Source organism: Myxine glutinosa, chromosome 13 (genome assembly GCF_964187855.1).
Source record: "Myxine glutinosa chromosome 13, kmMyxGlut1.1, whole genome shotgun sequence".
Taxonomy (NCBI): Eukaryota; Metazoa; Chordata; class Myxini; order Myxiniformes; family Myxinidae; genus Myxine; species Myxine glutinosa.
This window is the reverse complement of record NC_136273.1, coordinates 50,082,309-50,154,397: the sequence shown is the minus strand read 5'-3', so window position 1 is coordinate 50,154,397 and position 72,089 is coordinate 50,082,309. Positions and strand designations below refer to the sequence as shown.

The 72,089-nt window shown below is 46.6% G+C and overlaps 2 protein-coding genes across 7 annotated transcripts in view; both read right to left on the bottom strand.

Annotated features, from left to right (window-relative positions):
* LOC137438919 (arf-GAP with SH3 domain, ANK repeat and PH domain-containing protein 1) overlaps window positions 1-272 on the bottom strand; it is a 201,654-nt gene extending 201,382 nt beyond the window's left edge. For all 4 annotated transcript variants that reach the window (XM_068134393.2, XM_078767435.1, XM_078767434.1 and 1 more), the window contains exon 1: window positions 115-272. In XM_068134393.2, coding sequence (XP_067990494.1) covers window positions 115-240 — 126 coding nt within the window. In that variant the 5' untranslated portion in view covers window positions 241-272. The remainder of the gene's footprint in view (window positions 1-114) is intronic.
* Window positions 273-31,976: 31,704 nt separating this feature from the next.
* Window positions 31,977-60,807, bottom strand: BRCC3 (BRCA1/BRCA2-containing complex subunit 3). Of its 3 annotated transcripts, none has more exons than XM_078767446.1 (9): window positions 60,517-60,594; window positions 57,644-57,816; window positions 56,423-56,542; window positions 55,680-55,767; window positions 52,856-52,944; window positions 52,524-52,579; window positions 52,304-52,435; window positions 51,694-51,737; window positions 31,977-32,108 (listed from the first exon to the last, which is right to left on the bottom strand). In XM_078767446.1, exons 2-9 carry the CDS (start codon window positions 57,746-57,748, stop codon window positions 32,101-32,103), a joined length of 642 nt encoding a protein of 213 aa, XP_078623572.1. In that variant the 5' UTR covers window positions 57,749-57,816; window positions 60,517-60,594; the 3' UTR covers window positions 31,977-32,100. The 3 variants fall into 3 exon arrangements, with proteins under 3 accessions (XP_078623572.1, XP_078623571.1, XP_078623570.1); XM_078767445.1 differs by lacking the exons at window positions 31,977-32,108; window positions 60,517-60,594 and adding exons at window positions 35,002-35,670; window positions 60,743-60,807; XM_078767444.1 differs by lacking the exon at window positions 31,977-32,108 and adding an exon at window positions 35,002-35,670.
* Between the last annotated feature and the right edge of the window lie 11,282 nt (window positions 60,808-72,089).

The window sequence follows — 72,089 nt, the reverse complement described above, 5'->3', positions numbered from 1 at the left end:
AACCGTTGGGGACGAAGATCCAGTCCAAAGGATCAAGGATGGACAGATGAAGAAGGTAAAACGTTCGGACGAAGAACAAGGACAGCGAGTGAGAGGATGCAAGTGAAACTGTACCTCTTCCACGTTGAAAACTGTGTTCCGACAATGTCCGAGGCGGTTGGAGAAGTTGGAGGCGGTGGGCGAACTGTAATCCTCCATGGTCTCCGCCACGAATTCCGCCACGCCGATGGTGTCCGCCATCCTGAAGAGCCGAGAGACGAGCAACGGAATTACGGAATGGGAGAGAGGGGAGGAGGGAAAGGAGAGATGGGAGGGGCCACAGTAGCCACGGGGCGTGTCAGGATAGAAGGAAGAGCGAGGATCCATATAGGCGGAGCAACCACAAGACGAAAAGGACAAAAATGAGGAAAATCAAAGTGTAAGTTAAAATTTCGTGAGAGAATGGGGGAGAGTTAGAGGAAAATAAGTATGGAAAATTGTGAGTGAACTAGGGTCTAGGGACCAGAAAAGGGTGAAAAGAATGAAACGCGAGTGAGAAATGAATAAGGAGCTAACCCGATTCACGTGACTTTATTCTTTCATCCTATTGGCTAACTAACTTCTGGCGGTTCCTCCGTGGTTTTTATTTTATTTTACATTTTCTCCAAAACACGACCTCCCTTGAACCTAACATGGCACGTTGCGGTCATCCATGCTTATTCAAATTCCCATGTGAGTGAATTTTGTTTCACTGGCGCACATATTGCTTACAATTCAAATAATCGTCATTTGCGTGAGTTCCAGTATGATAATATAAATCCTTGAGTGGGGCTTGTATTGCGATGGGAAGCACGCGGAGCCAGGGTGACCAAGCACATGGAATCATGGTGAACCGACCACGTGGAACCATGGTGACCCGACCACGTGTAGCCATGGTGACCCGACCACGTGTAGCCATGGTGATCCGACCACGTGTAGCCATGGTGACCCGACCACGTGTAGCCATGGTGAACCGAGGACGTGTAGCCATGGTGACCCGACCACGTGTAGCCAAGGTGACCAAGCACGCGGAGCCATGGTGACCCGACCACGTGTAGCCATGGTGAACCGACCCGGTGTAGCCATGGTGACCTGAGGACGTGTAGCCATGGTGAACCGACCCGGTGTAGCCATGGTGACCTGAGGACGTGTAGCCATGGTGAACCGAGGACGTGTAGCCATGGTGACCCGACCACGTGTAGCCAAGGTGACCAAGCACGCGGAGCCATGGTGACCAAGCACGCGGAGCCATGGTGACCCGACCACGTGTAGCCAAGGTGACCAAGCACGCGGAGCCAAGGTGACCCGACCACGTGTAGCCATGGTGAACCGACCCGGTGGAGCCATGGTGACCTGAGGACGTGTAGCCATGGTGAACCGAGGACGTGTAGCCATGGTGACCCGACCACGTGTAGCCAAGGTGACCAAGCACGCGGAGCCATTGTGACCCGACCACGTGTAGCCATGGTGAACCGAGGACGTGTAGCCATGGTGACCCGACCACGTGTAGCCATGGTGACCCGACCACGTGTAGCCATGGTGACCCGACCACGTGGAGCCATGGTGACCCGACCACGTGGAGCAATTGTGACCCAACATGTGGAGCTGTGGCGGTGACCCGATCATGTCGAGCCAAGCATGGTGACCCGAGCATGTGGAGCAATTATGACCCGATCACGTGGAGACATGCATGGTGACCCGACCACGTGGAGCCATGGTGGCCTGATCATGTGGAGCCATGGTGACCCGACCACGTGGAGCCATGATGACCCAACCACGTGGAACCATGGTGACCCAACCATGTGGAGCATAGTGGTGACCGGAGGAAGGGGAGTGATGGTGACCCGACCACGTGGATCAATTGTGACCCAACATGTGGAGCTGTGGTGGTGACACAATCATGTAGAGCCAAGCATGGTGACCCGAGCATGTGGAGCAATTATGACCCAATCATGTGGAGACATGCATGGTGACCCGATCACGTGGAGACATGTATGGTGACCCGATCCTGTGGAGCCATGCATGGTGACTCAATCATGTGGAGCCATGCATGGTGACCCGATCACGTTGAGCCATGTATGGTGACCTGATCACGTGGAGACATGCATGGTGACCCGAGCATGTGAAGCAATTGTGACGCAATCACGTGGAGCCATGGTTAATCTAGGTCCGAGGAAGTGGAACCATTGCCAAGCAGCCCCGTCTCTGGGGCCAATTCCCCGTCTCCTGTTCTGGTATAGATTTTGTCCAAGAACCTGGACAGTCACATATGTCTACTACTAGCGGGGGGGGGGGGGGGGGGGGAGGGGCTAGCCAAAGCGATTGAATGCCGGTGGGGGTAGAAGAGGAGGTAGATAAAGAGGAGGTAGATAAGGAGGAATTAATGACCCAGGACTCACGGGAAGAATTGGGAGAAGAGGAGGACATTGATGAGGGGCCGGCAGTAGGGGAAGAAAATGGCGGCGCCTCGCACGTGGCGGCGAGAGCCGAGCCCGCGGCGCCAGGGGGTTCGGACCTGCACTTACTCCTAACTCAACTTATGGCATGCGTGGAAGAAGAGAGGGACAAAACAAGAAGGGAAATGAAGGACGAAATTCGGGGACTAAAGGATCACATGAATAAAATAAATGAAAGAATGGACACCCAAGGGGAGACATTAAAAAAGATGAGGGAGGAATCCAGGTATGATATGGAAAAATTGGGCACAAGCTGGGCGAGGAGGTCGCATTGGTACACGACGAAGTAACGCGGTGTGAGGAACGCGTGGGGAGCGAGCTTGGGCAGAGCGCGGCCGGGTTGACCGGGGATAATGAAATCGCGACACGGGGTGTAAAAGAGCCGACGGCCGCCCAATTGGACAAGGTAATTTTACGCGTGCCGGCAGTCGTCGAGGAAAAAGAAATTGCAGAAACAATTGGGGCCGAAGAGACGGCAGAATCAGAACTTAAATCGGAGGTAGAAATGGAATCCACTCAAAGTCTGCATTTGCACCATGATGTCGGGCTTGCTAACCCCAATAAAGGTTTGCAGGTGCTGCCGGAGAAGAAGGTCCCTAAGGTGAGCAGGAATGTGTATGGCGGGAAAAAAGGTTTTTGTTTCGCTTGGGATCGAGACGAAGCCTGGGCGCTCGTGGAAAGTCCTTTGTGCGATGTACGCGAGCGAATGGCGCGCGTGTGAGAAAGAAGTGTGCACAGGATCGCGAGTGTATGACGGAATGTGAGTGGGAAGGGTGCGTCGGAGCAGAGTGTGAAACAGAGGGTGCGATGGCCGAGGAAAGTGAGGGAGAATGCACACCAGAGCATGTTGTAGAGAGTGTGCAGGAGTGCACACCAGAGCGTGTTATTGGGTGTGCAACAGGAGAGTGCACACCCATGGGTAAGTGTGTGCTTATTGGGTGTGTACCAGGAGAATGCACACCCGTGGACGTTACGGAGTACGTAACGGAGGGGTGTCCGCAAGGGTGTGCGATGGCCGATTGTGTTACGGAGTGTAACGGGGAAGTGTGCGGTAAAGGAGTGTGTGGAGGAAAAGTGTGTAATGGAGTGCGTGAGGGGTATGAGTGCGCCAAGGTGTGCAGGTGCGAGTATGGTGTGCGAGAAAGAATGCACACCGGACCGTGTGCAGAGAGAGCGTGCGGTAACAAAATGTAGGGAGTGTTTGGGAGGCGCTGGGGCGCCACGGTGTACGAGAGTGGAACGGGTCGCGTGTGGTGAGAACGCTGCTCGAGCATCGACGCAGACCAGGGTAGCGTTTAGCGCGACGTATAGCTGACGCGAGCCCTCGGTGCATGGTGTGCTTTGTGTGCTGCGGGGTTCGGCGGGGATCGTTGCCGCGGCGGTCTCACAAGGACCGGCGTGCATGGTTCGTGCCGGGCCCCGCCCTGTATGGTCGGTGCCGCGCCTTGGCGGGAAAGGAAATCGGCACGGTTCAAGGTGGGGTGGGGGGGGGGGTAGGAAAGATCGGAGCCGCGCCCCCTGGCTGCCGCGGTGCTCCGGCCGTGGGCGGTTGGGCAATCGTGCGTGGGACCGCAAGGCATCGCGCAGAGATGGCGCCCTGCACCTTGGCCCAACCAAGCCTCCTCCCCTGGCCCGAAAATGTCGGACGGACCCAACCTACAGGCGACCAACCACCCGCATGCATCTCTCAGCTTTTCGAAGCCGAGCTGTGAAAATGTATTTCCACACGGAGTGGCTCGAGTGCAGTGGACGGATAGTAATAGTGTTGGCGAATGGTACCCTGCATGTAGGAATGGAAGTTTCACCATTCCTTACTCTGGGGCTTATGAGCATTAGATTAGGGGGATGGCAGTGAAATGCACATGGAGGTGCCAGCAATGGTTACCTCCATGGGGCACCGAAGCTCGCCGAGGGCGGGCTCGGTTAATTGTTAGGGATTTAGATGACGGTAGAGGACAATATTTAAGTAGTGACATTTGTACAGGTAGAGGGGACGAAGAGAGATTAGAAGGATGATAATGACGAGGGTGTGCTTAGTGTAAGGGAAGACGGGGAAGCACGAGTTTTAGGGGAAGCAGTTAGTTAGATGATGCTGTGTGTGTGAGGATTTGTGTATGGAGGACAAATGGAGTTGTGTTGAAGTGTATGGGAAAAAGGTGTGAGAGCACAACAGGTGTGTGAGAGAAGTGGTGTGCCAGAGATTTGGTGTGTGAGAAAATATGTTGCGGGATGCTTGGTGCGGAATAAAAGGTGTGGAATGCATGGTGCGAAGGAGTGAATGGGAGGAGATGGACCCCTTCACGAATACCCGGGGTGGGTAGTGCAGACCCAGGTAGAGGGTTTAGGTAAATTGTTTGGATATTGACATCTGTGGTGCGGGAAGTAGCAAGAAGTTGACTTCCGTTTCCGGTCTTGCTGGCGAGGGTTCGTTTATTCTCAGCTCTCCATGCTATCCATCGAAATCGAAGTTAAGTAATTGTTCCCATTTGTATTTTCGTTATAACTATTTATTTTATGGTGTATATATTGTCTCCCGACGAAGATTTTCGGTGCAAATCTTTCATACCTGTATTGAAAATCGTGTTAATTCGGGTCGTGTTTTGAGGCCTTGTAGTTGTACAGTGAACACTGTACAACCTTGAGGCTTTGTTTTTCTCTCAGCGGTCCGTGTTTTTGTGATCCAATAACTTTCGTTCTCTGTTTTCCCAATCTTTTCACCCCATAGCCCTCTTCCTTGTGTAAATCACAACTCAAAAAAATCCCCAAAAAAAACATTTCCTTCTCTGTTCTCATTCGTTTATTCATTCTTATTCGTTCGTTCGTTCGTTCTTCGACCACGTGTTTCTCCCCCATTTCCCCAGATAGATTGTCAAATTTCAACTCGTTATTTTATCGTCCATGCGTTATTGTTTTGATTATAGTTACTTTTGGTTTGAATTTCCTGTAACTTGTAATTATTTAATCGTGTTCTGCTCCTGGTGTGCGGCCTTGTAGTTGTACCCCCGTCGGTGTTTGTTATCTTAATCGTGTTTTGCTTGGCTCTTAGTTTTTTTCCCCTCTACCCCGAACATAATACTCTGTCTAACGTTCTAAATCCCCACCTCCCCCCCCCCACCCCCAAAAACCAAACAAACAAACAAAAAAAAAAAAACATTTATTTTCCTTTCTCCACGTGTACTGTTGACTCATCCTGTATTTTCTGTCCAGGTGTGCTGTTCGCCCCGCCCCCATTAACTCCTTGCCATCCACCGTTTTCCCTTCACGTGACTCGTGGTGGTCCCTCTCGGCTCTCCCCCCGTTGGTATTTTTGTGCACATAAGATTGTTCACGGTTCTGTTTAAATATTATTTAAATATGTATAACCTTTCCCCTTCAGTGTTTTACTCAGTGGTATTTTACAACACGCTGTTTTTCTTCCTATTTAAAAGGCTTTTCTCAATTTCCTCTCCAACTCATTCCACCTCAAAAAAAAGAAATTCAATATCTTATACGTCTCCCTCACTACATGGTCTAAATTCACATTCATTCCATCCCTCCTCCATCATTCTGAACCGGATTGCTAACTTGAAAATCACAACAAACCCAATTTGTTTTCAATGTTCGTCTTTCATTAATCATCCACTTTCTAAACTCCCCTCTTGCTCCTCCCATCCAAATCCCTCCCCTTGCACCAACACTCCTAAACTCCCCCCTTGCCCCACCACTCTTAAACTCCCCCCCTACCCCTCCACTCCTGAACTCCCCCCTTGCCCTTCCACTCCTGAACTCCCCCCTTGCCCTTCCCCTCCTAAACTCCCCCCTCACTCCTCCCCTTCAAAACTCCCCCCCAACCCCTCCCATTCAAATCTCCCCCCATACCATTCCTCTCCAATTCTCCCTCCTCCCCCCTCCTCCTCAAAGCTGCCTCCTCCCCCCTCCTCCTCAAAGCTGCCTCCTCCCCACTTCGTCTCCCTTCTATCTCATACCTCCACCCCCCCCAACCTTCTTCTTTCCTCTGCCCCCCCTCAAACAACCCCTCTCTGTGCCTCATCCCTTCACCTTCAAACCTTTCATCCTCCTCATCCTTCCCTTTCTTGGAACTCTTCTGCAATCGCTGACACACTAACAACTGCTCTCCCTACCTCCCCCTCTCATCCTTCATCTTACCCTACTCCTCGCCTCCCCTGTCCTGTACCCGATGCTCCCCCTCTCTCTTCATTAACGGTATGGACCTCAAACATCCGGGGCCTTCGCTCAAACCTGACTGATCTCTCCATACAGGTTGCTTCTGACAATCCAGACTTGATCTGCTTAACAGAGACCTTCCTCCTTCAAGATGTCTCTGATTCCTTAATATCTCTTCCTGGTTACTCCCTCCTCCGGTATGATAGACCTGAGCCTCGGCCTGGTGGTGGGGTGGCTATCTTTATCAAAAACTCTCTTCCTCACTCTCCTTGCACTGCCCTCTCTCCTCCTCACCCCCAGGAGTAGCTCTGGCTACGGCTTCCTCTCCGCTCCCACCTTTTGTTCATATGTGTTCTGTACCGTCCCCCAAACAGTGATGACTCCATCTACATTTCACTGTCTGACAACATGGACCAACTTCTATCCACTCATCCCAACTCTCTCTTCCTCATATGTGGTGACTTCAATTGTCATCATGCCACCTGGTTGGGTGTGGGTTCCTCTCTCACCAGTCATGGCACCTCAGCAAAGGACTTCTGTGACTCACTGGGATTGACACAATCTGTCAATTTCCCGACCCGGATCTCAGCCAATGGAGTATCTTCTCTTCTAGACTTGGTTATGACTAACTTCCCTGCTAATGTCTGCTGCTCTTCTTCTGCTCCAATCGGTTCTTCTGATCATGTGCTTGTCAAAGTGGACATCTCTCTGGCCATTCTCAGAGAGCCTCCTCAGCGTTGACGAGTCTGGCATTTCACTCAGGCCGACTGGGACGGTCTTCAAGCAGCCATCAATCGTCTGGATTGGTCTCCCATCTCCACTGCCTCTGACATCAATTCTTCCTGGGAATTCTTCCAAAGCAAACTGATCTCTCTCATGCACAGATTTATCCCATCTCGCCTTCAGTTGTCTTACCCTTCCTCCCGTCCATGGTACACTGAATCTTGTGGTGAGGCAGTTGCCCTGAAACAACTTGCCTTTGCCTCTTGGAAGGCTAATCCAACTGAAGGAAATCTCAGTTCCTTCCACCAAGCTCGGAACAAGTGTGTGTCTACCCTCAGGAGTGCCAGGAAGCACTATCTCTCCTCACTCAAGAATGAACTCTCAAACCTGTCTCCTTCCTCCAAATCCTGGTGGCGTCTGGTCAAATCCGTTTCTGGTGTTTGTTCCCCCTCCATCCCCTCCCTTACCTCAAATGGCCACACAGTTGACATCGCACGTGACAAAGCCGAATGCCTCAACTCTGTGTTTGCCTCAAAATCCTTAGTCCCAAACCCATCTCTCTCTGTTCCCACCTTTCCCAGTCGAACCAAACTGCTCCTGGACTCTGTGACCTTCTCTCCTGACAAGGTGGAGGAGTTTTTGTCAAACCTCGACTCTGATTCTGCAACTGGACCAGATGGCATCAGCCCACGGGTCCTAAAATCCTGCTCTGCCGCTCTATCTCACCCTCTCTCTGTTCTTTTCACCCTATCCTTTGCTCAAGGTCATCTGCCAGCATCCTGGAAATCAGCAAACATTACCGCTTTACACAAAAAAGGTGCAAAAACAGATCCTTGCAACTACAGACCAATCAGCCTGCTCCCAATTATCAGCAAAGTCATGGAATCCATCATTGCTTCGGATATGAAATCTTTCCTCTTCTCCAATGGCTTGATCTCTGATCATCAATTTGGTTTCAGACCAGGTCACTCTACTCTGGACATGCTGCTTCTGCTGTCTCAACAATGGATGGAGGTCCTCAATGCCAAACAGGAAATCAGAGCTGTCTCCCTTGACATATCACGTGCCTTTGATACGGTCTGGCACCCAGCTCTGCTCACCAAACTCTCCTCCTATGGTATCCATGGAAATCTCCATGCATGGCTTGCGGACTTCCTCTCTGGTCGTAGTCAACGTGTGGCCCTGAATGGATTTCTCTCATCTCCCCTTCCCGTTCAGGCTGGAGTTCCCCAAGGCAGTGTGCTGGGCCCTGTGCTTTTTCTGGTCTTTATCAATGATCTCTCCGACTCTCTGGAAAATCCTCTGTATCTCTTTGCTGATGACTCCACTCTCTGCCGCTCCATGCCTCTTCCCTCAGATCGGCAGTCTGCAGCCTCCTCACTCTCTGAAGACCTGGACAAAATCACAGACTGGTCAAACATGTGGAACATGTCTTTCAATCCTGACAAATCTCACACTCTTACTATGTCTCTCCGAAAAGATCGACTGGACAACCCTCCCATCTACTTTCTCAACAATCCTCTCCAAGAAGTTCTGTCGCTCAAGCTTTTGGGTCTCACCATCTGCCATGATCTTTCTTGGGAAAACCACATTTCCAAGCTGGCCTCCAAAGCCAGTCGCCGACTGGGCATCCTCCGTCGTGCGAAGTCCTTCCTAGGCACACCTGAGCTCCTCACCACATACAAGGCTTTCATCCGCAGCTCAATGGAATACTGTTGTCCCCTATGGGCTGGTGCTCCTGCTTCACACCTGGCTCGGCTTCACGCTGTTGAATCCAAAGCTTTCAGAATCATTGGAATCTCCCGCGATGAAGCTATCTCTGAGGGCCTTTCACTCACTCACCGCAGGCAGGTAGGTGGTCTTTCTGTCTTCTACCGACTCCTCTCCGGCCTTGCTCCCCCAGCTCTCTCTGTGCTCCGTCCCCCAAATATTCCTACAGGTCGCACAAGATCTGCCAGCCACCCTCTGATGGTTAAACTGCCGAAATCTCGGCTCTCTGCTCACCTTCACTCTTTCATTCCTCTTTTCTCCCACCTCTGGAACAAACTCCCACACTCACTTCAATCACAATCCTCCCTCCAGGTCTTCAAAACAGCTGTTCACCACCATCTCTTATCTTCCCCCATCCAAAACCTTGATCTTTTCTACCCCCACTAATTCACCCCAGATCCACCTTGTTTGAAATTCCAACTTCTTTCCTGGAAGTCTTGGCAGTGTCCATATGTTTTATACCTCTCCCACCCCCCCCCCTTCTCATGCCTCCCCCCCAAAGCCCTCTCCCTCCCACAGTTCTCTCCATGTCTCCATGTCTCTCGGTCCCTGGTCTCAAATGTTGTGTTTGTGTCCTTCCCCCTCTCTCCCCATCTTGTCTACCGCTCCCGATGTTATTTGTTTTGTGTGTCTGTTTGTCTTTCTGTGTGATTAATGTTCGCTCTTTCACGAGCCTCGATCTTGTATACAAAAAAAAAAAAAAAAAAAAAGTGCTTGGTTGGGTGCATGAGTCTGTGGAATGGCTGGGCGTGTGGGCTTTGTTGGTGCGTATGGTTATTGGAGCACTCCGCCACTGGTAGTTTGTCGGCCAGGTGAGGCCGCAGGTAGGCTCTGGGAGCCAGTCAGAGTAGTCGTGAGTAGTGTTTATTGGGGCCGGAGGATCCAAGAGAAGGACCCGGGTAGCCCAATGCCAAGGAGGGCATCAGAGGGGTAAAGAGCCAGGAGGGGCCTTCCCCATTTAGGTAGTCGCAGGAGCAGGTAAGCTCGGGTGGCGACTTCAGTGGCGGAGGTGCGCAGGTAGTTGGACCTGCCAGTGGAGCCACACGACCCAGCCCCGAAATTGTGCAAGGGCACAGTATGAAAAATTGGGGAGTGAGACCCAAATTCGTAGGGTACCACAGAGTGGTCAATGGGGGATTCGGTTTTTAGAACCACATAGTGTAAAGAGGCCAATTGGCAGGGTACGACCCCAGGTAGTGTAAGTGGGTTAATGTTATTAGAGTAGTTAGGAAGAGAATTCCTTCGTGCCATCCACATCCATTCACCAAGGGAAACGGAACTCCACACCATAGCCCAGCGGCATAGTAAAAAATACGAAACCAATTGTTCAAATTGTTCTAAAAGCACCAAAATTGGCACACATGTAGATTAATATATTCTAAACATTTTTGGATATGGAGGCATTCAAGATTAGCCGCCAAATTCAAAAATGGCCGCCAAATGTGCTACGGGGAGAATCTTGAATGCCTCCATATCCAAAAATGTTTAGAATATATTAATCTACATGTGTGCCAATTTTGGTGCTTTTAGAACAATTTGAACAATTGGTCTGCTATGCCGCAGGACTAGCCCAGCGGCATAGTAAAAAATACGAAACCAATTGTTCAAATTGTTCTAAAAGCACCAAAATTGGCACACATGTAGATTAATACATTCTGAACAATTTTGGATATGGAGGCATTCAAGATTCTCCCCGTAGCACATTTGGCGGCCATTTTTGAATTTGGCGGCTAATCTTGAATGCCTCCATATCCAAAAATGTTTAGAATATATTAATCTACATGTGTGCCAATTTTGGTGCTTTTAGAACAATTTGAACAATTGGTCTGCTATGCCGCAGGACTACCAGGGGCTTTGAAACTGTTTGAGTGAGTAAGACGCATCACGACGCAGAGTGACATTGTGTTGGTTCCATCTCTTCCTTCCTGGGAGGGATTGGAAGACGAATTTGGAATTAGAGGGGGATATGGGAGACAGAACGTAGTGACGAATTTGTAAATATAAGGAAGGGCTAGGGTACTGTAGTGTAAGCCGATGTTGGGGGGTACGGACGGTTAGGGACGAGTCTGCTCTGCTCGCTCCTCGTGTTGCATTACCTTGTGTTGATGTGTACCTTTGCGCCCTTTCTGCTTTGCTGACCGTGCTTTGTCTCTCCCCCCACCCCTGGACCCACCTTGGAGGAGGAGTTGTGCAGCAACATCGAACTATGCAGCACCCCTGCTGCACTTCAGCTGCACCTGTGCAGCACCCCTGCTGCACTTCAGCTGCCCATGTGCAGCACCCCTGCTGCACTTTGCTACACCTATGCAGATGAACTGCACAGCACTTTGCTGCCGTATCCTTCATTTGTTATAACTTTGCTGCACATGTGCAGCACTTGCTGCCACAGACATTTTGCTGCACATTACCACAGTACACATTATGGACCACAGGTTTTGTGGCCTTACACTTTTGCTGTGCAGCACTTGGCTGCAGACTCACCTTGCATCTGCGGACCACTTGTTTTGAGTGGCATCAATGTCACGCAGTTGGACCATATAGGGTTGGCCCTGCTGACAAATCCAATAAAACGAACACGTGTTTTGTACATTTTTATTATTGGTGTGCTAGGAAAGAAGAACTGTAGGTTTTATGCACACAGAAGATGCAGGAAGCAAGAAGAAGATGCCAGACCAACAGCAGAAATGTGAATGGTGAACTGTGAATTGATGAATGTGTTTTGTGCATTGCTGTGTTTTTCTCTCCCCTCCATTCTTTCTTTCCAAAAAGGACAGGTCCTGGGTCATAGAAATGTAAATAAGTTAGATTTGTGCTTGTATATAAAATGCTGCCCACCGGCTTTATGTTTAGTTTGAAAATAATTCCGCAATTCGGTTCATTGTGGGTGCGATTCTGTCAGTTAGCAACTCAACGCAGTAGGTGGGACATATTTAGTGTTGTAAAACTGTCACATACACGGGTTAGAATAAATGTTAGAGGGAACCACATCTAAGTGTCACACGTAATTAAAAGTTAGTCCCGACTCTTTCTCAAAACCGGTCGTTCCAGTTTTTGTAGGTTCGACTCGGGGACGAGCCTGACGAGGGAGGGGGGCAGTGTTGCGGTTTTGAGTCTGTCAAGTGAGTTTAATAAAGGCTAAAGTCTGTCCCCCATAGTTGGTCACACAAGCAACATGTAGCCTTGCGATAGTATAGTTATGTCTTAGTATTTGTGAGCTTAGTTCCCTTCCAGTGTTAATTCTGCGTTGAGTAGGAGCCAGGAAAATAGGCCCTACTGCCACCGATCATCCTACGTCCGTAGCGTCAATCCCTTTTGCGTTAACGTTAGTTCATATTGGGCGAGTTAACACGAGGCAGGCAGAGGAGGTTCGGGGCGGAGTCGAGGCGGAGCGGCAGAAGCAATGACTGTAAGCACGAGCCGCCAATCAGAGCTCGAGGGTGGTGTCGGCGGCGTGGCGTCAGAGGGCGTGGTGAGAAGAGTCGGGTGAGTTCCAGAAGGTTCGGGGGGCGTAGCTATAAGAACCGCTGCACAAAAGCCCTCGACAGGACCAGCGTGTGGAACACTGATAACGACAGGACTCGCAGAGGAACGCCGGATAAGCGAGAGAGGACTCGCAGAGGAGAGAGAGATAAAGGACTCGCGTTGTGATGAACTGGATGAACTTGCACAAGAACGCGCGTGCTAACCAGCTCGGAGGGAATTGAAGAAGAGGGGTTGGCCGCTACACATACGCGGGCGCAGTCAGACGCACTTATGAACGAGTATAGCGCATTTGAGACGCGTGATTGAACAAGGCTGCGTAACCGCCAGCCGCGCTAAAGTCTGCCCTCTACCGTTCCGCCCCATCATCTGCTTGTTCGAGAGACACGCTATGAGTCCCTGCCTTCGCCTGCCACCATCTTCGCGGGACGTGCCGGGGACTGGGGAGAGCTGGACGAGGACCATCTCTGGACGCGTTGGGGAACACCTGCCCATCTGCAATTCCCTGTGTGAGTGTGAGACGGGCCCGTTGTCCCAGGGATAAGTTAAGACTGCTTAAGGATTGCTCTGTGTCTCTTCGTCCTTGAACTTGTAAATACGTGTGGGAATAATTAAACCCTTGTTCTTTCTTTCTGATTCGATCGTTCCTGTGGTTTCCTCATTTGACTAAGCATGGCACGAATAAGATCGCTCCAATCGGGTTCCACTAATTAAGACTGTGCGGACCACGTGTACGCAATCCGCTCGGCGTACTCACATCACACGTGGTTCATGCGAGGCTTGTTTTCTCGCTCCCAGGGCAGCGCGGGGAATTAGGTACGAGCGAAAAGTAGTCCCGAAACCCTATGCCGCGTGTGTCCGGGAGGGACGTAATAAGTCTCGGTTCTGCCAGGCCCAGTAAAGACAAGGGGATTAATCCCCCCTTGATAAGGGGAAGAAGGCCGGCGTAGAGAACCGGAACTATATATATATATATATATATATATATATATATATATATACATACGTATATATATATATATATATATATATATATATATATATATATATGTATATATATACAGTGAAACCTTGACTTACGAGTGCACCAACTTACGAGTTTTCCAAGATACGAGCCGTCGCTCGGTCGATTTTTTGCTTTGTGATGCGAGCCGAGATCTGAGTTACGAGCGAGCGAGTTTACGCCACCCGCCACTAGGTGGCCCAGCGAGCGTTCAGTTCACGTGGTTATCTTGCCGTGCAAGCATCTCTGCCGTATCGCTGTTGCTTTGTTTTCGCATTTTGTTTATTTTGGAAAATTTCTTAGTTTTAACCATGGGTCCTAAGAAATTGAGTGCCAAGGGCAGTGCTGAGAAGAAGAAAAGGATGATGTGCTTGGATATAAAACACGTAATCGTCGAAAAACATGAGCGAGGTGTGCGTGTTGTCGACTTGGCGAGGCAGTACGATCGTAGTACTTCTACGATATGTACGATTTTGAAGCAGAAGGAGTCGATAAAGGCTATAACGCCAGCCAAGGGCGTTAAGATTATTTCAAAGCTCCGGACCTCTGTCCATGAAGAGATGGAGAAGTTGTTGTTTGTGTGGTTGATGGAGAAGCAGCTCGCAGGAGATACCGTGACCGAGAGCATCATCTGTGAGAAGGCACGAGACATTTATGGGGATTTGGTGCAGCAGACGGCGGGAACATCAATGGACGAGGCATCGGAAGAGTCATTCAAAGCCAGTCGGGGATAGTTTGATAATTTTAAGAAGAGGACCGGCATTCACTCCGTCGTCAGGCATGGTGAGGCAGCAAGCTCGGATGTGAAGGCAGCTGAAGATTTTATTATAACTTTTGCCAAACTGATAGAAGCCGATGGATACATCCCCCAGCAAATCTTCAACTGTGACGAGACAGGGCTCTTCTGGAAAAAGATGCCGAGGAGGACGTATATAACGGCAGAGGAGAAGAGCATGCCAGGCCACAAACCCATGAAGGATAGGTTAACCCTTGCACTGTGCGCGAATGCGAGTGGTGACTGCAAGATTAAGCCGCTACTCGTATATCACTCTGAAAACCCCAGAGCCTTTAAGTCTCATAAGATACTTAAAGAAAAACTGCAGGTTATGTGGAGAGCAAACGCAAAGGCGTGGGTCACCAGGCAGTTCTTTGTGGAGTGGGTAAACCTGGTCTTTGGTCCTGCCATCAAGAAGTACCTTTTGGAAAATAACCTACCCCTGCAAGCCCTTCTCGTCCTTGACAATGCTCCCGCACACCCACCAAACCTCGAAGACGACATCCTTGAAGAATTTAAGTTTATTAAGGTCCTCTACCTTCCAGCCAACACCACCCCTATCCTGCAGCCCATGGACCAGCAGGTGATTTCAAATTTCAAAAAGCTCTTCACCAAGCACCTGTTCCGGCGCTGCTTTGAGGTTACGGAGAGCACAAACCTCACCCTTCGAGAGTTCTGGAAGGATCACTACAATATCGTGACCTGCCTCAGAATTATCGACATGGCCTGGCAGGGTGTTAAAAGGAGGACCTTAAACTCTGCATGGAAGAAGCTGTGGCCTGAGGTTGTGTCCGAAAGGGACTTCGAAGGATTCGAACCTGAAGTGTTAGTGGTGGAGGAGATTGTGTCCCTCGGAAAGTCCATGGGCCTGCAAGTGAATGAAGAAGACGTTAACGACCTCGTCGAGAAGCACAACGAGGAACTGACAACGGAGGAATTAAAGGATCTACAGCAGCAGCAGAATACGGAGGTTTTGCAGGAAATTAACGCGGAGGAGCCAGAGGCGGAGGTGGTTATCGCTACAAGTGAGATTAAGGAAATGTTGGGAATGTGGGAGAAAATTTCAGAGTTTATTGAAAAGAAACCCTGAAAAAGTTGCAACAGGTCGTGCGTTGGCGCTGTGTAACGACACTTGCCTCACTCATTTTCGAAACATTTTGAAAGGGAGGAAGAAACAAACCTCCTTGGACAGGTTTTTATTGAAACGCCCTGCAAGTGAAAGCGAGGAAAGTGTGGCGAAAAAGGCAAAAGTTATCTCCTCCACCTCCGCCAGCATCTTCGTCTGATCTTCAAGGTAAATACACTTAATAAAACCAGTTTATTTCTTTACATTCTCTTTTATTATGTACAGTATATACGAGGTCGTGCTTGTTTATACATTATTTGTTATTTATAAAGTACATTTTTCTTATTTAAAAACACGTAACAAAAAAAATTGGTGTGGTTTTTGGGGGGCTGGAACGGATTAATAGCATTTCAATTCATTTTAATGGGGAAATTTAATTTGAGAAACGAGCAAATTGAGTTACGAGCTCGGTCACAGAACGAATTAAACTCGTAAGTCAAGGTTTCACTGTACATGTATATATATATATGTATATATATATATGTATATATATATATATATATATATATATATATATATATATATATATATATACATATATATATATATATATATACATATACCTGGCTCCTACCTGGCTGACCTCCTCTCCAGACACACTCCCACCCGCAACCTCCGCTCTGCTGGTACCAACCTCCTGACCCCCCCCCCCCCCCCCCCATCCGGACCAAATTCAGATCCTGGGGGGACAGGGCCTTCTCCATCGCTGCTCCCATCCTCTGGAACTCACTACCTCACACCATCAGAGACTCCTCCTCACTCACCACATTCAAAATATCACTCAAGACCCACCTGTTCAGCACTGCATTCAACGTTCAACCCACAGCATTTAACCCCTGACTATCACTTCTCCTTCTCCCTCCTTTTGCTTTAAATATTTCCCTATTGATTCTTGTCTTTTTGCAATTGTTGTTTTCATGTTTTGTTCTGCATTATGTTTTGCACTCTGTCAAAGCGCCTTTGGGCTTCATGAAAAGCGCTATACAAAATAAATGAATTATTATTATTATTATATACATATATATATATACAGTCACATGAAAAAGTAGGTACACCCCATGTAAAGTGTTGACTTTTTCAACATACTTCAACATACAGCTATTTGGTCTTCATTTCAACAATATTGATAGATAAAGGTGATATAATATAACAAATACCATGAAACATTTACATTTTGTAGTCCATTGTATAATTTAAATAAACATAAATGCAAATTTCGCATGTGGAAAAAGTAAGTACACCCCTACATTTATCACGACTTCAAACACCTAAAATGAGAATCAGGTGCACCAGCTCAGGTGCAAATGATGAGAACATCGTTAGAGAGGATCTTGGAGGAACCTGTCTTATTTAAACCTCAGACATTTAGTTTGGTTTGCTCTTTGTTGTTGAAGTGTGCGGCATCACCATGCCTAGATCAAAAGAGCTCTCTGAGGCCTTCAGAAAGAAGGTTATAGATGCCTACGAGTCTGGGAAGGGATTAAAAAAGATCTCCAAACAATTTGAAATCAATCATTCGACTGTCCGGAAGATCATCTACAAGTGGAGAAGATTCCAAACAACTGCCAACTTGTTCAGGCCAGGCCGCCCCAGCAAGTTCAGCCCGATAGCAGACCGCAAGATGCTGAAAGAAGTCTCTTAGAACCCCAGAATGTCATCACGGGACCTACAGGTAGCTCTTGCCACTGTTGATGTCAAAGTGCACGAGTCTACCATTAGAAAGAGGCTGCATAAATGTAATCTATATGGGAGGTGTGCCAGGAGGAAACCTTTTCTGTCCACAAAGAACATTAGAGCAAGTCTAAAGTTTGCCAATGAACACCTATGCAAAGACCAGCACTTCTGGAACAATGTGCTCTGGACAGATGAGTCAAAGGTAGAGCTATTTGGCCACAGTACCAGAAGACATGCTTGGCGAAAACCAAAGACAGCATTTGACCACAAGAAACTGATACCAACTGTAAAGCATGGTGGTTGAAATATTATTGTCGCGCGGACCCTTCGGTTAATACCAGGGATGGACCAGAACGGATTTACTTGAGGCGACGACCAAACACGGATTTTACCTATGTAGCGTGGGAAGAGGAAGGGAAGTGGAAGCTGTGGCAAAAGCGCTTATCTTTAGCGAACTGATGGCAGCTGTAGGGAAATTCATGTACTCGACACCGAATTAGAATGTACAAAAATAAACACGTTTATTCACGGCACCCGATAACAAGGAACACGGCGGTAATCAAATAATGGGCCTAAATTGGGATCCCACACACCGCACTTCAATTACGCCACACAGGAATAGATTACGAAAGGAAATGTCTCGTCGTGTAATGTTCTGTGGTGCGTCCTTATCTGTCTGTGGTCTGTCGTCCCCAAGCTCCGCTGCACACCACCAGGTCCCTCGCTCCAAACTCCAAAGCACCGCAAAGGCCCGAGCCAACGCCCACACCAGGCTCCTCGTCGATCGCCCACGAGGTCCGTGCACCACTCCTGGCTCCAGGAGCACCGAGCACCGCGCAGATGGCGAGCCAACGACCACCAGGACCTCTCAAGACCAAGAAGGATCGCAAGAGCTTCAAACACACCGAGACAGCCAGAAAGCACAAGGGTTCGAGCTGGACGTGCAAGAGGGCCAGAGGGACGTGCTGCGCAAGAGAGAACTGGATGTGCAAGACAAGAGAGAAAATGGCATTCAGCGCGCCCTGATATGACCAGGTCGGTGACGTCAGCCTTGGCGCGCCACCAACCAGCGCCCTCCACGGAACCTTCCAGATTCACGCCTCCCGCACTTGTTGGCTGGAGGTTCGTGCCTACTGCGCTGACCAATCACAGGCCTGTAGCATGGTGATAGCTTGTGCTACTCGATGTGGCTACGCCTGCCGGAGGTGTAGCTGGCTGCGGCCCATGCGGCGGTGCCCTGAACTGGCCTCTTGCCTGTTCTCTTCCGAAGTCCTTGTCAGGGAAGGAAATTATTTAATGTTGTACTAAGGGCCTGTCTAAGTGTTTATGTTGGTGTGCATTGCCATAAGTTGGTGTAGATTCCCTATTGCGACAGTTGAAGATTGTTGCCTATTTAGATCTACCTGACTAGATATGGCTCTACCCGACCGACATAATAATATGGTTTGGAGCAGCTTTGCTGCATCAGAGCCTGGGCAGCTCACCATCGTGGAATCCACTATGAATTCTTCATTGTACCAGAGGGTGCTTGAGGATAATGTGAGGCCATCTGGCGGAAAGTTGAAGCTCAACCAAAGGTTGACCTTGCAACATGACAATGACCCTTAACATACCAGTAAATCCACCAAGGAATGGCAGAAAATAAAGAAATGGAGGGTTCTGGAATGGCCAAGTCAAAGCATGGATCTAAATCCCATTGAGATGTTGTGGGGGGATTTGAAACGAGCTGTGCATGCAAGAAACCCCTCAACCATCGCACAGCTGAAAGAATTCTGCATGGAGGAGTGGGCAACAATTTCTCCCAGTCGATGTCAGAGACTGGTAGACAGTTATAAGAAACGCCTACTTGAGGTTGTTTCTGCCAAAGGGGGCAATACCACCTATTAGAGCCAAGGGTGTACTTACTTTTTCCACATGCGAAATTTGCATTTATGTTTATTTAAATTATACAATGAACTACAAAATGTAAATGTTTCATGATCTTTGTTATATTATTTCACCGTTATCTATCAATATTGTTGAAATGAAGATCAAATAGCTGTATGTTGAAATATGTTGAAAAAGTCAAAAATTTACATGAGGTGGACTTACTTTTTCACGTGACTGTATATATATATACATTGCATTCAGAAAGTATTCAGACCCCTTCACTTTTTTCACATTTTGTTATGTTGCAGCCCTATGCTGAAATCGTTTAAATTCATTTTTTTCCCTTATCAATCTACACTGAATACCCCATAATGACAATCCATGAAAACAGGATTTTAGAAAGTTTTGCAAATTTATTAAAAAGAAAAAACTGAAATATCACATTGACATAAGTATTCATACCCTTTGCTATGACACTTGAAATTTAGCTCAGGTGCCTCCCATTTCTGTTGATCATCTTTGAGATGTTTCTACACCTTGATTTGAATCCACCTGTGGTAAATTCAATTGATTGGACATGATTTGGAAGGGCACAGACCTGTCTATATAAGGTCTCACAGCTGACAATGCATATCAGAGCAAAAACCAAGCCATGAGGTCGAAGGATCTGCCTGCAGAGCTCAGAGACAGAATTGTGTCGAGGCACAGATCTGGGGAAGCCTACAAAAAAATTTCTGCTGCATTGAAGGTTCCGAAGAGCACAGTGGCCTCCATAATTCTAAAATGGAAGAAGTTTTTTTTGTTTTTTTTTGTATACAGAATCGAGGCTCGTGAAAGAGCTAACATTTATCACACAAACAAATCAAACAGACAAACAAAATATATAAAAAGAGGGAGCGGTAGACAAGATGGGGAGAGAAGGGGAAGCACACAAACACAACATTTGAGAGTAGGGACATCGGGAGATGTGTGGGAGGGAGAAGGCTTGGGGGGAGGAGGCGTGGGAAGGGAGAAGTATAAAACACAAGGACACCAAGGACTTCCAGGAAAGAAGTTGGTATTTCAAAAAAGTGGATTTGTGGTGAAATTAGCGGGGGTAGAAAAGATCAAGGTTTTGGATGGGGGAAGATAAGAGATGGTGGTGAACAGGTGTTTTAAAGACCTGGAGGGAGGAGTGGGATTGAAGAGAGTGAGGGAGTTTGTTCCAGAGGTGGGAGAAAAGAGGTATGAAGGAGTGAAGGTGAGCAGAGAGTCTTGATTTTGGCAGTTTAACCATAAGAGGGTTGCAGGCAGATCTTGTGCGACCTGTAGGAATATTTGGGGGACAGAGCCCAGAGAGAGCTGGGGGGGCAAGGCCAGAGAGGAGTCGGTAGAAGACTGAAAGACCACCAACCTGCCTGCGGTGAGTGAGTGAAAGGCCCTTGGAGTTAGCTTCATCGCGGGAGATTCCAATGATTCTGAACGCTTTGGTTTCAACAGCGTGAAGACGAGCTAGGTGTGAGGCAGGAGCACCAGCCCAGAGGGGAGAGCAGTATTCCATTGAGCTGCGGATGAAAGCCTTGTATGTGGTGAGGAGCTCAGGTGTGCCAAGGAAGGACTTCGCACGACGGAGGATGCCCAGTCGGCGACTGGCTTTGGAGGCCAGCTTGGAAATGTGGTTTTCCCAGGAAAGATCATGGCAGATAGTGAGACCCAAAAGCTTGAGTGACAGAACTTCTTGGAGAGGATTATTCAGAAAGTGGATGGGAGGGTTGTCCAGTCGGTCTTTTCGGAGAGACATCGTAAGTGTGTGAGATTTGTCAGGATTGACAGACATGCTCCACTTGTTTGCCCAGTCTGTGATTTTGTCCAGTTCTGCAGAGAGTGAGGAGGCTGCAGACTGCTGATCTGAGGGATGAGGAATGGAGCGACAGAGAGTAGAGTCATCAGCAAAGAGATAGAGAGGATTTTCAAGAGAGTCAGAGAGATCATTGATGAAGACCAGAAAAAGCACAGGGCCCAGAACACTGCCTTGGGGAACTCCAGCCTGAACAGGAAGAGGAGCTGAGAGAAACCCATTCAGGGCCACACGTTGACTACGACTAGAGAGGAAGTCCGCCAGCCATGCGTGGAGATTTCCATGGATACCAAAGGAGGAGAGTTTGGTGAGCAGAGCGGGGTGCCAGACCGTATCAAAGGCACGTGATATGTCAAGGGAGACAGCTCTAATTTCCTGTTTGGCATTGAGGACCTCCATCCATTGTTGAGAAAGCAGAAGCAGCATGTCCAGAGTAGAGTGACCAGGTCTGAAACCAAATTGATGATCAGAGATCAAGCCATTGGAGAAGAGGAAAGATTTCATATCCGAGGCAATGATGGATTCCATGACTTTGCTGATAATTGGGAGAAGGCTCATTGGCCTGTAGTTGCTAGGATCTGTTTTTGCACCTTTTTAGTGCAAAGCGGTGATGTTGGCTGATTTCCAAGCAGATGGCAGATGACCTTGAGCAAAAGAGAGGGTGAAGAGAACAGAGAGAGGGAGTGAAAGAGCGGAGGAACAGGATTTTAGGACCCGTGGGCTGATGCCGTCAGGTCCAGTTGCAGAATCAGAGTTGAGGGTTGACAGAAACTTTTCCACCTTGTCTGGAGGAAAGGACACAGAGTCCAGGAGCAGCTGGGTACGACTGGGTACCGTGGGTACAGAGAGGGATGGGTTTGGGACACAAGATTTAGAGGCAAACACAGAGTTGAGGCATTCAGTTTTTTCAAGTGCGGAGTCAGCCCTGTAGCCGTTTGAGGTGAGGGAGGGGAAACAAACACCAGAAACAGATTTGACCAGGCACCACCAGGATTTGGAAGAGGGAGACAAATAAGAGAGTTCGGTCTTGAGAACGGAGAGATATTGTTTCCTGGCACTCCTGAGGGTGGACACACACTTGTTTCGGGCTTTGTGAAAGGAAATGAGATTTCCTTCCGTTGGATTTGCTTTCCAGGAGACGAAGGCAAGTTGTTTCTGGGCAATGGCCTCACCACAAGATTCCGTGTACCATGGACGGGAGGAAGGGTATGACAACTGAAGACGAGATGGGATAAATCTGTGCATGAGAGAGAGCAATTTACTTTGGAAGAATTCCCAGGATGAGTTGATGTCAGAGACGGTAGAGATGGGAGACCAGTCCAGATGATTGATGGCTGCTTGAAGACCGTGCCAGTTGGCCTGAGTGAAATGCCAGACTCGTCGACGCTGAGGAGGCTCTCTGACAATGGTCAGAGAGATGTCCACTTTAACAAGCACATGATGAGATGAGCCGATTGGAGCAGAAGAAGAGCAGCAGACATTTTCAGGGAAATTAGTCATAACCAAGTCCAGAAGAGAAGATGCTCCGTTGACTGAGATCCGGGTCGGGAAAGACAGATTTTGTCAGTCCCAGTGAGTCGCAGAAGTCCTTTGCTGAGGAGCCATGGCTGGTGAGAGAGGTACCCACACCCAGCCAACTGGCATGGTGACAATTGAAATCACCACATATGAGGAAGAGAGAGTTGGGATGGGTAGATAGAAGTTGGTCCATATTATCAGACAGCGAGATGTAGATGGAGTCATCACTGTTTGGTGGACGGTACAACACACATATGAACAAAATGTGGGAGCGAAGGGGAAGCCGTAGCCAGAGGTATTCCTGGGGGTGAGGTGGAGGCAGTGCAGGGTGAGTGAGGAAGAGAGTTTTTAAAATAAAGATAGCAACCCCACCTCCAGGACGAGGCTCAGGTCTATCATACCGGAGGAGGGAGTAACCTGGGAGAGATACCAAGGAATCAGAGACATCATGAAGGAGGAAAGTTTCTGTTCAGCAGATCACGTCTGGTTTGTCAGAAGCAACCTGTATGGAGAGATCAGTCAAGTTTGAGCGAAGGCCCCAGATGTTTGAGGTCCATACCGTTAATGAAGAGGAAGGGGGAGCATCGGATACAGAACAGGGGGGGGAGGGGTAGGGTAAGATGTGGAAGAGGAGGAAGTGGTAAGGAGAGCTGTTGAAGGTGTGTCAGAGATTTCAGAATAGCTTGGAGAAAGGGAAGGATGGGGCGGACAAAAGGTTTGATGGTGATTGGGTGAGGCACAGTGAGGTGTTATTTGAGGAGGGGGAAGAGCGAGGCAGAAGGTTGGGGGAGATGAAGGTGAAAGTTGGAAGGGGGAAGAAGCAGGGAGGACGCTTTGAGGAGGAGGGGTGAGAGGGGAGTCTAGGAGGGTAGGAGCGAGGGGGAGTCTCGGAGGGGAGGGGCATGGGGGGAGTTTAGGAGGGAAGGGGCAAGGGGGGAAATTTGAAAGGGATGGGTGATGGGAAGGATTTGGAGGGGAGGGGCAAGGGGGAAGATTTGAAAGGGATGGGTGATGTGGGAGATTTGGAGGGGAGGGGCAAGGGGGAAGATTTGAAAGAGATGGGTGATGGGGAAGATTTGGAGGGGAGGGGAAAGGGGGTAGATTTGGAGGGGAGGGGTGATGGGGAAGTTTTGGAGGGGAGGGGTAATGGGGAAGTTTTGGAGGGGAGGGGTGATGGGGAAGATTTGGAGGGGAGGGGTGAGGTTGGATTTTAGAAAGTGTACGATTAATGGGAAACGAACATTTATTGCAAAATGGGTTTCTTGTGACCTTCGAGTGAAAAATACGTTTGAGGACGCTGGAGGAGGAGTGGAGTGCAGGAGAGTTTCTGGAATGTAGAAAAGAGGAACTGTAAGAGATGGAATGAATAGATTTGGTGAGCAAGTCGAAAGCATCCTTTTATAGAAGAAGAAGAAAAAGGTGTTATAATATACGACAGAATACAGTTCTTCAGGGGAAAGTTTAAACATTTTTAAATTGAGCAGTGAAAACTATCTGGGGAAATGGAAAATGGAAATGGGGGTGAAACACGTGATTGAAGAACGAACCAACAAATAAGAACAACGAATAAACGAATAAGAACAATGAATAAGAACAGAGAAGGAAAATATTTTTTATTTTTTTTTGAGTTGAGATTTTAAACAAGGAAGTATGGGGTGAAAGACTGGGACAAAAACAGAGAATGAAAGTAATTGCAGCCCAATCGACGGACCGCTGAGAAAAACAAAGCCTCAAGGTAGGACACGGTAGCCTCATAGGCCTCAAAATAAGCGACACGAATTAACCGACGATTTTGTATACAGGTATGAAAAATTAACACCGAGAATCCTCCTAAGGACACATTTATAGGTACACACACCGAATGATAGAGACAGTTTCGACAAAAACACAATTGTGAAAAATTACTTCACTTCGAAAGCGTGAGCACATGGACAGCTTCGAAAAAGACGTGACCTCGCCGACTTTCAACCTCGCCGAAATAAGTTTGGAACAACCAGGACTCTTCCGAGAGCTGGCCGCCTGGCCAAACTGAGCAATCGGGGGAGAAGGGCCTTGGAAAGAGAGGTGACCAATAACCCGATGGTCACTCTGGCTGAGCTCCAGAGATCCTGTGTGGAGATGGGAGAAACTTCCAAAATGACAACCATCACTGCAACATTCCACCGATCTGGGCTTTATGGCAGAGTGGCCAGACGGAAGCCTCTCTTCTGTGAAAGACACATTAAAGCCCGCTTGGAGTTTGCAAAAAAGCACCTAAAGGACTCCCAGACTGTGAGAAACAAGATTCTGTGGGATTCCCCTATTCGCGACCGTGTTCCGCGAATTCGCAGTTTTTCAGGGGCACAAATTTTTTTTTTCACGAGCCGCTGGCTTGACACATTTATAAAACCCATCTTTCACCAGCCATGCATAAAGCAGCTGGACATATACATAAAAACATCTTCTACGAGCCACGAACATGATGGTGTTGTGCTTTTTTTTTCCATTTCACAGTGCAGTAAGGTTAAGCTGGATTAGCACATTTAATAAACTCGAAGCACATTCCTTCAATAAATTGGAAATGGTACCTGGTGTTGTCGTTTCTTTTTTATTTGTACGCATTTTTTGTAAAACTGTAATCATGTGCACCATTCATGGATTTTGCCTCACCATTCACGGTTTAGTCCTCTCTATTTGCGGATTTCGCGACTTGGGAAACAATCCCCCCTTTTTCCATTGAAACAATGCTATACTATATTTTTATTATTATATACTATACTATTATATACAATGCTATACTATTATATTTGCGGTTTTGCAATTCTCGGATTTTCCAGGAACGTATCCTCCACGAATAGCGGGGTCCCACGAGACACACACACACACACACACACACACACACACACACACACACACACACACACACACACACACACACAGCTTTCTTCTTCAAGTCCTCAACTCCCCAAACCCTAAGTCCGTCAGCCCCTCCCAATCCGAGGTCCTCAAACCTTATCTCTCAAAGCTTCACCCCCTTTCCCAACTCTGTCCCTTCTTTGCTCCCTTCCAATTCTCTATCACCCACTCCCCCTTTTTTCTTCAAGAACCCATCCCCTGGTCCCCAAATCCCCCTTCTTCTTCAAGTTCTCAACCTCCCCCCCCCTACCCCCTCCCTAACCCCAAGTATGCATAATAGTCACTAAGTGTTAATACTGCTAAGGTTTCTCGGATTATACGTGCTGTGGTTAGGACACTTACCCCATTCAGACACAATCGCACAATTTGCATTTATATAGGTGTATAGATTATATATTTGTTTGTAATGGACTTGTTCTCCCTAACCGGCGATGAGAGACCACTGGAAATTGAGGTGTTCACTGACTGAGTGGCGAGAGACGATACGAGGCCTGAGGCACAAGCATGCACCATGCTTTATTTATAGTGATTTCAAGTCTCTACGCTGTCACATCCCAGGGGTTAAGACCCCTGGGTGACGGCTGACCGAAACGAGCATTAACTCCGAGGCGTACTTCGGACCTTGGTGGGATTGTCTTGCGCGAAAGGCCCGAAGCCTTATCTGATCAGACGGCCAACACTGGGTTAATCCGAACCCACAAACACAAATACAGGACAAGCAAAATCCACAATACAAGAATGAAATGCAAAAATAAAGGATTTAATGAAAATAAATACAAGAGACAAAAATGAAAGGCGAGGTAAAACTAGAATTCCTAATTGAGACGTCTCCACTCAGACTCCTATACAACCAAGGGGAAAGATTAAATAAAAATAAATGATGTTCCTGCCGGCCGGCACTTAACTCTGGTCTCAACGAGGGGGTTTGGCGTTCGTCGCTTCCAAACCACCGTGCGGAAAGCGCACCAACAAATGGTGCCGAAAACGACCAGGCATGAACAAGCAGCCAACCGGCCCTTCCTCGCTTCCACCGCCATGCAAGACTTGGCTCTTTCCTCCCCCGAAAAGCACCACAGTCAACAACACCCCCTCCTCCGACGTTGCAAAACTTCCAAAGCTCTGACACGTCTCCTCACCAGCGTACGCGAGACAACAGCGCCCACTTGAGCCGAGAGCCAGAACGAGAGAAAATGCGAACGCCAGCACAAAAGAGACCAAGATGGCGAGATGGCTTCCTTTTTGCTCTCCGAGCTCTCAAATGTTCCACCGCTGACGTCACACTGTCCAATCATCCCATTACATCAGTCCATGGCCACGACCAATCGTCGTCTTCGGGACGGGGCCTCACAGCCTTGCTTGATGCCCAATGATGAAGGTCGAGGCGTGGCCTCCCCGTCACGAGTCATCAAGGGGGTGGGGAGGGGGGGGGGGGCAGAGGCTAATCTCTGTTCGGGAATGTTCAGATGACGGGGTTCCCTTGTCGATCGGCAAATGCTGTTTCTGTCGGCCCCAGCGGCGTTGTTGGCTAATGGAGCCCATTGCCTGGCCGGCTGAGTTTTATCAGAACATTAGGGAAAATCACAGGGAGGCAATACATACTGGGGATTATTAACCATAAGCCCTATAATTAATTAGTACAAACCACCCTCCTTATGGCGACATGCAAAGACTTTTAACCTGAACATTTACCCTGCTTATGTACATCGAGATGGTTTCTTCTTCTACGCGTCACACGGTCCATACTAAAACCTACACATTCCTACTTTCCTAAGGTATTTCATGCCTACCCCACACCAATGTAACAATACAGTTATCTACATATAGTAAGCTACATACATCTACAAACAGCGCACTTACACCCCCTCTAAATCTTGTTTTGAAAGCCGATGGCTCTCTTGGGATATGTGGGGATTACAAGTCAACGTTTAATCAGGTAGCAGTCGTGGATCAGTACCCAATTCCTGGAGGTTGAAGACCTATTGGCTGTGATGAACGGTGGTCAGACATTGTCTAAGTTGGACTTAACGGCTGCATATCAACAGCTGGAGCTAGAAGAGGGCTCTAAGGACTATACGGCCATCAATACGCATCGCGGTTTGTATCGTTACAACCGTATGCCCGATGGCATATTGTCGGCTCCAGCGATTTTTCAGAAATTCATGGAAGGCATATTAAGATCGATACCATTTGTAGTCGTTTATCTGGACGATATCCTTGTGTCAGGCAGGAATCAGGAAGATCACCTTGTTCACGTATGTGAAGTATTTCATTGTCTGCGACAGGCAGGCATTAGGTTGAACCAAGCAAAATGTTTCTTCTTTGCAGAATCCGTTGTATACTGTGGATACCGAATTGACAGGACAGGTACGTGGCTGGTCGGACTCGTCGGACTGGAGGATCCTCAGCCACAGAATGTGAGCCAGCTGAAGAGTTTTCTGGGGATGTTTAACTATTACCACCGTTTCCTTCCAAAAGTTTCATCAGTGTTGGAACCCCTGCACCATTTGTTGCGTAAGAGCATTGCATGGGAATGGGGTGTTGAACAGCAGTGAGCTTTTCAGCATTCAAAGTGGTTATTAACGTCGGCAGAAGTCTTTGTGCATTATGAAAGCAACAAGCCATTAGTGCTATCGGTAGATGCTTCACCCTTCGGAGTAGGTGCAGTATTGTCGCATGTGATACGGTGGTACCCAAAGGCCCATAGCATTTGCTTCAAGGACCCTTAACCAGGCAGAACGGAACTATGCTCAAGTGAACAGAGAAGGGTTAGCAGTCATTTTTGGAGTGAAACGATTCCATCAACACATTTGGGGTCGCCACGTGGAGACTCACAGTGATCATAAACCATTGTTGGGTTTATTGGGAGAAGACGACCCATTCCACAGATGGCCTCTCGAAGGGTGATTCGTTGGGGAATAGTTCTCGCTGCATATTCGTACTCACTGAGGTATAAACCGGGGAAGGTTCATGGGAATTGTGATGGACTGAGTAGGTTACCCTTGCCAGAGAGTCCAGGTAAAACTCCTAGCATGCCGGAGACTGAGATGGTCATGCACATGGTGGATACCTACTCATCCACAGTTACCTCAGTAGACATTAAGAATTGGAAGAGAAAGGACCAATTGTTGTGCCAGGTCTACAGGTACATACAGACAGGATGGCCAGACCATTGTTCATGCGAGGAACTGAAGCCTTTTTTCAGTCGGAAAGAGGAATTGACCGTGGACTGTGATTGTATCTTATGGGGCCATCGAGTTGTGATTCCAAAGCCTTGTTGTGCAGCAATATTGGAGGAACTGCATGATACGCACCCAGGGGTGGTCCGTATGAAGGCCTTGGCAAGAGGCTATGTGTGGAGGCCCAGCATCATTCAGGATATTGAAAGATGGGTGCATGGTTGCAATGCCTGCCAAATGAATGCCAGGAATCCTCCTGCAGCAGCTTTACACCCGTGGGAGTTGCCAGCTAGACCATGGCAACGGCTCAATGTGGATTATGCAGGGCCTTTCCTGGTCCGGATGTTCTTGGTTGCTCTGATGCATTTTCAAAATTTGTAGAAATCAGGGTAGTGGCGACTGCTACTGCAACAGCTACTATTGAATGTTTGATGGACCTTTTTAAAACCCATGGTCTAGTGGAACATCTGTTGTCGGACAATGGCACTTGTTTCACAGCTGATGAATTTCGGGCCTTTTGCACTCAAAATGGACTATATCATTCTATGTCGGCTCCAGTCCGACGAGCTTCTAATAGCCTGGCCGAAAGGATGGTACAGACCTTTAAACAGGCAATGAGAGAGATGACTGTGGAGAACGACAGTCTGAAGAACATGTTGGCCCGGTTTCAACTGAAGTATAATGCAACCCCACACCCGACGACGGGCCGTACACTGGCTGAATTGTTGTTCAATCGCATGCTGACATTGCGTCTGGATTTGGTTCACCCAAGAGTGAACGTGCGTGTAAGTCAACAACAGGAGCGTCAAAAGAAGTACTATGGTGGTTCAGATCGTGATTTTGTTCCCCAATATACTGTGTTTGCAAAGAACCATGGACAAGGGGATCCATGGCTGCAGGGTACAGTGACAAAGCAGACCGGACCAGTGTCATATCAGGTACATCTAGATGGGGGTGAGCCTATACGCAGGCATGTGGACCAGTTACATCCTCGACCTGAGCCCTCAGAAGAGAGGAGCTCTCCCAGGCTTTCATGTATGGTTCTGGACCAGCAAGAGCCTGTGGTGAAGTAGGGTGGGGGCATTGGTGATGAGAGGTCAACTACAGTGTTGGAGCAATTGGAAAGAGACAACCCTCTTGCAGATTCAAAGGATGGGTTATGTCGTCCATGCCGTCAGGTTAAACACCCGACCTACCTGATGCTACACAATGTTTTGATCTTAGGTTGGAGGAGTGTGAGATATTGTTATAAGTTAATTGTGTTAATTTGGTTTATCGTGATATTTGAAGTTTTAAAAATATACTTCCGGATCCGGAAGGGGGAAGCCTGGCGAGCGTGCCATGCCGGCAATGGAGATGTTTGCTGTGATTATTGCGACCTGCTGAATGACTTTGGTTTTCACTTACAATAAATCTTTGTTGAACTTCATGGAGTGATACTGGATCCTGGGGCCAAAACAACAACCGTTGACTATCGAGTATGGAGGGATAGAATGGTTTCAAATTGGAAAAGGAGTTAGGCAGGGATTCATTCTCTCCCCTTACTTGTTCAGTCTGTATAGTGAGCACATCATGATGAAATCAAACCTGGATGACAGAGACCGGAGTCAGTATTGCAGGAAGATGTATCAACAATCTAAGATATGATGATTATACTACTCTTTTGGCAGAAAGTAAAGAGATTTTGATGAAACTGCTGCAGACACCGAAGAAGGAAAGTGAAAAAGCTGGTCTTTATTTGAACCTAAAAAAGACCAAAATCTTGTCAATTGGGAATATTGATGTGTTCCGATTTGGAGATGATCATGGGAATTGCGAAGGGGGATGGTGAGATGTGGAAATAGGCCTAGTGGAACGTTTCACTTCCTGGATTCTAATGTATGGTTGAAGTGAGTCGAAAGTGTGGAGGAGAAATTAATAGAGGGTTAGCATTGGGGAAACAGTGACGTCAGGATTGACAAAGCTCTGGAAAGACAAAGATGTAACAATACAAACGCCACCCACATTTTTATCCTGAAAAATCATACGGCCGCCATGTTGGTGGTTACTGCAATGCAAAGCCAAAGAATCTTCGGAGCTGTCATATACACAATCGCCATGCGCCCTCTTCATATTTTTTCCCTTCAGTGTAAAATGACCAGAGCGACACTTAAAAGGATTTTGATAGGCGTCACAGGCCTTGTGAAGATAGGCCTCAGCGATCAAGCCAGCGGTCTGTTGTCTATACACCACCCAAATAACTATGTGGCATTCTCTCAAGTTGGGCTTTTACCATGGAAGTTACGTAGGAAGTTGAAGGGTTGGAGCAGGGAAGGGATTGACGCCTTCGGGTTGGAAGGGGGAGGGTGAGGACTTCACATAAAAGTGAAACCATTTCAGGGCTTACCCTTTGGTGGAGCAAAAGTGGACCAACTCCTGGCTGAACACAACTTTTGAACACTGTACCAACAAGGGAGTGATACCGATAGTATTGAAACAACAAATCCACAAGGCATCTTGAAGTTCATAATCTATACACACTGGAGTGTGTTTATGCCAATCTTACAAGACTGTATCGCATCGTAGGGACATTACCAATTTCTTCAGCTACAGCTGCAGCTAAGTGATCATTCAGCAGGGTCAAGCTGATCAAGAATAATCTCGGCTTCAGTAAAAAATCTCCCCTCTTGTTTATCGCCCATTTAATACATGTGACCTGTACTAAAGTATGTCTTGGTTGATCTACGGAGAGATCTTGTACCACTCTTGTGTTTTCTGTTTGCCTCGCAGGTGATCACGTTCTTTTGTGATACAAACACCAAATTTGTGATCTTTGTTGAGCATCAAAAGCTGGCGAGTTTCTGCCACCGCCTTCCACCGGACAAGATTTTGGAAGCAATCAGCGGAGTGAAACTCCTCGCTGTCACATCGACATGAGTGGTTGGTTCATCTTGTTTTACAGATAAACAATTGGATTTTCTTTTCTCTGTCTCCTCTCTTTACTTTACTGGTGATTTTAAGACAACTTGTTTCATTTGTAAATAAATTAAAATTAAATTTGTCCATGGTATCCCAGGTTCCACGATACATAGACAATACAAACCAAGAGAAGGCAAGTGAATGCTCCAGTATTTCCAGCTGCAATTTGTGGATGTGAGTCGTAGACAGTGAAAAGAAAGAAAGGAAGATTGACAGTTTTGAAATGCCGTTTTTTTTGGTTCGTGTAAGAGCGAGGACACATAACAGACCAGGGGAACGTAACAAAGGGAACAGCAGGAGAAAGGGGAAACCCTAATAGTAGGGCATATAGAGAAGGTAGATGGAGATGAGATGCAGGTAACGATGAGGGGTTGGGAGAACGCAAGGGGTCGACCAGATAGATACATAAGCAAAATGTTGGAAGGGGTGTGGGTGGTTTAATGGGTGTAGAAAAGATCATGGCTTTGGATGGGGGATGACATGAGATGGTGGTGAACAGCTTTCTTGAAGACCCAGTTGGGAAGAATTGGATCGAAGAGATTGTGGACGGTGGTTCCACAGGTGGGAAAAAGAGGAATAAATGAGTTGAATGTGAGTAGTGGTTCTGGATTTAGGCAGCTTCACATGGAGGGTGTTGCTGATGGACTGCGTACACCCTTCATATACCTGGGATGGAGGGGGGTGGAGGGGGACAAAAGAGGGAGAGGGCAGATGTTGCAAGGCCAGAAATGAAGCGGAGGAAAACAGACACCAGCGACCCTTTGGCAATGGCGAATTGATAGGCACATAAACTCAGCTTCATTGCGAGATATTCCAGTGATCTTGAAATCCTTGGTTTCCATGGCATCAAGCTGAGCAAGATGTTAGGCAGGGCAGCCTTGTAGGTGCATCGGAGCTGAGGTGCGCCATTGCGCCAAGGAAGGACATAGCATGATGGAGAATGCCCCATCAGCGTCTGGCTTTGAAGGCCAACTTTGAAATATGGTTCGCTCAAGAGAGATCATGGCTGAGAGGAAGACCCAAGAGTTTGAGCGACTGAATTTCTTCAAGACGGTTGTTTAGAAAGTAGATGGGAGGGTTTGCGGAATGGTCCTTTTGGAGACAGAGAGAGTAAGGAAGGCTATATGTAAATAATACATGTGTATATTGTTACATTTATGGGGGTAGGCAATGAAATACCTTCGTCCAGGTAAATTGTACAGGGTAATGTGCTCCGAATGTCATGAAGAAGAAGAAGAAGAAGAAACCTTACTGCAACTAAGTAGGGCCGGATGTCACGTACAGTCACGTGAAAAAGTAAGTACACCCCATGTAAAGTTTTGACTTTTTCAACATATTTCAACATACAGCTATTTGATCTTCATTTCAACAATATTGATAGATAAAGGTGATATAATATAACAAATATCATGAAACATTTACATTTTGTAGTCCATTGTATAATTTAAATAAACATAAATGCAAATTTAGCATGTGGAAAAAGTAAGTACACCCTTGGCTCGAATAGGTGGTATTGCCCCTTTTTGGCAGAAACAACCTCAAGTAGGCGTTTCTTATAACTGTCTACCAGTCTCTGACATCGACTGGAAGAAATTTTTGCCCACTCCTCCATTCAGAATTCTTTCAGCTGTGCGATGTTTGAGGGGTTTCTTGCATGCACAGCTCGTTTCAAATCCCCCCACATCTCGATGGGATTTAGATCCGGGCTTTGACTTGGCCATTCCAGGACCCTCCATTTCTTTCTTTTCAGCCATTCCTTAGTGGATTTACTGGTATATATATATGTATGTCCATCTTACTGTAATTCACCAAATGTCCGTCCGTCCGTTCGAAGGTACCACAAATACGGCTCAACCGATCGCAACAATATTTTTGGGTGGGTATTCCTGGGACCCCTTGGAGTAAAATAGGCTACCTATATTGTTTTTCCAATTTTTCCAATTTTCCCAAACACGATGGAATAATATTTACTGATATGAACAGTGATGTGGCTTTGTTGAAATTCTACAAATACATTTTATTCTACATACCAGGAGAGAGTAGATCGACTCCTGACGAACTCTTCCTATATAAACGTGCGGCTCCGAAGTAACATGGCAGCGTGTGCAAAGCGACTGAGAAACAGGAGTAGCGGCCGCTTCCGTGTTACAGATTTGGCGCGCGCTCTTCACACATAAACGTGCAACTGAGAAAGACGTGTAGCGGCTGCTTCCGTTTTGCAGAATTCAATCTTTTTTCAAAATGTGCGCCATGTACTGTTTAGATTTTGATGATTTGTGTGATATGATTCAACGGATGTTTATATGAATCGTAAAAAAAAAAAAAAGCCTTCAATTTCTGATATTTTGCCTTTTCATTTGGGCCTCCCAATTGAAGCCCCGCCTGTAGGGCGGGTACCGTTGCTAGTTGCCTTAATTTATAGGTTTAACAGACCAATAAACTTGGGATTTCTACCTCATACAATTGGCGAAATGTTATTTTGACTCGAGCATTTCCCACATGTAAATGTAATTTACACATGTAAAGGGCTGATCACTTTAACAGTTTTAAGGCAAGTTGATGGAGGCATAACCACTTCGAATTCCTTGAAATTGTGTAGTTTTCCACAAACTAGTGAGTGGCATGAACCCCTCCCTTCCCCCATCCCCCCCCCCCCCAACCTGTGACAATATTTGAGACAACTGCAATTGTGAAACCTCTCTAGACTTTGCCCAAGTAATTCATCCACAGGTAGGGCAATACAACTCATTATATCTCTGTTAAGCCACATTACAGTATCCCTTTCTACTGTAGGTGCAGCAAATTATGTAAATGCAAGCAGGGAATTTGGACACACACACATGACCTACTTATTTTGTGAACAGATGGGATAGTGCGAATGGGATGACTGCATTACAAATCCCCATCCAAATAAAGTCGTGTTAATAGGCAGCCATCGCCTGTGTTGGCACTGCATGAAAACTGGAGTTTTGAGTCAAGTCTAACCCAATAATGGATTGAACAAACTAGACAGGTAAATTATGAGCACCACCACCTGAGCCATCATGCCAGTCCTCCAACTATTTGAGCATATCAGTAATGAGCAATCCAGAGATTTTTGATAATATTAGTTCTAATTTTATACCAACTGAAGTCCATTAGTTCATCAAAACGGGATCTTTAAGGATCTTAAAGAATGACCAGTGTGGTAATAACCACTAAATTAATCAGACCAAAACACTGACATGAAAAAAAAAAAAATCAAGCAAATGTTTGGTCTTGTAAAGACAACATCTACAGTAAAATTGTGGAAGTGAATATTAAAATGGAAAGCATTTAAATTATTTGATCCAACTGTGAAACCCAAATGAAGCCTTGTGGTTTTCTTAATAACATTGCGTACGGTGGACACAAGAACATCAAGGTCTCGATGGACTTGTCGCCTTGAGATTGTCCATTCTTGGCTACAATCTTGCTTGGCTACAAATTGTATTTTTCAAAACACCTATATGACTAATGAGCAACTTAATGAAAGTAGATTTAAGAAATAAAAATAGAAAGCATACATTTTAACAGAAAATATTTTCAAATCTCGACTTTTATTTATATTTGGGATGCGAGCTAAGATTTTCAATGTGTATGAGATACTGCAGGAACATCATGAATGGTATCACCTACAACCCTAAAACGTTCTTTGCACAATGGCGTTGTGCAATGCAAGACATCAACAAACAACTCTGTCTTTTGTGGTCTAGCCAACACAAACAGCTCTAATTAACCTGGCTTCCAAAGGGCCTCCTATTTATGAAAGCTTCGAGCAATTCCAAACGAATATGGTGATGTTTGCATGTAGATCTAAACCTTGGCACACTTCCCATACTCCAGAAAAAAACCCAGGAAACTATAATCAAGGCACAATGGTGGTCCAGCTTCGGGCAGAGTTTCGACACCATCACATTGTACATATCTCCAAAACATTACCAACAGTAGACTGCATGCAATGGGTGCTGCTACCGTCTTGTGCCATTTATAATCTCAAAATGCAGCAAATAGTGGGTGCCATGGACCCTTGAAGGTGGTGGTGCACCATCAGGTCACTGGTGCAGTGTGCAAAGTTCAGCGAACAGCCGCTCACGCTCTTCCTCGAGTCTCTGCATGTTTCGTGTGTTGTGAGCAAGTCGATTCTCAAGCATCTGCAGCAGCGGGTCACTCACGGATGCCATCTGCCCACAAATGTTTTGCATGAACACTGCCGAGGAAAGGAGGCGTAGAGGTCATTTCAATGATGCTCCATATTGTACAAGCTGAATTATAACCGAAACCGTTTCAACAAGGGGTGTTGAAAAAGTTATACAAAGGCAATACTCACAATAGTTCAAAGCACACCAACATTTCAATTCATCAAAATGCAAGTCTAAGTGATTAATAGGCAAATACAGATATGTAATATATATATATATACATTTTTTAATTATTTTTTTAACCTTTTATGGTCAGGGTGGAAAACTCCAGTTTCCCTTGACATCATTAACCGAGGAGTTTAAGGTGGTGAGGGTGCGGGAGTTCATGATGTTGCGGGATTCAAGTGATTCAGTGGTAAATAATTGTCTCCCAAAGAAGAAGGGAAGTCGGAAGTGGAATGCAAGAGCATAGGTGGATGAGATGGAGAAGCCAAACAGTTCAATCCTGGTTTCATCAGACCACAGAATCTTGTTTCTCACAGTCTGAGAGTCCTTTAGGTGCTTTTTTTGCAAACTCCAAGCGGGTTTTCATGTGTCTTTCACTGAGGAGAGGCTTCCGTCTGGCCACTCTGCCATAAAGCCCAGATCGGTGGAGTGTTGCAGTGATGGTTGTCCTTCTGGAAGTTTCTCCCATCTCCACACAGGATCTCTGGAGCTCAGCCAGAGTGACCAGAAAGCCTTTCATCAACTGAAGGATGACATAGCTGGCGCCATCGTGACCTCCATCGACGAGTCGGTCCCATTTGTAGTGGAAACAGATGCATCTGACTTCGAAATCGTGGCGCCATTGAACCAGGGGGGTGGGGGGGGGGGGGGGGGGCGACCGGTGCTGTTTTTCTCTCGCACATTATCAGACAGCGAGAGACGACAATCCTCAATGAGGCCTACGCTGTCGTGGAATCGGTCCGCAGGTGGCGCCATTTCCTCTTAAGTAAACATTTTCACCGCTTTACGGACCAACAATCTGTAGCCTTTATGAACGACGGAAAGCATTCTCAAAATATCAAGAACGAAAAGATCGCACGCTGGCGCATATAATTAGCTGACTACAGCTTCGATATTGTGTACCGGCCCGGAAAGGAGAACCAGGCGGCCGATGCTCTGTCTCGACCTGTCTGCTCCAGCATGATGGTCGATGAGCTTCGCACTATACACGAATCTCTTTGTCATCCGGGCGTCGCTCGCATGGCTCATTTTGTTCGGAGCCGGAACTTGCCTTTTTCCATAAATGAGATTCGCCATTTATGCAAATCGTGCCCGGTTTGCGCTGAACTCAAGCTGAGTTTCTATAAGCCTCCGATGGGAACGTTAATTAATGCTGGATGGCCGTGGGAGCGGCTGAATCTTGACTTCAAAGGGCCCCTTCCTGGCGGACGCGCATCGCTACCTACTCATGATCGTGGACGAGTATTCACGATTTCCTTTTGCATTTCCATGCGCTGACATATCGTCCACTACAGTAATTGGATGTCTCCAGCAGTTTTTCCTTATGTTCAGATATCCCACGTTCGTCCACAGTGACCGCGGGACGGCCTTCCTATCCCGGGAAATCAAGCAATTTCTCCTGGAGTGGGGAATTGCTTCTAGCCGCACTACTGCTTATAATCCCTAAGGCAAAGGATTAATCGAACGTTACAACGGGATTACATGGCGGGCGGTTACCAAGGCTTTGCGGACACGCGGGATGACCTCGAACATGTGGGAGCGAGTATTACCGGAAGCGCTGCATGCAATTCGATCCCTGTTATGTACTTTGACTAATGCCACCCCTCATGAAAGAATGTTATGGTACCAGCGTCGTAGTTCTAGCGGGCAGCGGCTACCCTCATGTTTGGCCGAGCCAGACCTGCGTTTCTGAAACGCACTGTCTGACAGAGCAAATACGAGCCTCTGGTTGACTGCGTGGACATTTTAGAAGCGAATCCTGAATATGCGCATATTCGGGATTCGCTTCTCGCTCCCTGCAGAGAACAGGTCGATGAAGCCACGATTTCCCCCACCAAGTTAGATTTACGACCGGCCAAAGCAGCTGATAGCGATACTGATTCGGATTCAGTGGGTTTGTCAGCTGCGCCGGGGAGCCCTCAGGCTAAGCCGTCCGACGAGCGGCGTTCGCCTTTGCTGGGCACTGGGGCACGGTGGCTGACGGAGTTTATCACACTCGTGTTGGCCGACCTTGTCAGCAACCTACTCGCTTTCACTGGTAGATTTTACGCGACTAATGTTCTAGCATGATTGCAATTCTAAGGGAGGGAGAATGTAGTGAAACTGAAGAAGAAGAAGAGGGGGATTCTGGGGTGTGGTGATCTAATGTGTGCTGGATATATAGTCGAGCGCTCTATGTGTGAAGAGAGAATTACGCATTCTGAACGCACCATGTTCTGGTCTGCGCTGCATTCATCTTGGTAAGACCAGATCGATGGCTTGGTCTTTTGTACTATGCTTGAGTAAACTTTATACTTATACTTTATACGACTCAATAACTAATACGTTAATTGCTTGTGTGCCTAGGACTTGTGTGAATCGATTTCATTAAAGCCTCACTTCTGTGAACGAGGTCTTGGATAAATTCCATTACATTGACCTTTGGACAAAACTATTAATTTGACTTCTTCATATCTTACTATAATTCACCAAATGTCCGTCCGTCCGTCCGTCCGTCCGTCCGTCCGTCCGTCCGTCCGTCCGTCCGTTTGAAGGTACCACAAAAACAGATGAACCGATCGCAATGATATTTTGGGTGGGTAATCCTGGGATCCCCTAGAGTAAAATAGGTTATATTGTTTTTCCAATTTCAGCTTTGGCCTCAAGCAATTTCAGGTTTGGACTCCTGCATAACGTTATTTTCCCGGGTGCCGCACAAACGGCTGCACCGATCGCTGCACAGCTGCACCGATCAGACTCGGTGACCTCGGACAAAGACCTTTTATAAGGACATGGGTTGAATCCCTGCTTGAGAGAATGCCAACTTCCTCCTCGCCATCACGATCGTCTCTCCAACTCACAATCTCACGAGATATGTGGAAAGGACGACCCAAAACTAATTATCTTCTTTTTGATTCGTATATAAACATCATTAAAAGTAAATAATGACTTCGGCCAAAGTTCAAACACGTTTAATCTCTACATGAGAGAATTCCACATAGCTATATGGGCGGTGTACAAGCCAAAAGATCGCTGTCTCCATCGATCTTGCCAAGGCCGTATCACCTATCGGCTCAAAATCCTTTTAACTGTTGACTTGGTAGTTTTTACAATGAAGGAAACATCAACAATGTTGTTAAAAGTTTATTTTGTGATTAATTTGTGATTGGAGTTATGTTGTTTGGAATGAAAAAAGAGATATCGAGTTCATAGTGGGGGGGCCTATGGACTCAATTTCAAGTTCGTGTGCAGTTCATGTTAATTTTGGGCAACCACTATAAATGTATTCTACTGGGTCCGACTAATCGGAAAAATGATGTCGCCATTTTTTCTGTTGACCTTTGGTGACCTTGACAAGGTCAAAGTTCAAACGTCATTACAGTGACCATACTTCATTCAAAGTATATCCACCTTGGTACCAAAATGTGGCAAATTTCACAAGGAACATTGATTATGACATTTGTTTTGTCATTTGCCCACTCAGATGTTTGCAATATGCAAATTTTTAAGCAAATGACCTAATTAGAGAAAAAAATATGCATAATTAACATATTGTCTTCACCATACACGTAAATCCCATCGCTTCGCATTATTATTGAATGCCAATCATTAGTTACCATCTCAAATGTGTTCTGCTGGATCCTAAACTGGAAAAATATGTTGCTTATTGTTTTCTGTTGACATGTTCTTGATATTAACTGACCTTTGACATGTACTTGACTTTACTTACCTTGACCCAAGGTGAAATGTCAAATGTCATTTTAACCATGTGATGCGATCAAGCAAAATAAGTCGGCTGTCCAGAATATTGATTTTTGGATTCAAGTTCCCAATGCTTTTCTTTATACTGTTCATTCATCATGCTCATTTGCTCATGTTGGTTGGGTTTTTAGCCATTGTTAGTATTTTTAACATTAAATTTGTTGCCTAAAAACACAAAATTGATTCTGGCAGATGTCCAAATCACTTTGCTTGTTCACGTCACACATAGTCACGTGAAAAAGTAAGTACACCCCATGTAAAGTTTTGACATTTTCAACATATTTCAGCATACAGCTATTTGATCTTCATTTCAACAATATTTATAGATAAAGGTGATATAATATAACAAATATCATGAAACATTTACATTTTGTAGTCCATTGTATAAATTAAATAAACATAAATGCAAATTTTGCATGTGGAAAAAGTAAGTACACCCCTACATTTATCACTACTTCAAATACCTAAAATTAGAATCAGGTGCACCAGCTCAGGTGCAAATGATTAGAACATCGTTAGAGAGGATCTTGGAGGAACCTGTCTTATTTAAACCTCAGACATTTAGTTTGGTTTGCTCTTTGTTGTTGAAGTGTGCAGTGACCATACCTATATCAAAAGAGCTCTCCGAGGCCTTCAGAAAGAAGGTTATAGATGCCTACGAGTCTGGGAAGGGATTAAAAAAGATCTCCAAACAATTTGAAATCAATCATTCGACTGTCTGGAAGATCATCTACAAGTGGAGAAGATTCCAAACAACTGCCAACTTGTTCAGGCCAGGCCGCCCCAGCAGGTTCAGCCCGAGAGCAGACCGCAAGATGCTGAAAGAAGTCTCTAAGAACCCCAGAATGTCATCACGGGACCTACAGGTAACTCTTGCCACTGTTGATGTCAAAGTGCACGAGTCTACCATTAGAAAGAGGCTGCACAAATTTGATCTACATGGGAGGTGTGCCAGGAGGAAACCTTTGCTGTCCAGAAAGAACATCAGTGCAAGACTAAAGTTTGCCAATGAACACCGAGGCAAAGACCAGCACTTCTGGAACAATGTGCTCTGGACAGATGAGTCAAAGGTAGAGCTATTTGGCCACAGTACCAGAAGACATGTAAGGCGAAAACCAAAGACAGCATTTGACCACAAGAACCTGATACCAACTGTAAAGCATGGTGGTGGAAATATTATGGTTTGGGGCAGCTTTGCTGCATCAGGGCCTGGGCAGCTCACCATCATATAATCCACTATGAATTCTTCATTGTACCAGAGGGTGCTTGAGGATAATGTGAGGCCATCTGTCGGAAAGTTGAAGCTCAACCGAAGGTGGACCTTGCAACATGACAATGACCCTAAACATACCAGTAAATCCACCAAGGAATGGCTGAAAAGAAAGAAATGGAGGTTTCTGGAATGGCCAAGTCAAAGCCCGGATCTAAATCCCATCGAGATGTTGTGGGGGGATTTGAAACGAGCTGTGCATGCAAGAAACCCCTCAAACATCGCACAGCTGAAAGAATTCTGCATGGAGGAGTGGGCAAAAATTTCTCCCAATTGATGTCAGAGACTGGTAGACAGTTATACGAAACGTCTACTTGAGGTTGTTTTTGCCAAAGGGGGCAATACCACCTATAAGAGCCAAGGGTGTACTTACTTTTTCCACATGCGAAATTTGCATTTATGTTTATTTAAATTATACAATGGACTACAAAATGTAAATGTTTCATGATATTTGTTATATTATATCACCTTTATCTATCAATATTGTTGAAATGAAGATCAAATAGCTGTATGTTGAAATATGTTTAAAAAAAGTCAAAACTTCACATAGGGTGTACTTACTTTTTCACATGACTGTATATTCTCTTTGCTCTTTTCAGGGAAGGACTCCAATCCTGTTAAGATAAAGAATTAATGCTTTTGTAAGATACAATGACCTGTGGTATCTGCATGTAGGTCTACAGTCAACCTCATTCATACCTTGATTTTTATTAGTGCCCATTGGTAAGTCAAATTATTTCATACTTTCAAATGATAACTTGGATCGAACGTACGATGTAAATGCTATTTTAATTCATCAATTTGAAAAGAATATTTCATTTAGCAATGGATAGTATGTCCCAATTAATTCCGCTATTTCATCTTTTGCCTCATTAACAAAACGTTTTATCATTCAAACACATTTAATAATTCTTTTGACTAGTCTCAGTTATGTGAGTAACACATTCATTTGCCCCTGCCCCATTCATGGTTTCTAATATTTGTCTGTTGCAGAAACGTGAATCATCTGCTCATCAGCTTGAAGATGGCATTTCAGAGACTAGACAGTCCTTTCAACGCCAAATGACCAAGGCAGGAGACCAATTTCAAACTCTGCATAGTATGTCAAAAGCCGGACAGTGATGGACTTGTAACAGAGCCAGAATCTGAATCATATTCAAGGTTTTTGAGTTTTGTTCACAAACGTGGGCAGTATGGAGATGGAGAATTCCCTGAGATTATCCGCAGACTGGAAAATGTTACAGAAACAGACTTGGAAGCCAACAAAGCACAATGGCACCGCAAATGCTACGGTAAGACCTGTCATTCTGGTCACCTTGAATGCGCTAGAAAGCGTTATGAGAAGGCATGTCAACAGCAAGAAAGTCTGCAACTTCAGAAAAAACGTGGTCGCCATAGCTGCTCTAGTGCAAGTAATCCAAATAAACAAGCAGCAGCTGCTTCTAACCAAGTGGACACTCCACGTTTCACTTGGTCGGCAACCCCAACATACAATAAAGAGTTGTGCCTCTTTTGTCAAGAAGATAACAGCCAAGATTTACATGAGGTTTCCACATTCAATGAAGGTGAGCAAATACGGAAAGCTGTTGAACAGAGTACCAATGACACATGGAAAGTGCAACTAAGTGCTGCTATCAATGCGGACGATGCTCGTGCAATTGACGTGAAGTATCACCTGGCATGTTGGGTGAAGCATGTTCAGCGAGCTCCAAAACAAGACAGCCAGGGCAGGCAGCCTCGAGCAGAAGACACAAATGTTGGTGTAATTGCATCAGATATTGAGTTTCTTAGCCTGGTGAAAAGCCTTCTCACAGATGGTACGAAGCTCAACTGCACAGCACATACTGCAGTATTCTTGAAACAAATGGTGTGCACATACGACCACAAAAACATGATGTGAAGCAGAAAATTGCCTCCCATATAGACAATGTTCACTTCAAGAGGCCAGAATCCCGCAGGCAGTCAGAGCTGGTTTTTACCACAGCAGTGCGTGATGCTGCAGTAGAAGATGCAATGGCAAAGAATGCTGATAGTAAAATACACCAACTGTTTGATAGTGCTTCAATTCTAAGAGAAGCTATAGCTGATGATGTCAAAAAACCATGGGAATTTTATGGAGAGTTGACAATTGAGGATGCAGAAAAGCATGTGCCCAAAGCCCTGTATTCCTTCATCCGTTGGCTACTGCAAGGGCCAGCCACGAGCATTCAGACAGCAGTACGTTCAGCCAGTGTTCACCGAAATGTCCTTGTCATCAGTCAAAACATCATGTTCTCCTACAAGTCAAAACGCCAAGTGGAGTACAAACCGAAACATGGTGATACAAGGCAGCGATCGTCTACCACGTTGGAGACAACACACCTATTGGAAAGATATCTGCAAAGCAGTTCCTCTCGAGCACAAAGACCAAAGACGAACTAACCGTGTACCTCGCAGAGAAAGCCTTGGACCACTTTCAGGAGACAACTACATCGTTTATTGTCACCTCAAGGAAAGATGTGGTGTCCAATGGTGTTGATGTGCAGCACCTCTACAACTCACAAGAGGAGGCTGACACAGGAATTATCCTACACAGCCTGGATGCTGGAAAGCGAGGAGCTACAGAACTGTACAGACAATCCCCAGATACAGATGTTCTAGTCCTGCTTATCAGACGTTATCCACAGCTATGCAGAGACACATTTTCTGACAGGGACAGGAAACAAGAAATGTGTTATCCCGCTGTCACCCATATTTCATGCACTGGGTAACCAAATGGTTGCTGCTCTACCTGGCTTTCATGCGTTATCTGGAGCAGATCAAACGCAGATTTGCTGGCAAGGGTAAGCTTAGCTGCTGGCATGCACTGATGAAATCTTCCCCTGATGTGGTATCTGCCTTTGCATCTCTTGGTAATCGTAATGGACTATCAGCAGAAACAATTGCAGCTCTAGAAGAGTTTGTTTGTCAGTTGTACGAGCCAGGGATATCCATCACCAATGTTGGCCACCTCCACTGGAGATTGTTCACAAAGAAACAATCAGAAGCTCAAGAGTTGCCGCCTACTCGAGGAGCTTTGGAAGAAGCTATCGCGCGTGCCCACTACCAAGCAATGGTGTGGAATCAAGATTACATGCCTGACCCACAGTTCCCACCTGCTACAGACTTTGGGTGGAAAGTGGAAGGTGATGGTCTGGTGGCCATCTCAACAAAGAAACTTCCTGCCCCATAAGCCATCACTCACCTCGTTAAGTGTGGATGTACGACAACAAAATGCAGCTCTCACTGCTCTTGCAGATTACAGAATATGAACTGCACAGAAATGTGTGTGTGTGTGTGGTGCAGATGATGACAACTGTACTAACAATGACCACGGACATGCTTTTGGGATGGCTGAAGAAGAAGAAGAAGATTATGAAGATCCTTTGTTGTGAACAATATAAGAAGCTAATCTAAAAGCAAAAACATGTTTCCAGATAACTCGGTGCAAAAAAATTTACAATGTGTGTCAACAATAACCATTAGATGCACATAGGAACACAATCATGGTAATGCAGAATTGTGGCCAAAATATGCTCCTTGAACTTTGACCTTAGTTCAAGGTCACAAGAGTCACAAGAATATTGACAACATCAGTCAGCTAATAGGACCCAGGATACATTTGTGATTACCCACGATCGATGTTTCTATACGTGAAGGTACCCATTTGTTTGCGAACGGGTACGTTTTTCATGGAAGTCCTTCACGAACCTGCTGTACATGTCTGATGTGCGACTGAAGGTGCTACAGGAATGTGGAATCTATTGGTTTCATGCTTTAGCATTCGCCGTATCTGCATTGCCTGTTCGCTTCTGGCCTCCCACCTGTGCGTAGCACGGGTATCTCACTAGTTCTCATAATAAAGCTTTGTTGAAAATTTGATGACAAAGCTCAAATGGTAAAAAACCTTATGACCTGGACAGACACACAGAATTGATTGCAAAACCCCGTCTCCTGCTGCGAGGGGATCAAGATAATAAAGATGTGTTGTACAGCATTATGTGTGATGCTTTTGATACAGATGTATTGCACAGTCAAGACTTGTGAACCCATGGACTTGTGAACAAAAATATCAATAAGAGATCTGTATTTATGCTGAAGTGAAAAGCAAAATACACCAACATGGACCCGACATATTTAAAAATTAATCAGAACGAGATGCATAATTTTCTTAAGAGCTAAAAGGAAAGCATTAAGACCTTACACCCTTATGACAGAAATAAATACACAAATCACAATATCAAGGTCTTACAAGTCTTATTTTAATACCGTGCAGCTGATCCACACAATGTGTGTGTGTGTGTGTGTGTGTGTGTGTGTGTGTGTGTGTGTGTGTGTGTGTGTGTGTGTGTGCGTGTGTGTGTGTGTGTGTGTGTGTGTGTGTGTGTGTGTGTCTTAAGAGGATCAAAATGGAAAAGAGAAAGGCAGTGCAAATCAGTAGCAGAAAGAAAAGGGAATGGGCAAGGGGTCGAGGAGAGTACAAGAGAGCATGGGTGTTGTATTGAAGAAAGCATGGCTTGATGATGGGCAGCAATCTTGAAAGACTAGAGCGATGGGCACAAGACAACAGACACAGGTAGTTGGTTTTTCTGTTGAAATTAGAGGAATGAAGGAGGTGAGAGTTCCATTTAGAATTGAGGAGGGTAACCAGGTATGGGATTATGAAAGGACAAGTGAAAAAGCAACGGGCAGGCTGATGGAAGACGGAACACCGAGAGCATGGAGTGATGAGAGTGCAGGAGGAGGGAGGCCAGAAGTGAGGTGATAAAATGCTATAGGATTTTTTTTGTGAATCTACAAAAAAGCAGCAGCCATTGTCTCCAATTGTATAAAGACAAGACAGAGGAAAAACAAATACTAAACCATACGTCATATTTGCATAATCAGCAATTGCTGTTGCACAAATCACAAACAGAGCACATTTTCTTTTGCATTGTGTTGAGGCTCGTGGAGGAGATTTCCGTAAATTGCATACATTCGTGGGTGAAAAAAATCCCATTAAGTTTGAAATCAATATGACTTTCAGAATATTGTATTATGATTCCCAAATTGTTGTGGTCTTGACGCTATGCATGTGGGGATAGTTTTTCAAATGATGTGTCCTCCCCTACTCCTTGATCTTAATCCCATTCTCACTTTTACGCAGCTGTTGGTGTTTTCCCCTTTCCATTTTTTTCCCTTCCAGCCTGCTCTTGTTCTTCCACGAGCCTCGATCATGTATACAAATTTTAAAACCTTTTAAAAGACTAGGACGACACTTGTAGCGTGCATGGTCTCACCTCGCGTGTTCATTCTGGACATAAATACCATCGTTAACTGAACATGCTACTATTATTTGGACTTCCGCTTCCGGACCGGTCTGGAGAGGACGCTGGCGTTACTTGTTCGCCGCTTCTCCGACTGGGCCATTGTACATAGTTTGCTTTTCTGGTGGTCGTGGCGGATTTTTGGCCGTTGGGTCTGCCCTCTGCTCGGTCCCGGCTCTGCTCCTGGCTTCGCCTGCCCGGCTCCTCCACGGTTTCCTCAGGCCCCACTCCCGTTGTTTGTGGCCGTTGTTTGCGGCTGTGGCTGTTTGCCGCTATGGTCTTGGTTTGCGGCTGCGGTCATTTGCCGCTGCGTTTGCCGCTTTGCCTCCTCGACCTTGGCCTCGTACTCGTCCCTTCGCTCCTGCCTGGCATGGCTCTGAGGTACTCCGCCGCAAGGCTTCTTCTGCTCAATACTCACTCCACCCCATCATGCATCTCTGCAATCAAATACCACGGACTCCTGCGACGACCCAGATACATTCATAGAGGCTCTGGTCGTAAGTTTGTTTACTTACAAACAGGTCACTCCATTCCCGTACTCTGGTCGGCTCAGCGCACTCCCACTCATCGTCCCAGCGCACCTGGTCACAGCAACGCACATGATCGCAACTCATGTCTGCAAACCCTGGCTAAATCACCTGAGTTCATCCCCACCGTACAAAGCAACATCAAGCTCACCCTGTTCAATACCCGGTCCCTCAACAACAAAAGCCTCATCCTGAACGACTACATTCTGGACAATAAACTGGACTTTCTCTGTCTCACTGAAACCTGGCAACAACCACTGGACTACTTCTCACTCAACCTCACTACACCCAATGGATATTCATACATCAATAAACCACGCTCGGAGGGCCGTGGCGGTGGAATTGCCGTAATTCACCGACAGGACATCAAGACCAGCCTCATCTCCATCTCATCTGCTCCATCATTTGAACACCTGGCTTTTAAACTCTCTGGTCACACACAGTCAGTCATGGCTGTCGTCTTCCGCCCTCCCAAACCACACCCATCATTCCTGTCTGACTTCTCCTACTTTCTGACCCAGCTCTGTTCCCTCTCCCCCTCAATCCTCCTCCTCAGTGATTTCAATATCCACATGGACTCCACTGACTCAACAATAACCACTGACTTCACTGATTTACTCACCTGCTTTAACCTCACTCAACATGTCAACTTTCCTACCCATAACCGTGGTCACATTCTGGACCTTGTCTGCTCTACTGGATTAATTTTGCACCATCTCTCTGGCTCCGACCTCACCCTCTCTGACCACTTAGCCATCACTATGACCATCAACATCCCCACCCCAGCACCAAGGCATTATCGCACTATCAACTTCCGTAAGCTAAACGCTCTTTCACCTACCTCATTCTCATCCACCCTCTCTGAAAAAATGTCCACTTCTCCCTTCGTTGACCTCCACACCCCTTCTGACCTCACTGACTACTACTACCACCACAATCTCTCCTCCTGCCTTGACCAGCTTGCGCCTATGAAAACCAAAACAGTTTCTTTCACCCATTCTGCTCCCTGGTTTACCCCTGAACTCCGCCTGATGAAAACTCGTGCTCGCCAACTTGAAAGACTCTGCAATAAAACAGGTCTTACAATTCACTCCCAAGCCGACAAGGACCACCTACAGCACTACAAAGATGCCCTCTCCCGCGCCCGCTCCGCCTACTACTCTCAAATTATCCACTCTGGCTCTGGAAACCCAAAAGCACTCTTCTCTACAATAAACAAACTCCTCAGCCCCCTGAACACCACCACCCAGTCATTCACAGTAGACAACTGCATCTCCTTCCTTTCATTCTTCCAATGCAAAATTGACAACATCGACAACAGCTTAACCACCACCGCACCCGCTCCCCCTCAAACCACCTGCCCCCCCTTATCCTGCCAACCCCTGTCTCAATTCTCCCCAGTCTCCCCTACTGACCTCTCTGTACTCCTCATAGGAATGAAAACTGCCACCTGCACTCTTGACTACGTCCCCTCCAGCTTTGTCAAGGCCTCCCTTCCTGCTCTCTCTCCACTTATCACTGCAACAATAAACTCCTCCCTGTCTACAGGCATCGTCCCACCATCCCTCAAAATTGCTGCTGTTACCCCCATTCTGAAAAAACCTGGACTCAACCCTGACACCCTAAACAACTTCAGACCCATCTCCAACCTACCCTTTCTGTCAAAAGTTTTGGAACGCGCTGTAGCCACTCAACTCAAACATCATCTCTCTGCCAATAACCTGTATGAAACATTCCAATCCGGATTCCGCTCCAACCACAGTACTGAAACTGCTCTCCTCAAAATCACCAACGACCTTCTCCTCTCCTCTGACGCTGGCAACCTCAACATTCTCATCCTCCTCGACCTCAGCGCCGCCTTTGACACCATCAATCACACCATCCTCCTGTGGAGGTGTAACTCAGTGTAACTCATTGGTTGGAACTGGTAACGAAGCAGGTACTAGCAGGTGGTCGTAAGAATGTCAGGAATGTATCTCGCTCTGTCGAAGCTGGGATTCCTTTGTCCACCTTTATTACGACCCCGGGCTAACACACATTCCCAAGCCCGCACTATTGTTTTGGACATCGGGATGCAAAGAGGGTGAAGAAACTCCCCAGCAGGGGGGCGATTGTGGATGACCAAGGAGCTTCAGCGCACGGAGGATTAACATTTAGCGCACGGAGGATTAACTCGAGTGTGCCCATAAAAACGAGAACAAACTTTGAGTGAGGGGCACTTGCCACGAGAACCTCTGCCCGACGGAACGAACGAGTACGGAACGGGAAACAGCACTAGGAGAGCACCGGCCAACGAAGAAGAACCAACGACTTGAATACTAAATTCGTTATAAGTATCATAGTTCTTTATTATATTGAAACAAGTGAATTATTAGCTAATAAAGCTTTGCTTTGGTAAACGCTGTTTGGTCATATCGTAGCCTCCTGAGTCAAATAACTATTCCCGAACACTTCTCAACCGACTTGAAACCACCTTTAACATTACCGGCACTGCCCTCTCTTGGATTAAATCATACCTCTCTGACAGACGCCAGTTCATCTCCATCAATAACTGCAAATCCCCCACTGCTCCCCTCCCCCAAGGTGTCCCCCAAGGTTCAGTTCTTGGCCCCCTCCTCTTCATCCTTTACCTGTCCCCCCTCGGTCACTTAATCCGCCGTCATGGTCTCCAATTCCACTGCTTCGCCGATGACATCCAGCTTTTCATCTCCACCAAGTCCATCTCCACCACCACCCACTCTATCCTGACAAACTGCATCACTGAAATAAAATCCTGGCTTCAAATCAACTTCCTCAAACTTAACTATGATAAATCTGAAATAATCATCATTGGCCCAAAAACACTCACCAAATCCACCCATAACTTTGCCCTCAACATCGACGGTTTCCCAGTATCCACCTCCCCTCACATCCGGAATCTTGGCATCATCTTTGACCAAACCCTCTCCTTCGACAAATACACTAAACAGATCACAAAGACAGCCTTCTTTCACCTGAAAAACATCGCCCGTCTCCGTCCATCCCTCTCCTCCACGGCTGCAGAAACCCTCATCCACGCCTTCATCACCTCCCGTCTGGACTACTGCAACAGCCTCCTCTATGGTTCACCCTCAATAATCACCAATAAACTCCAATACATTCAGAACTCCACTGCCCGTCTACTCACCCATTCCCGGACCCATGACCACATCACCCCCATCCTTTACAAGCTTCACTGGCTCCCCATCCACCAGAGAATCCAGTACAAAATCCTCCTCTTGACCTACAAAGCCCTCCATAACCTGGCCCCATCCTACCTGACTGACCTCCTCTCCAGACACACTCCCACCCTCAACCTCTGCTCTGCTGGTACCAACCTCCTGACCCCCCCCCCCCCCCTTCCCCATGCGGACCAAATTCAGATCCTGGGGGGACAGGGCCTTCTCCATCGCTGCTCCCACCCTCTGGAAATCACTACCTCACACCATCAGAGACTCCTCCCCACTCACCACATTCAAAACATCACTCAAGACCCACCTGTTCAACACTGCATTCAACATTTAACCCACAGCATTTAACCCCTGACTATCTCTTCTCCTTCTCCTTCTCCTTCCTTTTGCTTTGATTATTTACCTATTGATTTTTGTCTTTTTGCACTTGTTTTTTGTACTCTGTCAAAGCGCCTTTGGGCTTCTTGAAAAGCGCTATATAAAATAAATGTATTATTATTATTATTATTATTATTATGGCCCACTGCTAGAATGGTCCATATACCCGTATCATCCATGCACCTTATTATGTCGCATAGTTTCTTGGCATGGGATATGAACGTCATAAATTTAATGCTTCAATCACATCGGGTCAAAGATCAGATATACAAAGTTTCAGATTTTTCAGATAAGGACTATCCGGATAACCAATCAAAGCTGGAATACGACTTCACCCATGATGTCTTTATTATCTCCCTAAAAATGGCCTCTAAAGGTGGTTTTTTAAATTTTTATATAACCCATGGGGAGATGATGACATATGCCAAGTTTCAATTTTTCTGAGCAGTTTCATTTTCTGACTTTTCAAGGGCTGGCAGGATGACCTAGGCCCTAGAGGTACGACCACTCGCCTCTAAGCTGTCTTGTCTGTGTTTGAATCCCAACCCAGCTATAAACTGTCATTCCTTTGTGTGTGTATTCCCCGTCTGCCGGTATTAGTTGGTGGTCGTTAAAGGTCTGCCGGTATTAGTTGGTGGCCGTTAAAGGTCTGCCGGTATTAGTTGGTGGCCGTTAAAGGTCTGCCGGTATTAGTTGGTGGCCGTTAAAGGTCTGCCGGTATTAGTTGGTGGCCGTTAAAGGTCTGCCGGTATTAGTTGGTGGCCGTTAAAGGTCTGCCGGTATTAGTTGGTGGCCGTTAAAGGTCTGCCGGTATTAGTTGGTGGCCGTTAAAGGTCTGCCGGTATTAGTTGGTGGCCGTTAAAGGTCTGCCGGTATTAGTTGGTGGCCGTTAAAGGTCTGCCGGTATTAGTTGGTGGCCGTTAAAGGTCTGCCGGTATTAGTTGGTGGCCCATGGTGTCCCTCACGAAGAGAAGGCGAGCTATCGCTGGCACCATGAATCAATTACAAATTTCTGCCCGAACCAGCAGAGGGCATTGCGGAAGCGGCACAGTCGTGCTTTCAGCCAATGATGCTACTCCGCAGCCTTGTGTTGCATACGAACAAAGAATTGCTGGGATACCCATCTCAGTTTCATTGACCTTCCAACTCTATTGGTCCATCCCACAATAAAAATAAGTTTTAATGTTTTAAATATATATATATTGAACAAACAATGGTGATCGTAGGGAATTGGGTGTGGGTGGACAGAAAGCTCTTCAACAGTCCAGCTACTTCTTTACTCCACGTATTTGGCTCTTTCAGAGACAGAAGAATGAAATATTCAAAACATTATCGGTGATTAGGCCTTACATAAAATAGGTCATGTTGTACCGAAGTTCACGTGGTTACATTGAAGAATGGGGTGTGTGAAACGTACCAGATCCGTTATGGATTTTCACAATGGGATCCAAATGCTCAAGGCTGCAGCACACACACCAACACACTCATTTGTTTTGAGCATTTAAAAAAAGTAAAGTTGGACATTGGTGCTTATCCAAACTTCATAATGTTTAGCAATTTCGTAATTCACATGGGCATTGTCTCGTTCAATATCTATCATCATGGTAGATATTGATAGATGGTCATACTGATAGATATTCGTTGTATTGTACCAGAACATTCGTTATTGTGACCATCATCATAACCAGGTTTAGTTATAGTCAGTTTTCTGTAATGGGCTATCATACCGGAGAAACGGAACTGCCAAACGGTGATACAAGTCTCAGAAGATGGAGTATACTCCCCTTAACATGTCTCAAAGAATCACGCACGCTCCCTCCCCCAAATAAATGCACTTCTCCTCCAGATATCTGAAGCAGATCGAGTGGACGCTTCATTCAGCTCTAAGTGCAAATAAAGGTGCGATCCATTTACACATTTACTTGTTGTCACTGCACTTCTAACTCTCCATTCCAAACTCGTGCTAGTGCAGAAGTATCATCATCTTTAAAGGTGTCTTCCAGCAAACATTGTACTCATTGCCTCACCTGTGCACCTTACGGAAGGAATCTTCTTCCTCCTGACCGAGAATTTTGGGCAGCTCAATGGCAGATTCGAGACAAGGCAGGCTTACCGTCTGAACAGGAACCACATGCACTGGAACCTCAAGCCTTTCATAGCTGTTGGCACAAGGGATATTTAAGAAAATCGTTCCATGCTAAGACAACACAACTGCCCCGGCCGCAGCTCCGACGTTTCAATTTTCACCTGGAGCCGCCATCAACTTGCACGGATTGGAAGCAGGTGAGCAGCACACGACCTGCCTGGGATTATGGAAATCATAAGATTTTGTAGGTTCAAATTTTAAATGCATTAAAAACTTTTACATGCAAATGTTACAATGTCGCTCTGTCTGCACAGCATGAAGAGCTGCTCAGGCAATGAGACGATTAATTTATTAATCACATGGGGCACCAGAAACACGAGTGCACAGCAACTAAGGATTTTGAACTTTGGTCGTTAAGAAGAGACCGATGAGACAAGGGTGGGAGACTTTCTGAAACACTGAGAAGCATTGAGAACCGTTTTACGCCACACACCTTGGCATTTCCTGTGTCACCAAAGCAGGCAAAAATGAGTCCCACGAAGCATCCATCCATCATCTGGTACATAGCCTGCGTGCGGACATCTCCAAACAGACAGGTAAGGCAGATAATGATACCATCAATGACAAAAAAACTGTGTCATATTGTAGAAAATAATTGGTGGTTTTTCATTTATGCAAGCACAGTGGTGGCCTAGTGATGATAACATCAGACTGAGATGGCTCCAAACCCAGATGGATAATGAATGAAGTTCAGGCTGGGGGTAATGACTGCTCCTGGCCTGGTCAACATGCAATTATGTACCAGTCTCCACAATGTGGTTGACTCAATGCACTGGAAACTTTGCAACCCTTTCACCAATTAATCAGTTACAATAACCAATCCCAGTCGCCTGTTGTTCTACGAGTTTGAATTTGAAGGAATGCATTTATAACTAGAACGGTGATCGGTAGGGAGCGTACCTCCACCAGGCTGAACAGTTTATGTTTTGTATCCCACTGATAGAGTGACAAGTCACAACTGGATCCGACATGAACCAAAATCGAATCGGCTTGTTCTCGTCACTTACCTAACTCATACACCTAGTTTTGTCATGTTGTCCATAACTTTTTGAGATATCCAGCCATATATCATTTTTAGCCCTATCTCTCAATGGTGAAGAATCACGTCGAAAAATCCCATTTCCGGATCCGGATCCAGATCTGAATCTTCACCAACATCGAATCATTTCGTCCTTGTCACATACCCAACATGTCCACCGAATTTCGTCCGAATCCATCCAAAACCTTTTGAGATACCCTGTTCACAAACAATCAGACATGTGGGAAAACATAACCTCTGCCAACCTTCAGTGGCGGAAGTAAAAGTAACAGTACAGGATGCCATAACTGCAGGGCCTAAGTAAACCAAGTAACTACCGAGAAATGCAATGGACAGCTTGCCCTATCTGTGGATGGTTAACAGTTGTGTTGTACTTTTTTATCTTTTTTACACACCTCCATTTAAAAACATGACAACTACTCTTAGGGACTAATTGAACTTTGTAGTTAAGATTGAAGTTTTGGCTAACACGGCTTTACAAATGGCCATTTGATCAAATGCAATGGTTCACCGAGGTGCACAATGAAATACTTGCAAATAAACATTAATATTGTCCTGTGGACGACTCTATTAAGACAGAGCGTTCATGGATGGTTAATTGAGCTTACTTTGAGGCGTTTCCAATTGATGGCGGACGATACGTGAGCAGGGGGGTTTGGGGGAGAATGCCGACTTACCAGACGGTCCACGACGATGTCTTCATCCTTTGAAAAGTAACTCACAAACGAAAACGGAATTTATGATACAAAAATAAACAATTTGTTATTCGGAACCTGAGAACAATGGACGCGACAATAAATAACTAAAACCGAGGTTGGGATCCCACTCAAAGACTTCAAATGCAAGACAATGGAAGGATGAATAAAAGCAAACGTTGTGTGGTGCGTTTGTGTTGGCTTAGCTCTGTCTGTAGTCAGGTCGGTCATGCTCCATCCGACGTGGCTCTGGTCGGCGCGAACCGCTCGGTCCCGTCTGCGGGCTTTCCACCGGCCCTCCGTGCGACTCAAACGGGTCGCGTGCAGCTCGCTCCTCCGGCCGTGCCCGGACTCGGCCACGCGGTCTCGCCCCCTCGTCCGGAACCAAAATGAGACGTCCGCCGGCACAGGAACGCGCAATGGGCAACAGGGGAAGAAAGGAACGGTCTCCAACGCGGGAAGGCAGGAAGAGGCAGACAAAGGTGTAGAGGAAGAGGCGAAGGGCGAAAAGGGGGAGAGAAAATGTCTGTCTCCGCTCACTTTTATCAGACCTCGTCTGACGTCAGCTCTCTATCTCTGCCAACCAGTGCATCATTTCCTTGTGGCCTTCAGTGCCTTCCTCACATCCTGGTGTTTTTCCTCCAATGAGCGCAGCGCTTGTTGGTAACGTTTTCCGCCCTCCACACTGATTGGCCGAGCGTCTCGCACCTTTAGTGTTATGTCATCGTGTGGCATGTGATTGCCGGTGGCCAATCAGTGTGGCACATCCTTCATCTTCCCTGCGCTCCAATCAGCGACCTGATCTTACTTGCCCCTCCCCCCTGTCAATCACGTGTTCTCCTGGCGTGGCTCTCGGCCTGCTTGTTCGATGTTTGCTTCCCTGATGGTGATGTCAGCCCAAGTGCGTGGTCGCCTGCTGTTTGTTCTTCCGGTCAGTCATTGTGAGGGGGGATTTAATTAATGTGGATGCGCTATTGGGGCTAACTAATGTATGTGATGTATTGCCATAAGGGACACCGGAATGATCACAGAGGGGGACGACATACAATGGAATTAGCATAATCCCTACGCGAGTTAACAAGCCCTGCCCCCTCGTGGCGGGGACGAAGACACAAGATTAATCCGACATTCGGGCTGCAGAACTTATTACATCAAGATTCCCTATCACGACAGTCGAGCAACTACCTATGCAGATCTACCTGGATCTATATATCCCCCTAACCCACCGACATAACAATATTCACCTTGAGCATTAAATAAGATCAGATTCTAGAAATACTGTATTTCGCTGAATGGCAATGAAAGTGAAGAAAGAACAAATCGATCGTTTGACCATGCTACTTCTAGAGGTTTGGAGTTATCAACAACAACCGAAAAATCCCAAATTCACAAAGGATCGGTCATGTCCGACTTGAAATGCCAATATAGATGTTCGAGTACAACAGAGCATATGCAGACAGAAAATGGCCAGGGACTGAGGACATATATGACAAGTGAAGAGGCAAGGGTGAGGAAAACCTCACCAACGTGAGAGGGCCACACGGTGATGTGTGGATGAGAGTGGTACCATCCAACGACACGCAAGGTCCGACCGCTCTGCGCGGACAAATGGTGCCGCAGCAGTTAAGAACCACAACCAGTCCCGCAAGAGTTAAGAAGTGCAAAGCAAATGTCTGCACTTAATTTCTGTGTGATTCCTTGTCAGTGCTGCATGGTAGTTGAGGAGGGTTGAACAAATCACAGCTGATGGTCAGATTCAGCGACAGTCAAACATGAACAGTGTTTGGAAGACTTGATGGAAGTCGAGTGGAACAGAAAGCAGAAGCAGATTACAAATCCAGGAAGAGTAGCGAGGTTTGAAGGATAGAAGAGGGAATTAAACATGGGAAGAATGACAAAAAGACATCAGGAGTTGAGCATGTGTGGCAATTTAATGTTTGTGCAAAGTCAGACATCAGATGAGGGGCATGGAGGGAATTAGGTCCTGAACAGTGGGGGGAGGGGGGGAGGGGGGGGGGGGGGAAAGCTCAAGTATGGAAGAATACCAAACTGTCTCAAAAGTAGATGGGAGAAAGGGTAGATGAGTAGGAGTGTGGAAGAGGAAGGAGGGGAAAAGGGAGAGGGCAGGGATAAAAACGTCTTTAAACGTGTGTTAATGACAGGTAGACATAAACTACCCAGTGCATTGTGGACCTTTGTATATCACATAAGTAAAAGGTAAAAGCAGAGCTGGTTAGGTGGATGTGAATGCAAGCATAAAGGATATCTCTGCCTTCGTGGTGGCTGCAGACAGCTGCTCAGGGGAGATCTCCACACGGTCCTTACGCTTATCCGAGCGGCGCAGGATCATGACAGACATCACGTGAACAACTTGTTCACAATCAACCTAAAAGGCATTGAAGAAAGATAAGCCAGAATGGATCGGGGTAGAGACTATGAATGAGGAACGGAAGATAAAATGACGTTTAAAATGAAAATGAACCTCGTTTTAAGAATGGAGTGAACTAGGAAGAAAATCCTATTTGGATTTGTTGACCCCCAAGTGGAGAAGATAGTTGGAGGGCTGAGTGAATGTGAATATTGGAAGGCAGTGGTGGTGTTGTTCGAGCCACATAATACAAACATAGGGGTGGGGTTGGGTCAGCCCCTCATGGTGAATATGGGTTGGGTCAGCCCATCATGGTGAATATGGGTTGGGTCAGCCCCTCATGGTGAATATGGGTTGGGCCAGCCCCTCATGGTGAATATGGGTTGGGCCAGCCCCTCATGGTGAATATGGGTTGGGCCAGCCCCTCATGGTGAATATGGGTTGGTTTAGCCCCTCATGGTGAATATGGGTTGGGTCAGCCCCTCATGGTGAATATGGGTTGGGCCAGCCCCTCATGGTGAATATGGGTTGGGCCACCCTCTCATGGTGAATATGGGTTGGGTCAGCCCCTCATGGTGAATATGGGTTGGGTCAGCCCCTCATGGTGAATATGGGTTGGGTCAGCCCCTCATGGTGAATATGGGTTGGGTCAGCCCCTCATGGTGAATATGGGTTGGGCCAGCCCCTCATGGTGAATATGGGTTGGGTCAACCGCTCATGGTGAATATGGGTTGGGTCAGCCCCTCATGGTGAAAGGATTACCTGAACCCCATGAAGGAAATATGGCTGTAGGTTTTGCTGAGCCGAGGATGGGATGGCAACGAGGACTCGGGAGTAGGAAAGAGGCCGTTTTTACTATGTTTGCCAAATTCCACATGGGAGTGGAAGGAGGGTGTTGAAGTTTGAGGAAGATCATGGGGGGGGGAGGGGGGGATAGAGGACGTGGGGGTTGTTTGATCCTCACTCGGAGAGGCGGGTGTTGGGGTTGGCGAAGAGAAGGGGAAGAGGAAAACAAGAATGGAGGTGATTGTCGAGCTGAAGAAGGTCAAGAGAGTTGGGAAGAGAAAGAGTTGGTTAGATAGAGCCCAATGATGGGCGGTGTGGAACTGTAACACCCACCTCACCAATGCAGAGCCCCATAACCTCTTCATTCTCTGTGCTGAGAGCGTGCAGGAGGCACACAAGGAACGCATCAGTGTTGATGTGCACAGCGTCTAAAACCATTGAAGGTTTATGGCTCTTAAAGATGACGTTGATGTTTTTCGGCACTTCCCTGCAAGACCAGGTGCAAACTAAAAGAAAAAAAAATGAAACAATGTACAAATATTCCATTAAAAACTCAACAACGTGGCAAAAAAAAAATCTCAAAACAACATCTAGAAAGGGGAACATTCAAATACTATAATTTCAGAAGTGTTTGTATGACTTCTATGTATTCCTGAACAACTGGACGGAACAAGTTGAAAACTAGTGGTTGTAATCGGGGAGTGCGTGGGTAGGTTTCAGGTGGTAAATATAATTATTGATGCAGGGTATTCAGGGTAGGGGAAGGATATCAATCTTTCAGTGTAAATATGGATGGCACAGTCCCTCTCCTGGTGGTAACGGGTATCACAAGCCAGACTAAAATACGGCGGTAATGGGGGATTGACCCGTTTGCAATCCATAAGGATGGGTTCCTCAGTCGTCTACTTCATTTCAGTGCAGATGACAAGGATGAGGGCGACGTGGGATTGAAGGACGGAGATGAGAACAATGGGGAGTTGAAGGAAGAAATGTAAGATGGTGAAAGCATGAAGCAGGACGAGGACGTCGAACAGAACGCCATTAACGACACATCGATGGAGGTGGGAGGACTAGGACGGTGATGAGAACGAGGGTGGCGATGAGGACCAGGATTAGGATGGCGACTAGGTCTCGGCCAACCATGAGGCTTAGGGACAGCGAGGATAAGGGCGAGAATGGTGATAAGGACGAGGGCGGTGACAAGGAATATGACAGTGATGAGGACTACAACTATGACTGGGATGGCGGCTGGGATAGTGTAAGGTTGTTTGATGTAGGGTGTGGTGTAAGGATGGTATGGGGTGCGGTGTAAGGTCAGTACAAGGGCAGGACTAGGACGGCGCCTAGGACTAAGGTGACGACTCGGACGAATACGTGTTGTGGTTAAGACATTTACCCCGTTCAGACACGATTGTTCAATTTGCATGTATATACAGAAGATAGATAGACAGATGATTTGTAATATAGATACACATTTGTTTCAAACTTTTTGGAATGCACTGAGATTGTCTTCGGTCGGATTTGCCTTACAGGAAGAGAAGGCAAGCTGTTTCAGAGCAACTGCATCACCACAGGATTCAGGGTACCATGAGCAAGAAGAAGGGGAGGATAATTGAAGACAAGATGGGATGAATCTGTGCATGAGAGAGAGCAGGTTTCTGTGGAAGAATTCCCAAGGTGAGTTAACATCAGGGGTAGTAGATACAGGAGACTAGTCCTGAAGAGAGATGGCTGCTTGAATGAGCTGTCAGACTCGTCGGCATCGACTTTCACAAGCACATGATTAAATGAACCAATTGGAGCAGAGGAAGAGCAGGATACATTTGTGGAAAAGTTAGGCATCACCAAATCAAAAAGGCAACATTTGACATTGGGAGAAATCCGGGTTGGAACATTTACAGATTGTCAGTCCCATGGAGTCACAGAAGTCCTTGGCTGAAGAGCCATGGTTGGTGAGAAAGTTACCAACACCCAACCTACTTACACGGTCACAACTGAATTCGCCACATCTGAGGAAGAGAGAGTTGGGCTGAGGGGTTAAAAATTTGTCCACGTTGTCTGATAGAAGGATGTAGATGGAGTTGTCACTGAAAGGAGGACGGTACAACACACAAACAAACAAGAGGTGGTAGTGGAGGGTAAGTCACAGCTCGAGGTACTACTTGGGGTTGGGAGGTGTAAGATCAGTACAAGGGGAGTGGGAAATTTAATTAATGATGTAAAGAGCAACTCCACCACCAGGACATGGTTCAGGCCTATCAAATCAGGGGAGACAGTAACTGGGGAGGTTGGGGACGTCCTGTAGGAGGAAGGATTCTGTTAAACAGGTGGTGACGTCTCGTTTATCAGCAGCGACCTAGATTAGGAGGTCTATTAGCTTGGAGCGGAGACCTCGGATGTTTGAGGTCCACACTGTTAGAGATAGAGGGGGAAGAGGAGTTGGATTGGAAGGGGGGTTGGGGGGAAGAGAGGTGGCGTTGTATGGGGGTAAGGGTGGGGGGGGGGGGGCAGTAGTTGGATGCAGGATGGGGAGGGGGGGTGGTGAGGCTTTGCGGGGGCAAAATGAGGTTTGGGGGTAATGGGAGGGAGTTAAGGGGGTGAGGAGAGGGGGTGGGTGGGGTGAGGAGGGTGAGGTGGGTGGGGTGAGGGGAAGTGGGGTGGGTGAGGGGAAGTGGGGTGAGCGAGATGAGGGGGGAGTGAGCGGGGTGACGGGGGGAGGAGGAGTGGGTGGGGTGAGGGAGGGGTAGAAGGGGTGGGTGGGTGGAGTGACAGGGGTGGATGGGTGGGGTGAGAGGAGGAGGTGTGTGGGGTGAGAGGGGAGGAGGGGTGAGAGGAGGAGGAGGGGGGGTGTGGGGGACCCTCAACACAACCTCAACACTTCATCTCAAATGCATTTTAACGTTTCCTGGTCACGTTTCACAAGCACACATTCCATTGAAAACACTAATGCTGCTTGTATCAAGTAGGCCTTCGTTTTGTCCGTAAGGCCCCATCACCCCTCAGCTTCCTCAACAGCCTCATTTATCTTTTCGCGATAACCCGTCCTCTCTGTCTTTAATCAATAAAAACGGCACGATCTGTCATGGAGCAGCTCGAACCTAAACGCTCTCAACTCGATCGGGTTTTCTTTGTCCGCACATCGATTAAATCAGCTACTGATAATTTTTTTTCCAACAATGAAAAAATACCTTACACGTAAAATCTACCTTCGCGATGATTTTTATATCACATCAGAACGTTACCAACAGCGGGATAGATATATTTATTTATATATATATATTTATATATATATATTTATATGCATATATTTATATATATTTATATATATATATATATATATAGCGATCTTTTTTCTCATTTATATTGTGATTTTCATTGTCGAAAAAAAAAAGAAATACAATTTTACCGATTAAAACTACAAAAACACACTACCTTCTGATTGTAAACCCGCTCGCCACGATTTTATTGTTCTCAACAATTCTCGCAGTGCTGTGACATTGAGTGGTTAATTTACTAATTATAATATACTAGACAGTGAAATTAAATCGGTGATGTGTTCATATATTTTACATGTTCAGTGAAATGTTCATTAAAAAAAAAAGACTACTGAGCAACAACGAACAAAACCCATACACCGCTCAAATAACTCGCCATTGTGAATAAAATTGATTTAAACTTTTGTCCCTTTTGGCTAAAAGTTTTGTTTTGTTAAATATAGTTTTGCTAAATATAGATAAGTGCAATAATAATATTTAGCTTCATCAATACCCGCAGGTACCGGTATTTTATATTTTTATGGGGGTGTTTGGGCCCCTTTCAAGTTTCCTCAATGTCTGCCGTATGGCTGGAATTTGGCCGGGGTGCCGGTGATAGCACGCCTACTCCTCGTGAAGGTCGCCGTGGGATCTTTGACAATTAAGCGTTCATTTATTTGATACCGGTAACCAAGGTTATTGATTAGGTGAGAGCTGAAGCATCCTCGTTTGTGCAAGGCGGTCCTAAACTTTGTGAAAGCGTGTGGGAGACCTATATAGTTTTCTGGATATCCCAAAGACCTCCTTTTCTATATATTTTCTTTTCAGCACAGTTATGTTCAGGCGCGTGGCGTGTATAGAGCCTCGCAGCTCTAAAAACGCCATAAAACTCAAAAGAAGAAGGTGAGAGCTGATTGGTTATTCCCTCCAAATCTTGGGGAGAGACGTTATTGGGAGCCTTTCAGGTTCTGCACCAAGGGTGACTGTGCTTCTCTTGTACCCCTGTTATGTTTCGTTTGTGTGTTTTATTACCCCATCTTGTCTACTTATTTCTCCTTTCTTTCTTTTGTGTTGTTTGTCCTGTGTTTTAGTTCGTCTTTGCCCTTCCTGCTTTTCCTCTGGCCTTCTTCCTGTCTGGAAGGCCTCGCCCACCAAACAGGAAATGACCCTTGTGCTCCCCTTTGCTACCACCTCTCTTCTTCCCCACCTCCCCTTCATGCCTAGTGTTGACCCCATCCCCTCCCCAGAACCCTGGTGTGGCAAACAGGAACCATCATATTGTGTACGCTTTAGGTTTGTCAAAGATGGAGCTTTTCCGACCAGTGAGGCTTTCAGTCTGGAGGTTTGGTTAGGCATGCTGGGGTTCAAGGCTGTTGTCTTTTTCTGCCTGATCTCCCGTGATTTTGATGTGTCTTTTCAGACAGGGCGGGGACTTGCCGAGTCTGGTGCAGGTGGGCCACCACTCATCTACTGGGTCACTTGCGGACTAGGCGATTGAGACTCTTTCAGAAACTCAGGAGAGAGCAGTGACCGTCCGCCTGTACAATGAAAGCATGAGCGACTATGATGTCCAGGTGTGGCTTCGGCGATACGTGGCTGTCCGTGACCAAGTATGACTCATCCGGAACAGCCTCGGCATTTGGACCGGAAAATGGCAGGACCGAGTCTGGTTGCAGATGAGGGATGACAGCACGATCTCCCATATCCCAAACGGGATTATGGTTGGAATGGACGGATGTTGCATCATCGTGTGCATGTCAATACTACCAGCACTTCAAGTCGAGGCTCCACAAGTACTTACCACACCCCATCCTCCCTGGTTTCCCCACTGGCCTCATCATCACCATCGAAACTACATCTATGAGTTAATGCATCAACTTGCCCACACCGCACCCTGATCATGAACTTTCAGAGCATTTATTCCAAACAGGAGGAGTTCTGGTGCTTAATTGAAGCAACTAAGCCCGACATCATCATGGGATGTGAGACGTGGTTGAAGCCAGGTAAATTACAAGGCAAAATCTTTCCCCCAGGATTTAATCTCTGTCATGGACACGGTAGATGGCTACTCTGGTGTCTTACTGGGTGTTAGTACCAGTCTGAACAGTCAACAAATACAAACTGACAGTGAATCTGAGTTTATAGCAGTTAAAGTGATGAATGGGAATTACAATATTATAATTGGCTCCGTGTATTTACCACCTTGTAGTGAACAAAGCTGCATGGATAACCTCAATAAAGCCATTAAGGATCTGTGTGACTCAAACCCACATACAGCTGTATGGATTGGTGGAGATATTAATTTACCCGACAATATCAACTGGGAGACGGAGCAGATCATCTCACCAATATATGCAGAACATCAGTGACTCCTGCCTGCAAATTTGGCCAGCTTGGGACTTCAACAGACTGTGAACTTTCCCACAAGGAGAGACAATATCTTGGACGTTGGCACAACTAATCGCCCTTCTCTGGTCAAATAATGGGTTGGCACGCCTGGCCTTAGTGACCATGATGTGTGCTTGAAGATGATTGTCCAAGCGTACAGTCAGAAACCACCTCGCCATAAAAGTCTGATGCCAAAGCATGGGCAGGTCAATTTGTTCACCGTCACACAACCTCAACACCAGTAGAGGTTCTGGCTGCGGAAGCGCAGGCTGCACTGGAATAAATCGTTGATGGTTACCTTCCAAAACCAGCTCATATAGAATCAGCCAATGTTGGTTTGACACAGCAACTAAACACTTGCAATAAGAAAGTCCGTGCATACGCTTGTGGCTAGGTGCCATAACAGAGATAGAGACTGGCATCATCATCACAATATCAAGAAGGAAACGCAGAAGATCTGTCGCCAGACCTGTAATAAATACCCGTCTGACATCAATAGTAGTGACCCAGATGGCAATAAGAAGTTGGGATCGTTGGTGAAATCTAAACCCTGTGATCAAATGTGAGTTGCGCCGCTGAATGAGGGAAATATTATTCACTGCGATCGCAAGCACAAAGCGAACAGCTTGAACAATCTCTTCAGTATTTACTGATGACAGTGGTTTATCACTACCTGATTTAGGCCCCAGCCTCCATCCAACCATGGATGACATCACTGCTGGCTGCGAAAGGAGGAACCAAGCTTCTCAAAAACCTTAAACCGCACAAAGTAGCTGGGCTTGCTCTGCGAAACTGCTAAAGGAAACAGCTGAAGAAATCTCACCTGCAGTCGCCTTTCTCTTTCAGGCATCCCTGAATCAGGGCAGTCTACCATCTTCTTGGAAGAAAGCACCAATCGTCTGTATCTTCAAGAAGGGCTGCTGATCATCTGCCTCACATTATTGGCCTATCTCACTTACATCAGCCCTTTGCAAGCTGTGTCAGCATATCGTGCATTGTGCCATCATCCATAATCTCATCAACCATCAGATATACAGTCACATGAAAAAGTAAGTACACCCCATGTAAAGTTTTGACTTTTTCAACATATTTCAACATACAGCTATTTGATCTTCATTTCAACAATATTGATAGATAAAGGTGATATAATACAACAAATATCATGAAACATTTACATTTTGTAGTGCATTGTATAATTTAAATAAACATAAATGCAAATTTCGCATGTGGAAAAAGTAAGTACACCCCTACATTTATCACTCCTTCACATACCTAAAATTAGAATCAGGTGCACCAGCTCAGGTGCAAATGATTAGAACATCGTTGGAGAGGATCTTGGAGGAACCTGTTGTATTTAAACCTCAGACATTTAGTTTGGTTTGCTCTTTGTTGTTGAGGTGTGCGGTGTCACCATGCCCAGATCAAAAGAGCTCTCTGAGGCCTTCAGAAAGAAGGTTATAGATGCCTGCGAGTCGGGGAAGGGATGAAAAAAGATCTACAAACAATTTGAAATCAATCATTCGACTGACCGGAAGATCATCCACAAGTGGAGAAGATTCCAAACAACTGCCAACTTGTTCAGGCCAGGCCGCCTCAGCAAGTTCAGCCCGAGAGCAGACCGCAAGATGCTGAAAGAAGTCTCGAAGAACCCCAGAATGTCATCACGGGACCTACAGGTAGCTCTTGCCACTGTTAATGTCAAAGTGCACGAGTCTACCATTAGAAAGAGGCTGCATAAATTTGATCTACATGGGAGGTGTGCCAGGAGGAAGCCTTTGCTGTCCAGAAAGAACATCAGGGCAAGACTAAAGTTTGCCAATGAACACCTAGGCAAAGACCAGCACTTCTGGAACAATGTGCTCTGGACAGATGAGTCAAAGGTAGAGCTATTTGGCCACAGTACCAGAAGACATGTTTGGCGAAAACCAAAGACAGCATTTGACCACAAGAACCTGATACCAACTGTAAAGCATGGTGGTGGAAATATTATGGTTTGGGGCAGCTTTGCAGTCATTCCATGTCAAATCATCAAAGAATCTGCCGTCATCTGTCAGATTTTTGTAAAACTTTGGGAACCAATTGGGACCCATGAAAAACAGCTAGAACTCAAATATTTTTGCTAACAGCCTCTTATTTAGTGAGATACAGGTTAACGAACTTTGGACTAATTAGCGCGACGTCGCGAATTCAAATGGCCATATCTCTAAAAGTATAACACCTAGAGAGCTGGTTTTGGTGTCATTTTAAAGGTATTTTCATGCCCTATAAATTTGTCTGGGCAACATTTTCCTACCTCCAATCACAACAAAGTTATCACAAAATATAAACTTCAATCGTGAATCCCAAAAAAATGTATCCTTCAAATTTCCTCAAATTCATCCCAGAGGTACCTTATGATGTCAAGAAGCTTCCACATAAGTTTTGTGATGGGCACTCCAATAGTTTCTGAGATATGAGCAATAATGTACATGTACGTATGGCATATAGGTTCGAAAATCAGCATTTGTAATGTATTATACAATCATTCTAACCTAGCCATGACAGGGAACACAGGGAACAACCATCAATTGCTTTGAAGTATCATATACTTTCATTTTCAACTGGGCCTGAGGGGAATTCTCATCTGGGGAATTCCAACTGGGATTTCCCATGTGCCACAATCCACCCGTTTGTGTGCTACTATCGGCAAGGCATGCAAGATAAAACTCCTGAACACATAAATTTTGCCATCATATCAGAATGTAACATTCATGATACCGTGGCAGTTCATCTGTTCCAAAAACTGCTCCTTCAATTCCTAACCACCAAATTTGGACAGCGCCCTAAAAATGTTTGCTACTTCTCCGACGGATGTGCAGCCCAGTACAAGAATCGGAAGAACTTCAGCAATTTATGCCTCCATGAAGAGGATTTCGGTGTCCCAGCTGAATGGCACTTTTTTGCTACGTCGCATGGGAAGGGACCATCTGATGGAGTTGGCGGGACAATTAAGCGGTTAGCAGCTAAAGCCAGTCTCCAACGACCATATGATCAACAGATCATCACTCCTCGCCAACTTTTCGAATTTGCTGATTCAGAGATTGCAAATGTCAACTGCCAGTTTGCAACAGCAGAACAGTATGAACAAGAATCAAAACTACTCAAAGCAAGATTCGAAGAGACCCGCACAATCCCAGGTACACTAAAGCTACATTGCTTTGTTCCTGTGTCTAAGGAAAAAGTCACAGTTCGAGCCTTTTCGTTCTCAGCCGAAGAACGAAAGGAACATGTGAAACTTACACCTGGGATGATCGATCACAATGTCTCAGCCATAACTGGTTATGTTACAGTGGATTATGATGGTCACTGGTGGGTTGCATGTGTCATGGAACATACCCCAGAGAGGCATGAGGTGGATATTAAGTTCCTCCATCCACATGGACCATCCCCATCATATACATTTCCGGAACCATCAGACCCTCTCACTATTGACTACCAGGATGTGCTTACTACTGTTGAACCAACCACTGCAACTGGAAGGACATATTGTATTTCCAAGAAAGAAACAAGTGCTGCTGTTGCTGCATTGAAGAGGAAATTGAAAGCCTAAGTCAGGTTAGTGAACACTGTGTACTTGAACTCACTTATTGATTGTATAATACATTACAAATGCTGATTTTCGAACCTATATGCCATATGTACATGTACATTATTGCTCATATCTCAGAAACTATTGGAGTGCCCATCACAAAATTTATGTGGAAGCTTCTCGACATCATAAGGTACCTCTGGGATGAATTTGAGGAAATTTGAAGGATACATTTTTGGGGGATTCACAATTGAAGTTTATATTTTGTGATAACTTTTTTGTGGTTGGAGGTAGGAAAATGTTGCCCAGACAAATTCATAGGGCATGAAAATACCTTTAAAATGACACCAAAACCAGCTCTCTAGGTGTTATACTTTTAGAGATATGGCCATTTGAATGCGCGACGTCGTGCTAATTAGTCCAAAGTTCGTTAGTCTGTATCTCACTAATTAAGAGGCTGTTAGCAAAAATATTTGAGTTCTTGCCGTTTTTCATGGGTCCCAATTGGTTCCCAAAGTTTTACAAAAATCTGAGAGATGACGGCAGATTCTTTGATGATTTGACATGGAATGACCCTTTGCTGCATCAGGGCCTGGGCAGCGCACCATCATAGAATCCACGATGAATTCTTCAATGTACCAGAGGGTGATTGAGGATAATGTGGGGCCATCTGTCGGAAAGTTGAAGCTCAACCGAAGGTGGACCTTGCAACATGACAATGACCCTAAACATACAAGTAAATCCACCAAGGAATGGCTGAAAAGAAAGAAATGGAGGGTTCTGGAATGGCCAAGTCAAAGCCCGGATCTAAATCCCATCGCGATGTTGTGGGGGGATTTGAAAAGAGCTGTGCATGTAAGAAACCCCTCAAACATCGCACAGCTGAAAGAATTCTGCATGGAGGAGTGGGCAAAAATTGATCCCAGTCGATGTCAGAGACTGGTAGACAGTTATAAGAAACGCCTACTTGAGGTTGTTTCTGCCCAAGGGGGCAATACCACCTATTAGAGCCAAGGGTGTACTTACTTTTTCAACATGCGAAATTTGCATTTATGTTTATTCAATTTATACAATGGACTACAAAATGTAAATGTTTCATGATATTTGTTAGATTATATCACCATTATCTATCAATATTGTTGAAATGAAGATCAAATAGCTGTATGTTGAAATATGTTGAAAAAGTCAAAACTTTACATGGGGTGTACTTACTTTTTCACGTGACTGTATATATTGTTACAGATACGACTTTGATGGTATGGTGGGCCGAGCGGGATGGCCGCCGTATCCGTACAAGTTACCCCGATTGCACCCGGGGTTGACTAATCGCGCTATGCTGGCTCAATAAGAAAAAGAAGACACCCGGCTGGATTATAATGACACAATACGACACCAGGGGTTCAGTTCTCAAGTATATTCGTACGGAAAAAGGTTAGATTACAACTACAAGAGGGACAGCATAGGAAGACAGGCACTTAGACACACTCTTATATTAACCCTAGACAGACCACAGATAAACGGGACAACGCTGACTCACACGGGATTTGATGGCAAGGAAAGCGGCAGTCGATGGCTCAGGTGCACCTGGCTCAGGGACAGAATCACGTACGGTGGTGTCCAGCAGATGCGGGGAGGTCGCTCAGCGCTCGTGGGTCGCGACTTTGGTGGAGATGCCGGGGAGGTCGCTCAGCGCTCGGGAGGGTGGCGTCTTGTCCTTCCAAGCTCGGGGCGCATCTGACTCAGCGCTCGCAGGTGGCTTTCCTTCTCCAAGCGGGGTGCGCATCTCACGTCACGTCCGGCGCGGGGCCGCGTATATCCGGCGGGGAGTGACACGCCCTCGGCTCGTTAGCGCCGCCCCAGATGGCATCGGCCCATGGCTTCTCATTGGGTGCGGGGGTTACCGGCTCCGCCCTTGACGAGGGGCCGACAGGGAGCCCCTTCGTGGTAACCCCGTGGAGCGCGTGGTCAATGGTGGCTAACCGAGCCGGAAGGAGGACGCCCACTCCCCATGCCGTCACCGCGCCGCCCCCCTCTTTTGTTGTTGTTGTTGTAGTTGGCGCTTCTTCATGGGGAAGAGATGCGGAGAGGTATGGGGAGGTCCTAAACTTCCTAACAGGTGCCATATAATCACATTCTGGTGCAACGAAGAGTCATAATTAATGGAAACAAGTCCTTAACTGACATAGATTAAGAATAACTAGCAAGATGTCCTATAATTGTCTACGTGTGGTGCGGGGGACCTGGGCACGACATTTAATGGGGGGATGAAGGGGAAGATCGGCTCTAATGGGTGTTGTTTACAGACAATGGGACTAGGGAATGGGGTAAGGGAGAGTTGGGGAGTATCGGAGAAAATAGGGGAATATTTACAAGCGGATATGGAGGCCAAATTCCATATTCGCAACATTGCACCCTTCTCTACCCTCGGGGCGTCCCGACCCGATAAATTTTTACCTACTTTAGTGTGGCACGCAATGTAGTTCCCTCTACTATTAACTCTACCCTGAGTGCGACAGTTTTACAGATATTCACAAATGAGTAAATATGTCCCCCTGCGACGTTGCACCCTTCTCCTCACAGAAACACACCCACAGGATAACCGAATCCGGAAAGAATTCTCAAACTAAACATACAGCCGGTAGGGAGCATTATTTACAAGACTACGCTGCTATTTACACTACGATCCAGGACCTGTTTTTGGAGGAACACATGCAGATGTTATGCATAGAGAGAGCGCGCTTGCCAACATCGATACACCAACCCACGAGTGCTCTGTGGCCGACGGCCTTTAATAACGTGCAGAGCACCCTTTCCCGAGCATCAACAGCACCACCCCACCACCAATCGGTGCAGTCACCATTGTTCATTGGAATCAAAATAACTTCAACAACCCCTAACCCTGCAGGTGTCTCTTGCTCTTCTTGTGGTGCACTTGGTGGTGTTAACTATTAGTGGTTCACCTGTATGGCATAGGTGCCACGTTGATCCATAAGTCCATCCCCGGGTGGTGCTTGGCCGCAAACGAACTGCGGTCCATTGTGGGTGGCCACAAACATTGCGGTCCATATGGTGTACCGATCCAGGCAGCGAACAGCGAAAGTGCAGGCCCACAACTGCGCAGCCAGCACCTCTCTCTCCTCTCTCTCTACCCCAAAGCCAGATCCTCGGAGGTGGGAGACAAAAGAAGCAGACAAGTGAGTAAGGTGGTAAGGGCGCAAAAGTGCACGCAATATAAGGTAATGCACACTGGGGGCACATGGGAACCAGGTGAGACAGGTACGTTCCTATCGTACGCCCCCCCCCACCAGGTAACCTACATGGCCCCTCCCTTACCCCTTACTGCATCCACAAAACACAACCCTACTCATAAACATCTACTTTACAAATCAACAAACATCCCTACTGTCTTCCCCGTTCCTCCCATATACCAAATTCGTCTTCTCTCCCTCCTAACCAATCAAATTTGCCATTTTCAACTCTCATCAAAATTTGCCATTTTCAACTCAACATCAAAATTTGCCATTACCAATTCATCATCAGTCCCTCCTAGGGAGGGAGAGATGGAATCACCCCAATGTCTCATCCACGTCGTGATGCGTCTCACAAATCCTCACAGCAATTCTCATTTCTGCAACAGAACAAAGAAAACACAGGTGTGGAGTCATCATCATCACCTCAGGTAAGTGGCTGCGTATGGTGCGACAGGTTCATCAATCCTAACTATTTCCTAAATGACTTTAACAACTTTACACTACCCGGGGGCTTTCTCCGGCCAAACCATTGGCCCTCTTACACTATGGGTTCTAAAAACCAATTCCCATTGGCCAAACTGTGGTGCTCTTCAATTTGGGGTCTCACTCCCCCGATTCATCTCCCGGTGCCCTCGCACAATTTCTGGGCTGCGGCGTGTACCTCTCCCAGTGGGTCTACCCACCTGCACACCTCCACCACTGCAGTTGCCTCCGAGCTTACCTGCTCCTCACCCTAACCTAACTACCTGGGGAAGGCCCTCTGGCTCTCTCCCCACTCCGTGCCCTCTCTGGCACTGGGCTGCCCGATCCACACCCGGGATCCTCAGGCACCCACTCACAACTACCGGCTCCCAGAGCCCACCTGCGGCCTCACCTGGCCGACATCCTCACAGTGGTGGAGTGCCCAACCAACTACACACACTAACAGGCTACACGCCCAGCCATTTCCACAACACTAATGCACCCATTCACAACACCATTCTGCAACCGCACCACAAATGCCAATATCCAACCACAATTTACCTGCACCCTCTACCTAACACTTACACTACCCGCCCCGGGTGCTCGTGAAAGGGGTCCACTCTTCCCCCATCCACACCTTCGCACCATGCACACCACTCCGTACCACTCACTCCAACTCTCTCCACACACCGGTACCTGCACACCTGTGCTCTCACACCTGGTGCCACCTGCACCCTTCTCTCCCCAAGCGCATTCGCGCTGATCCACACACTCACTACTCACACACTGCTCCACACACCTGTCCAGTTGCACACCTGTGCAATCACACCTGTTCAATTTTCACAAACACGGCATCATCTCAGCTAACTACTCCCTTCTGAAACTTGCGCTTCCCAGTCGTCCCTTTAAACTATTGCGCTCCCACGTCATTATCATCCACACTAATCTGCCTGCGTCCCCACTACAGGTATCAGTCACTAACTAACCTTAACGTTACCTAAGGTCATCTTCGCTAGATCCCTACACACCATATCCTAACCCACCCGGGCTAGTTTTCACTGCCATACACCCCATAAGCTATTGCTCCTTTGCCCCCCACATGGGAAGGATGGTGGATTTGCCATCCCACCACATCGGGGGTCTCTCACTATCAATTTTGCACGTCAAATTTCAACAAATCAAAAATTTGCCAATCATCTGCCAATCACTGTACCATTACCAATCATCACTCTGCCAATCCTTTGCCAATCATCAAATTTCGTTTTTCTCTAATTTTGGGTCCAAAACACTAACCTCATCACCCAGTCTACTCACTAATACCTCTCGGTGCGCCAATCCCTGTCCAAAGCCCGGCTTCGTAAAGCCAAGCAATGGATGCTGGTGGTTTTGTGCCTGCGGCTGGATGCGTCCGGCATTCGGGGCAGGGACGGGGGCGTACCCGGGCCGAGATCCCACGCATCACCTCGGCGTGGAGCCATCCAATGTCCCGATCTCGACCTGCCGGCACGTCTCAACAAAACGTGGTCGCCATAACGACCCTTCCTATCGGGCTGCCCGCTCCGCCTAGTGGAGCACGGACGCGGCCGTTCAAAGCGAGGCCCGGCACGCACCGAGGGCCTGCTTCGGCTATAAGTCGTTCTAAACTCTACCCCGTCTAACGTCGATGCTTCACCTGGACGCTTACACCCCGCAGCCCGTTCCTTGCTCACACATCCAGCTGTGCCCATGCTCCTCGTACCGTTCCTTACACACCCAGGCACACCCATTCCACTCACAGCCTTGGTCACACACCTGACCACCGAACATTTTGGCACACATTCGTTGGTCGCACACCTCACCAATACACCGCTTCGCGC

Coding starts and splice junctions, on each gene's coding strand:
- BRCC3 (XM_078767445.1), bottom strand. CDS start 57,748: ATGGTTTTAGACGCTGTGCACATCAACACTGATGCGTTCCTTGTGTGC. Junction 52,436..52,523: donor CAAGTTGATGGCGGCTCCAG/GTGAAAATTGAA, acceptor TTGTGCCAACAG/CTATGAAAGGCTTGAGGTTC. Junction 51,738..52,303: donor TCCTTCCGTAAGGTGCACAG/GTGAGGCAATGA, acceptor TGTGTGCTGCAG/CCTTGAGCATTTGGATCCCA.